We start from the raw sequence: 61,636 nt of genomic DNA on the forward strand, positions 1-61,636 counted from the left end.
AAATTCTTCCTTTCACAACTATGAGGAGAGGGTGGAGAAGTATATTAGTTATAAGGCTCCTTCTCGATGAGCCCACCAGCTTTGGGAAACCATCCTAGCACACTTCTAGCATGGCCATCTCTGGGTGATGTTGGAAAAGAACACGTTTGATCAAGAAGAGATGGAATGCCTGGAAGGCACATCATCATCATCATCATCATAGCTAATAGTTTTACAGTGCTATAAGGTTTTCAAAGTGTACACATGTAACGGTGATTCCCTGGCCTCCCCACTACCTAAGGACCAGGTGTGTTATATTTCACCCCTCTCCTCCAGAGTTTTCTTTAGGGGTTGAGTTGGAAGGAGGTGGCATCTGCACTGCCATTGTCTTAGCCTTCCACAGATTGTGTTCTCCCACTTTTAGGAGTCCAAGTACCCCCAGTTCCAATTGCATGTTGTCTCCTCCATTAGATTCCGAGATCCTTATAGGAAGAAACTGTCTTTTGTTTCCTTTTGTATCCTTAATATTTAACACAGAGCCTGGCACATAGTAGGTACTTACTATTTATTTGTTGTTCATCATTTAATAGTCAAATTAGATTTTTTAAATATTTGCTTCAAAGATATAGTAAGAACAAATATTCAAACATCCCCCCCCCCCAATACCTGAGAAGTATAATCCTCCTTACACTACCTAGGACTCGGGGGAGGAATTCACAGTTTGACTTTGTTCCTACATAGCATTAGTTTCATCAAGTACCAAAACAAAGTTTCTATGGGCTAGCAGCCCAAGACCTTTGTTTTTCTGGGCTTCCCTAAATGAGTTGGCCCCAAAATTGAACCTAGAATTCTGGCTTTCAAGATGGCCATTGATGCAGCTTCCCGAACAAGGACTCTACTCTTTGCACCAAGAGTCAGAAAAGACGAGTATAGACTAAAACCTCAAGCCTGTTTCTTGGTGCCACAAGGCCTAAGGGGAGGGGAAGAGGACTCTTAAGTCAAGTCAGGAAAGTGACTTTTTTTCCCCCACTGGGGAAATCATATACCTGTCACAAGTAAATGAGTCTTTTATTCTCAGATACCACTGGAGAAAAGGATAGATTTTAAGATTTAAACAGTGTGGCAAGACAATGCAGAATGTCAGATGTCCATACAGGTCAAGCAGGATCCAGGACTACTTTCTAATAGAAGCAGGTCCCTGGTGTCTTCCATTTTAGGTGACCTAGGCATGCACATACTCCTGTATAAATTGTTCTCCTGCTTTTGCTTACTTCACTCTGATTCGGTTCATATAACTCTTCTCATGTTCTTTTTTCTTTTCCCATGTACTTCTGTTCTTTTCAGTTTAAATTTATTTTTGTGCTTATTTGTTATATTAAATTTTGCAGATATCTCCTTCCTCCCCTCTCCTCCCTAAACTAGAAAAGACATCTTATGTCAACACACACACACACACACACACACACACACACACACACACACACACACACACTGTCCAAATTTCTATTCATCAATTCTTTCTCTGGAGGTTGACATTCATAGTATTCTTTCCATTATAATACAATGGAATGGCTATTCTGAATTTCTCTGCATTCAAAGTTAATGCTATACAGAAGAAATGTAACTTGTGTTAGAATGATTAGTTCATTCTTTACAAGTTTGGAAATGAACTAGAAATATAAAAGAGGAATGAATAGAATTAGATTAGCTTGTGAACTCCACTGTCTTTTGTCTCCTCTGCAATTCCTGGCATATATTAGGCTCTTCATAAATGTTGATGGATTGATTGATTGGCCAATTGATATATTGGGAGTCATAAGACCTGAGCTTGACCTGACAATATTGATTCCAAGTTCTTTGATGTAACACTCTAGGGTAGGAGTTCTTGAAGTAGCCCCAAAAGGGGCAAGATAGAAAAATTGAAATAGATAAAACAGATTAAAAAAAAAAAACCCTGACAGCATTTTCTAGGGAACAGACCTGACTTCTCTACCCCCAGGAAGTCGAGCTGTTTATGCAGACAGCAGACCAGTTTCTGCTTAGATTGGGGAATGTGAATTAGAAAGGGGCAGGAGACAAAGAGGAATTTCAGGAATATCAAAAAGGTCAGGATGGAAGTAAGATAACATATGGGAATGGATGTGAAAGTAAAAAGCCCCTAAATAACAGCCCCCACATAAATCTGAGGATTGCCTCCTCATCTCTGACCCCACATTCCTGTGTCATGATTAGGTTTTGTTTGATTAAGAATTTATATGTGAAAGGAAATAGCTTTGTATCTTGTAATGTATATAAGCTATCCTGTAATGTCAGTCTGAGGCAGTCTTCCACTAGGGAGGACTGTCCCAGCTGGTATATTCTTTGTTTGTTCTTTTATTAATAAATCGTGGTTCCAATAACTGAAATTCTGGGTGTTTGAACTCACTTTGTGAAGTGCACCACTTCAGTTGGAGGAGTCCAGCAAGATCTCGAGACCCAGGACCAGGAGGTAAGGACGTCGGAGAGGACTGCTATAAAAGTGTGTGTATGTGTATGTTTGTGTGTGGGAGAGTTCTCTAGGCCCATGGCATATGGCTAAAAGGCTGGGATTGTAACCCAAATCACACATGGGCAGCTTTTGCTAAGCCGGGGCCTGTGAAGGAGATTTGAACCTTTATCCCCTTCTGGGGTATTTCTGAGTGCAGACTTGGAAAGTATGCGGTTTCTAACTCCCACAAGGGATTGGGTGAGAAATCCAAGGAAGTGAATGGTGTCCTCTCCGGAGCTCTCCCCTGGTTCTGGTATTTGAGATTTTGAACAAAATTTAGGCTGATTTTGGAACCATCTGTTCTGTTCTGTTCTGTTTCTCTAGAATTCTATTTTGTTTTGCCCCAGGGTCTGTTTTACTCTAGGAGTCTGTTTACTTGAAAATTCTGTCTTGAAGTTCTGTTTGGGCCCTAGAGTCCTGTTTGTCCTGGTGTACTGTTTGGTCCTGGAGTTCTGTTCTGTAAATCCGGATTCAGTAGAGGCTGATGGGTTGCTGGACGCAGCTTTAGTCCCACAGCCAGGTCACTAAAGAGACGTTTTTCAGTGACTTCTGGGGAACCTTTGGGTTCAAAGGTGTGTGAATAAGAGAGTGTGTCCTATGGGTATCTGTTGAGTCTTTGTTGTTTTTGTGTGACTGGATTGAATAGGGGAAGAGGCAGGGAGAGTTTGGGATGCAGTTTCACAGAGGGGAATTTCTTTTTGGTGGCTGCTCCTCACTCCCTCCACCTACATTCCAGCCAGGATGGCTAGGAAGGAGAGACTGTGTCTACTCTGGCAGCAAGCTCCCAAGCAGAAGAGAGAATCTGAATAGGAGGGGATTGAAAAGTTCCTTCCTTGAGAAACCCAGTCAGCCTCATGAACAGCTTACCTCCAACCCCAATTGGGAGCAGATAGTAGTTTTTATCCAGATACTACAAGAACATTTTTTTTTAGAAATCACAGTCAAAAAGAGAGACAGTTTAGATAGATCAGCATGTAGAGTTCAGAGAAAGTTAGGAAACAAGAAAGTCAGCTCAGCCAATCAGTTGGCTAATTGCAGTAGTTTCGCTCAGCACAGCTTCCTCAATTAAAGGGGCAGTATGCTGAAACTGTTTTAATGAATTTTCTCCCTGCAAATATTTCTTCTTAAAAATGGATCCTAAAACACCTATTTTTCCCCTTTCAAAGCATGCTTGCCACAAAGTTGTATGTTACTGTTTATCTTTGTCTTTGTCACAGTCTCATCTCTATGTAAAAATGGGGGAGTTGCAAGCTTAAATTTCCCACAGTGAAAAATTCTCAACAGAGGAGAAAAGCAAATATCTGTTCAATGATTTCTTCCTCTTTTTTCCTTTGGATGGGCCCCCAAAGGAGTGAGAAAGAGAAAAATTCAGAGCAGAGAATGGAGATTTTTACTCCACAATTAGCACTTTTCACTTAAAATTAATTCTAAGGGTTGATGCAAACAACTTGGGAGGATTGCTCATGATTTTGATATGGTAATATATTGTGGTAACTGTTTGTCAGTTAAATGTGAAATGTTAACCAGATTTGATTGAGCACAAAAACTCATGGTTAGCGGTTTATTTTATTAAATCTTGCAATGCATAGTGGTTTCAGTGAATTTGTGAATTGTCTAAATGTGATTGATAGCAAGCCGGACACAGAGAGGGAATGTTTTATTCTATAAGGACAGAAATTGTACTGGCTACTTTATAGGTGTAAAAGACGTCCAGAAAAAGTTGTCATGTTGTTGAGAAGAACTTATTATAGAATTTAAACTTGGGATTTCTTCAAATCAGATGTTATTTTAATATATAAAGTCAGAACTAGCAACACGAAATCATATGACACACAAGAAGTTTTTAAAGTGGTTAATCTATGCATGGGATTTAATCATTGAGTACTAAGAATTTGGTATTTTACAAAAGAGGGAATTAAGGGGTCAGCTGGGTAGCTCAGTGGATTGAGAACCAGACCTAGAGACGGGAGGTCCTAGGTTCAAATCTGGCCTCAGCCACTTCCTAGCTGTGTGACCCTGGGCAAGTCACTTGACCCCCATTGCCTAGCCCTTACCACTCTTCTGTCTTGGAGCCAATACGCAGTATTGACTCCAAGATGGAAGGTAAGGGTTTAAAAAAAAAAGAGGGAATTGAGTTTTCCACCTAAAAATGTTAAGGGCTTATGATATGCAAACTGTATGTCCTTAACAAGACAAATTTGACCAGCCCAGAAATCAAGAAGGGCTTGTCATGAGGATTAAATACAATTCAGTATAGTTCCTTTCCTCTCCTTATAATAATGGTAAAGAGTAAAAGCCAGAAGAAATAAGGGAAATGAATAGAGCTACTAATTGATACTATGAATTTTAGTGTGAAATAGATACAACAAATTATAAATTGGAATAATGTTGATGAAATTTAATCAAGTATGTAGAAAAGTTTTGAGCTACAAGAAGGCTAAACTGGAGGTTCCATTCTACTTTAGCCAGGTTTGAGAGGAGTACAAGGAAATGCTTTGAACTTCAGTTTGGTTGCACACTGAAACTTTGCTAAAGGACTTAATCAAAGTTATTTGGAAATATGGAGTTCAAACTGAAATCTACTGAGAGTAAATTATTATGAAGGAGGTTTGATGCATTCAACATTTTAAATTATAGTAAGTTCACTGGTTAAAGAAGGATGGGACAAGGCTGCTAAGTAATAAAATCTAAATTGAGTCAAGCAGCCTTAAGATAAATTGCTCAGAAGTTATTAACCCCTTCCTTGCACACAGGAAGGAGAAAGAAGTGCTTATAATTGTTCCACACTTAGGGACTGAAATAGGGACCTCAAAGAGTTGACAACCACTGTGTGATAGAACTTAAAGATTAGTATATTTTAATTGTATATTTTGGAGATTTTAAGATGCTCAAACAAGCAAATGTTGCCAGTCCTGTTTGACCAAGAAGCTTGTTTGAAGCTGTGGAATCTTAATGCAAACATTCCATGTCCAGAATAATAAAATGAGTTGAGTGATATGTAATTGATAAGTTACCTCACACGAATTTTGGGAGTATGTTGGTTGATACTTTGATTACATTTTTGATCTGTATAAAGGTATATGTGGCAAACAGTAGCCAAGGAGTGGGTAGGATGTTAAAATGGCATATATATGTGAAAAATGCTTGCTCAGAATTTTATGATTGTTATGTGAGTTGCTGCTAAAACATGTGTTTTAAGTATTGTTTGGATGTAAACAAAAGCTCATTGTAAACCTGACTGTACCATGGATTTTGTTCAATACTCAGTGGTTACCTCAGTTTACCAATTTGTACTATGAACTGAAATTTATAATGGATGAGCCCTATGCTACAGATGCAGTGGTTCAATGATGTATCCTTTACATCAGAATTCTTTTGGGTTACTGATTAGCAATTGAAGTGATACCAACAGTGTGTTTGTTTGACTTAAGCAAATCAGAGAAGGTGGGAAGGTATGTTGGATTTGAATTTGGAAGAAAGGGGCTTTGATCTAAAGATCTAAAGATCAAAGCTTGAGTATGCAGGTTTTTGAAGGAAGAATGGAAGTTGTTTTCTGCTTTTTAAGCAGAGGAAAGTAGGAGGAAAGAGAGACAGACAGAGAGAGGGACAGACACATACACACACACACACACACACACACAGAGTTAGAGAGAGAGAGAGAGAGAGAAGGAGACACATAGGGAGGTGAAAGAGAACAGATAGATGTTCTACTCTTATAATTGGATCCCTGACCTAGGGATAATTTCTAAAATTAATGTATGTGTTGTGGGAAAATCATATGATATATGATTCTTTAATTTCTCTGGACAGTTACCCTGAAGTGATTCCTGTATGGCTTTGTCTTAGTCTTTCAGATGGCCTAGGTTCAAGAGATGATTCAGCTCTGATTTATATTACTATGGAGCTACTCAATTCAGCACTCATGTTCTTTATTTCAGGGTTTGTGATTAAGTGTGATATGTAAATTATTGCCAAAACACATAAGAATAATTGAGTGATCAGTCTTGTAGGGATGTAAAAGGCTTCTTTGAGGGTATGGAAATTTGTTTCTGGACTGCTGATAAGCAGAATTTCTCTCAGCTGAAATGGGTGAGATTTGGTTTTTAAGGGAAAAGAAGGCTTCTGGGATCGAATGGTGACAAAGTACCCGAAGGACAGAGAATATCCTGGGATGGTTACAGAGGCATTCTGGGCTCACTGGGAATGGACCTTTTCTGACCATCTAGGCTGTTAGTCCTTGAGTGATACAATGATGACATGAGCCAGTGATAGCTTTGACCTGTACATGAAGCCCTCATGGTGTCCCTTGGAACATGAGGAAATATTTTCCCTGTCTGCTTTTCCTTTGTGACAAAGTTCCATAATCAGCACATAATGCAAATTGTAAAATTAAAGTTTGCATTTCCTCAAACAACCTTAATAATTGAAAATTCTTAAATTGTTAGAGAACATACTTTGGAAATTAGGTGAAGTTTATTAATAGATGGCTTATATTTGTATCCTTAATTTACCACAGTTGAAGTTTGGACCTTGAGCTTGAATATATAGCTCAAAGCTTTCTTGAATTTCCCCCAGAATCTGGGGTAAAGAAATTCATCCTTAAAATATTGTTATAGATGTTTATAGTTAATGTGTACTTTGCAAAAGAATATTCTTTGACAGAAACATCACATATCAACTCTGCAAACAACTCAGGAATCCGATTTCCTAAAGGGATCTATTCCTGTTAGAAGATGATTTCTGAAGAAGAAGTCTGTTGGCTAAGATACCCAAATATGAATGTGTAATTCCAATTACTATTGTACTAATTTTCTCTGTTTCTATATGGTGTTCTAGTTTTTGCCCCAGTCCTAGTTTCTACACTTCTGTCTTAGGAGCTGACTCTCCCCCTTGTGACCTGTCTGCCAATCAGGAGAAGCAGTTGCTGGACATCCTTCAAGATCTCCAAGCAGGTCTCCACCTACCTAGGACCCAGGTATTCACTGAGGACATGTCCCTAAAGACCCTGTATCTGCAGCCTTTCCTTCCCTGTTCAAGTTTTGGCTACTCCCCTGTGAGATATGTGGACCTTGCTTTTGTATCCTTGTCACTTCTCTAGTTGCTTCCAGGGTAAAAACACTCAGAGGAGTCACCCAGATGCCACTCTCAGCAACTATTACAGCCTGAGGCCCTGAACATTGCCTATAGCCAATACCTCTCTCCTGACTTTAGAAAGGAACAGCTCTACACCCATTCTCAGCTCTGAAGAAGCTATAGAAGACTGAGACCATTGCCCTTTTCCTTCGATATTTGCAGGGGGGGGGGGGGTGGGATGGCATGGGGCACTATACCAGGAACGGGGATTCCTCACTGCTAGTGGCAAAGATATCAAGAATGGACCTGAGATTCTGGTCCTCCTGGAGGCTGTGTGGCTCTCCTGTGGATGGCTGGACCTGGCAGATGGCAGGACTCTCTTACCAGAAGCAGTGGGGAGACAGCTAGCAAAAAGAATGCATGACACCACACATCTGGGAGGCACAAAACTGAGTGATATGCTGGACAGAGACTTTTTCTTTCATAATATGCATTGAATCTGCAAAGACATCACTTCAAGATGTGAAACATGTGCGCGGGTTAATCAAAAGGGGGGACCGAAGGAACCAGGGGGCACCAGGTTAAGAGGGTCAGAGTCAGGAGAACAGTGGGAGGTAGATTTTACAGAAATTAAGCCAGGGAAATATGGGTACAGGTATCTTTTAGTCCTGGTAGACACTTTTTCAGGATGGGTAGAAGCATATCCAACAAAACATGAAACTGCCTCAGTGGTAGTTAAGGAATTAATATCAGAGATCATTCCTGGGTTCGGGCTCCCACTGGGAATAGGGTCAGATGATGGGCCTGCTTTTATAGCTAGGGTGTCTCAGCCATTGGCTAAGACCCTGGGCATAAATTGGAAATTACATTGTGCATTTCGACCCCAAAATTCTTTTTGATCTGTGCGGTTTACTTGGGAGTAAGTGGATAGATCCCTCACATACCCTTTCATGCACAACCCCAGCGGGGACTCTGTATCTAGTGGAAACCCCTGTCTATGCTTGCCCATCCACGGGGCCACTGTCATGCAAATCACCAGAATTCCATTGCGCAGCCTAGGGATGTGAAAACCATCGCCCTGTGGCAGCAGAGAGACCCTGATATCATACTACAAAGGGAGAAAAGCAGGGGCTGAGAAGCCCCCTTGATTCCAGAAATCCCCTTTTCCTAACTATTAAAGACCCAGAGGTTAAGGGATGGCCTGACATGGGGACTTAGGCTGGACATGAAAGGCAAGGACACAGGGATAGAATTTACAGTGCAGCAAATAGCTGACAAAGTGCAACCCTCACTGGTCAGCCAGAATGGAGAGGTCCTCGTAGGATTTGGGCTGGAACCCACCCCCACTGTCTCCACACCTGGGTGACCATTTGAGACTGCCATAAAGCTTCCTCACAGAGAGCAATCCCTCCTCACTATGCTCACCACTGTCTTTTTAGACTTTAGTGAATTAGAAACATCTGTTAATTTCCTGGAAAAATCACTGTCCTCTCTGGCAGAAATGGTTCTCCAAAATAGGTGGGGACTCGACCTCCTTTTCTTTAAGTGGGGGGGGGGCTCTGTGTGGCATTGGGAGAATCCTGTTGGGGTTATACAGGAATCTCTAGCCCTGCTCTGAGGAAGAATACAAGAGAGGGAGTGGATTAATGTTCAATCCAGCAACTGGTATTCTAGTCTTTTCTCTTGGTCTCCTTGACTGACTACTTTGATCATGGCCATGGCAAGACCACTCAGATTAGTACTAGTGGGCCTCTTGATAGGACCCTGCCTGATCAACTGTCTTATAACCTATATCCAACAGCGACTTCAGGCTATTAAGCTTTTGACCTTAAGATCACATTATTCTGATGAGTCGAGGGTTTGACTCACGTACAAGAAGAAGTGGGAATAAAGTAGCCCCAAAAAGGGCAAGATAGAAAAATTGAAATAGATAAAACAGATTAAAAAAAAACCCTGACAGCATTTTCTAGGGAACAGACCTGACTTCTCTACCCCCAGGAAGTCAAGCTGTTTATGCAGACAGCAGACCAGTTTCTACTTAGCTTGGGGAATGTGAATTAGAAAGGGGCAGGAGACAAAGAGGAATTTCAGGAATATCAAAAAGGTCAGGATGGAAGTAAGATAACATATGGTGAATGGATGTGAAAGTAAAAAGCCCCTAAATAACAGCCCCCACACAAATCTGAGGATTGCCTCCTCATCTTTGACACCACATTCCAGTCATGATACGGTTTTGTTTGATTAAAAATTTATATGTGAAAGGAAATAGCTTTGTATCTTGTAATGTATATAAGCTATCCTGTAATGTCAGTCTGAGGCAGTCTTCCACTAGGGAGGACTGTCCCAGCTGGTATATTCTTTGTTTGTTCTTTTATTAATAAATTGCAGTTCCAATAATTGAAATTCTGGGTGTTTAAACTCACTTTGTGAAGTGCACCACTTCATTCTTAACTTTTTCTGTGCCATGGACCCCTTGGGCAGTGTCTGAGGGAGTCTATCAGATTTATGTTTTAAATGCATTAGATAAAATACAAAGGGTTACCAGGAAACTGGTTATAGTGAAATATAGTTATCAAAATATCAAAGAAACAAAGTCACAGACCCCAGGTTAAAGCCCCTACTCTAAAGTTTCTTCTTCTCTCCAAAAGTTAAAGAAAAGAAAAAAAGAGAAAAGAAAGAGACCCTATAACAAAGAGTAGATTTAAAATCTCTCTAGTTGTGGAAAGGTATATCTGGTAATCATATATTTGTGAGAACACAGATAATTCAAAGATACAGTCCAAGCGCCCAAGTTCTGCTCTTGATCTCTTCCTACTACACAACGCCTGACAACCACAAATGTTTCCCCCCCACAGGATATACTTGACCACATGCTACTAGTTCATGTTCCAAAACGTACTAGGGATGTTGTTTTTCATTTGTAAAAGATTCACTGTAGAAACTATAATATTGTGACTCTTTAAAGAAAGATCAGCCACTTAGAATACTATGAGTGAAGCCAGTTGTCTAACAATTCCCTAGTTTCTACCAGGCACTTTTGGCAGAAAAAGCTGAGAGGCTGGGAAAGGAGTTAAGATGGAGAAAGGAGAAAGAAAGGAGAAGAGAGGGAAGGAAAGGTGATGGAGAGAAAAGGAAGAAGAGAGAGGAAAGAACAAGATGGAGATGAAAAGACAGAGAGAAGGGATGAGAGGAAGAAGACAAAAGGGACAAGGAGAGAGAAAAAGTCTGGGATAGAGAAGGAGAAAAGAGGTTGAGAGAAAGAAAGAAAGAGAAAGAGAAAAAGAGAGAGAAAGAAAGTGAGAGAAAGAAAGAAAGAAAAAGGAAAGGAGAAGAGTATATATGTAAGAGATAAAAAGGAGGAAATGGGGTAGAAAAATTACAAAAGGGAAAGAAGATGAAGGAAATCAAAGTTTTATTTTCTAGTAAAACCAGACATTGGAACTGTTCTCAGTGTCCCTCCTCCAGGACCACTCTCCATATCATGTGTTTTCTCTGACCATCTGATAAATATAAGAATACAAAAAAGGCTGTACTTAAGATTTTCTCAAGATTACAGCAGATACTAAGTGCCAGACTCCTCATTCCAGGGAAGCTGGTATAAAATGGGGCAACTAATAGCCCTACTGGTAGATCTGATGAGTTTTATAAAGATTACATCAGTTCACTTTGGCCTGACAACCAAAGACAGAGCAAGGTAGGAATATCGGTGACCCTCCATCTGGCTATGGTATCTAGCTCATTTGGAGGTTCCAAAAACCCTTCAGTTCTTAAAAAAATTATTTCTGGAGCTCATTTAGAGAAATTACTTCCATGCTAACCATAAAAATACTGCATCCCACTCCATCCTCAATTTTTGTCCTCTAGAGGCAATAGACAAATTGATTTCTCATGACCAAAATTGTAACAAGCACTTGGGGCACCCAGGGAAAACAGCTTGAAGCATTCTTAAATCAATTTTTCAAGATAAATTCAGTTGATCTTGGGGAAAGGCTTCATAACACAAAGGTTTATGATGGAAGACTAAGGGGATCAATAATAGTAATGTTGAGGAACACAAGTTTGCAAGGCCACCTAAACACATGCTCTGAAGGCTTCTCGTTTTAATTAATTATTCTTTATTATTTAATTATTCTTGCTAATTGAGTGGGTTCCGTCATTTCTAGGAAGGAGTACAAGTTCCATTGGTGTTTTTTCATGTCAATCCCCCAAGGCAAAGTCCAGATGACCTCCCCCTAGTTACAGCTCAGCTCTTGGGTTCTTTGAAGCTGCCTAGTCCCGTAAGATCCTTAGCATTTCACTGAGGCTGTGGGGTTTGGAGAGGCAAGTATAAGTAACTTCTTAAAAACATGTCAGCAGCTTATTTGCTTTCCAAGCAGAACTGAGATTCTTGTGCAAGATGACAGAAATGATAGTAGAATTAGATCTCACACAGCATGTTACAAAAATATTATAGCCCAAGTCAAAATGACTCTTAGTAGTTTTTATTTACAATGAGGTGAAAAGAATGAAAGTAAAGAAATACAAAAAGAGGGTAAAGAAGATGTCTATCCTATCACACTGAATATTGCTCTAGTGCTTGGCTCAGCCTGGAGGGCTTTATAACCCTCAACCAGAAGATCTAAAGTTCCACCCACATGGCCTTCTCTAAGAAGGGAAGGTCTCTCCCAAACTAATCTCTCTCCAGACACCAGGAAAGGAAAGCCAGCTGCTTGCTCATCCAAGAGGCAGTCCAAGTCCCAAGTTACCTCCAAGAGACAGGTCACCAGTCAAGGATGACTACCAAAGATTGAAGAAGATCAGAACTTTTATGGTCCTTTTTGTCCCTTCCCCTCTTTACAGGGGCTAATCACAGCTTCCAAATTGCCTAGCACTGGCCATAGGGTAGGGCAGTGTTTGTGGGATCCACTTCTCACCTCTAAAGGTGTCAACTCTTCTCATAGGATTCACAAGATTCTGATTGATTAGGTTAAAAGGGTAGAGCTCTCCAAGTATGTGACTTGTGAATTCTCTTACTTGATGGCTTACAAAGTGTTAAACAGGGATGTTTTTAGTTTTGGTTGATCAATTTAAAAGTTGCTGATGCTAGACAAAAAGTCTGATTCATACTTCACAGAATGAAATGAATTTCTTGGTCCTTGGTTCAAATGTGGCCCCAGACACTTCCTAGCTGTGTAACCTTGGGCAAGCCACTCATCCCCCATTGCCCAGCCCTTACCACTCTTCTGCCTTGGAACCAATACATAGTATTGATTCAAAGGTAAGGTATTGTTTTGTTTTTTTAAAGAAAAGAAATTCAGCTTTTGTTAGAATTACAAGCCTATTGTATATCAGGACAACAATTTATATGATAAAATAATATTGCCAAGCCAAGCAATTTTGAAAGTCTTAGGAACTCTGATCCATGCAAAGATCAACCACAATTCCAAGGGGCTAGTGAGCAAATGTGTTGCCTACTCCTTAGAGAAATAATGGACTCAAAATGTAGAATGAGACATATATTTCTGAACAGGGCCAATGTGAGAATTTGTTTTGCTTGACTATGCATATTTGCTATAAAGATCTTGTTTTTCTTTTTTTCAGGGAATAGAAAAAGAGGAAGGTAGAAAGAATAGATGCTTGTTAATTGAAAAAATAATAAAATTTTAAAATAAAGTGAGGGAGTTGGATCAAATCATTCTTAATGTCTCTAAACCAATGAAAACTCTCTTGTCCATAAGATTATTCACAGTTATAGGGACTCTTATTCATTCCAGCCTCCTGAAGAAGTTTAGGGCTGCTGGGAATGGGGGAAAGTTGGGGCAGTAGGGTTGAGGCCATTCTTGGGAGAAGGAGGAGATAGAAGATACAATAACAAGTAAACAAGAGCAAATGCATCTCACTACATTCCAAAGTCAACCACAATTGACATTTGCATCTTTCCTCATCTTACCCACATCTTCCTCTATAGACTTCAGTTTCTCTAATTCATAGTTGACTCATTATGGGAAATACAAAGATAGAAATCTGCTTCTTGAAAGAGATGATATGAACAGAAATGAGATGTTACTTAGGATGAATGGGGAGAGACAAACTTATTCTTTCAAATTTGCTTTAGGCAGTGAGAGTCTCTTTCCAGGGAGTATAAGTTCCCCCAGTTCTAAGGTTTTATGTCTTTTGCATTTCCCCTGGAGAGTGATTTCAAGTCCCTCCTCTCAATAACCCAAGTCTACTTCTTGCAGCCAGGAACACTCTTTGCTCATCTACTACTTTCTGAGAGAGTTGAGAGTTTCTGAGAGAGTCTGAGGATGAGAGTCGATCCTGCGCCTCTCAGAATTTGAGCCTTACGGTCACTTCATAGATGCTGGAATGCAAACAGCCTCATGGTTCACTGCTATCGGGGATTCTGTTCTGGGTTTTGGCTTAACGTGTTTGTCTGTAAACAGGTTAGGAGGAGAGGGAGTTGGTTCAGATGTTATAATTTTTTTTCTGCACAAGAGGAGGGTCAGCATGGTAAACTTTTCATATGAAGATATGTTAGTTCTTATCGCATAGTTATACAGGGTGTCCCAAATATCTTCATGCTATTTTATGCTATTAGGACTGCACTAAGGCTTTCGGTACCTACTACTAGTTAGTGGTTTGCCCAGAGTCACAAAGCCAATATATGTCAGAAGTAGGAGCAACCCCTGTGAAGAATGGACCTACCATCATCGCCAGCACCCATCACCAGCAATGGCAATGGATGGATGGATAAGCCCAGGAGCCCTCCATAAGGGCATCGTCCCTCAAACTACTCTCCCTACTTCTATTCTAGGACCTGCAGCTATCATCCAGGAGAGCAATCCTTGTGATTAATGACTCAACCATTCCCATCCCAAAGGGCAGGCAAGCCAACCTGGCTAAAATAACAAGGATCCTAAGGAGAGAGACAGGAGGCATCATGTGATGGGCAAGTCAAATCACTACCACCACATCCCATCAGACTCAAATGTAGATATCCCAAGACCCTCAGCCCAGAAGCCTCCTATCATGCCACCAGCCCTATTTCCAGCCTGGTCTCTACAGCTGGCATTCATGGAATTAGTTCCTGTGGAGATAGGACCTGGTAATTACTTCTTCAGAGCTTGCAACCCCTGTTTCCCCAGGAGTCTGCTAGTTGATCAAGACCAGGAAAAAGAGTTCTTACTACCAAAGTCCTTGGTTTTATCAATTGGAAAAAAAAAAAGAAACAAATTAAGGGAAATGAATTAACATTTCCTTTGCACACTAAGGACCACAAGGCCTTTCTGTATGACTTGCCTCTGAGTAGGAGTGAGGAGGTGGAAACCAAGGAAGATTTCCTGGAAAAGATTATATTTAAGTGACTTGCCAAGAGTTACAGGCCTCGCTAGTATGCTTCAATGGCAAGACTTGAATTCAGTTCTTCCTGACTTAGAGGCAAATTCTCTACCCACTAAACCACACTGACTATGAAGAGAAAAACAAATGTTGCCACAAGGGGGTTTGGGACCAAGATCTAGTGTGGAAATGTCCTGTGTGAAGTTTATATGATTTAAATTTTCTTGGCGTGGCACCATAAACTGCCAAGTTTTTTTTAAACCAGTGTTGGGAACTGTACCCAAAAATTACCGAAGGGAATGTAAAGAAAAGAGAATCAGAATAGAGAGGTGATGGCTATAGGACATTAAAAGGGAAAAAAAACCAAATTATGTAGATTCCTGAAGGGGAAATGGAGAATAAGGAGAGGAACCAACATCAGATTGTGGTTCCTCTTTAAGCAAAATCTAGCTTATAATAAACACACGCATACTTTGGAAAATATATCATTAGAAGCGGTTTCAGAAAAACTGAGAAATAGTATGACATTTCAAAGGAGGAAAGGGAGGATTTAAGATCTACAGGCTGCCTTGGAGGGACTAAAAAAATAATGTGAAAATTGGGAGCTGAGATGGATTACACCCCGGAGCCAAATGTGTCCGTGACCACAGAAGACTATTATCCAGAAATCCTGGCCAGCCCCTGCCACACCGCATTCACCCAGAAATCCAGCTCTCTGCTTCTTGCCCTGTTCTACTGCCTCCTCTTTGGCTTTGGTCTGCTGGGGAATACCCTGGTCATTCTGGTTCTGGTAGCCTGTAAGAAGCTGAGAAGCATGACTGATGTGTACCTGCTGAACCTGGCCATCTCTGACCTGCTCTTCGTCTTCTCCTTCCCCTTCCTGACACACTACACTCTGGACCAGTGGGTCTTTGGGAACATCATGTGTAAGACCATCTCAGGGATTTATTACATTGGCTTCTTCAGTAGCATCTTCTTCATCACCATCATGAGCATGGACAGGTACCTGGCCATTGTCCATGCAGTCTATGCCTTGAAGGTGAGGACAACCAGGAAGGGCATGGCTGTCAGCCTCCTGGTGTGGATGGTGGCCACTTTAGCCTCTGTCCCTTTGCTGGTGTTTTACCAAGTATCTTCTGAGGAGGGCACCCTCAAGTGCTACTCCTTCTATGATGACAGAACTATTGAGTGGAAACTCATCACCCACTTTGAAATCAACATCCTGGGTCTTGTCATCCCTCTCAGCATCCTTGTTTTCTGTTATGCCAACATCCTCAGACACTTGAAAGGATGTCAGAACCGCCACAAGATCAAGGCCATCAGACTGGTCCTCGTCGTAGTGGTGGCATTTTTCCTCTTCTGGGTTCCCTTTAATATGATGCTCTTCCTGAATTCCCTGCACAACCTGCATATCCTCGATGGGTGTGACCTAAGTCAGAAACTTACCCAGGCCACCCAGATAACTGAGGTCATCTCCTTCACCCACTGCTGTGTCAACCCTGTCATTTATGCTTTTGCTGGGGAAAAGTTCAAGAACCACCTCTTGGAGATCTTTCAGAAATACAAATGGTATTCCTGGCTAGGCAAAGAACACATGGCCAGAACATCTGGGCATCTATTCTCATCACGTTCCTTCAGCACTGACTATATCTTATGAAACATTGTGACTTTGGGTATGTTTCTACCTTCCTTCTGTTGTTTGTATGGGATTCTGGCACTGGAGGAAGCAAAGAGCATGAGCAGGTTTTGGTTACGGGAAGAGACATATGGCAAACATTCGATTTCTCCCTTTGAAATCTCTTCTAAGGATTTTAAGAGGCTGCAGACTCAATCAATATGCATCAACAAGATATCTCAACCAAGAAAGCTAAGATGATCTTGGGCTCAAGGACTAGGGAGATGAAAGTCCCACTCTTCTTTGCCTGGATGGACAACAGAGGCTCTACTTTTGAAGATGGATATTCATATGCTAAGCAGTATAGAGGGAGTTGGGGGTGGGGGATTTTGAAGAGAGGAGAATAAGCATTTATATAGCAGATAGATAGATAGATAGATAGATAGATAGATAGATAGAGATAGATAGATAGATGAATAGATAGATAGATAGATAGATAGATAGATAGATAGATAGATAGATAGATAGATAGATAGATAGATAGATAGATAGGTTCCAGGCACCATAGAGAGTATTTCTACCAAGAAAAATCTCATTTGATCCTTAACACAACCCTGTGAGGTAGATGCTATTATTATCCCCATTCTGCAGCTGAGGAAACTGAGACCAACAAAATGTTGAAGCAACTTACTCAGGGTCATGCAGCTAATAAGAGTCCAAGGTTAAATTTGATCTTGGGTCTTCCTGACACTAGGCCTGGCACTCTTATGCCCCGATCTACCTCTCTAGAAAGGGACCAGAATAGTAAAGAGATTGAAACCCATGTCATCTGAGAATGAATTGAAGTAACTGGAGGTATTTAGCTTGGAGAAGAAAATACTGGGAGGTGGAGGGTGGGGGAAGGATGGTGGAGAACTGAGCTTTACCTTTTTAAGACTTAAAGATTACCTCATGGATAAAGGAAGAGATCTGTCTACTTGGTCCTAGAGGGCAGGAATACAAAGAATATTTGGAAGTTGCAAAGTAGGAAAAAGATTTGTAAGAAAAAAATCTTTGCAACAATTAAAGCTGACTCAAGATACAGTGGGCTGCCTCAGCAGGCAGTGGGCATCCCTTCATTGGAATTCAGGTAAAAACTCAATGGCCAGTTTGTCAGGTATGTTGTAGAGGGGAATCTTGTTCAGCTTCAGATTAGACTAGACAGTCTCAGAAGTTCCTTCCAAATGTAAAATCTGGAATTTGGAAAATTAAACGTCTCTCCTTCACTTTTCCCCTACAGCTGAGTTCATTTGTCATTCTACACATACTCCTCAGCCAATGCTTTCTAGTTTCTTTGCTAGAAAAGTGACCAAATTTATTGCCATTTTCAGAAGCATCGAAGTCTAAGAAACCTTCTATTTTTCTCTCTTCTTTTCCACTCACTACTCTCTTTTTTTGTATTCACTCTCTTCACTATCTTGTCTTTCTCTTGATAATTACAGTGGTGTAATAAAGTGAGCAAGCATCCTATTATTTGTAATATTTACTGCTGCCTTATTGGTCTTTATGTCTTCTGATTGAACCATTTGACTTCTACAAACCCTTCAATAGTGTCTCCTTGTCTATGCAAGAATGTCCACACTTCTTAAGTAGCATTTAACGCTCTCTACACCATCTGCGTCTTCCCTAATTTCCATCTTTATTTTATCTCCATCTCCTTCACATACCCTTTGCTTAGGCTCAGAATAGAATACTGCCACATTCCGAGATGCCCAGCTCAGAGAATCCCTCCTTCCACTCTACCAGAAAATAAGGAGATGCTGCAGAAGAAGTAACAGTATTCACACTGTTTCCTTACACTAATGCCTGGTATCTCGAGAGGGGTCAAGAGGAAAGAGGAATCAATATGGTGATCCTTTAACTGAGTGTTCAAACATTTCTGTTCAATTAAAAACTCTTGAGTGTATTCAGTCTACTATATGGATTTTTAAATTTTATTTGTGAATTACATATAATGCTAATTACCAATAACTTCTATACACCATGGAACATGCACAATAATCAACCTTTAAAAGGATGAGATGATGATGACATAATCAATGTTTTTCAGTATATTTTATTTATACAAAACCCTTTCTGCTCTCATTTAATATATAATACATATTATATATACCAATATATATATATCAATATACCAATAATATTTTGATCAAGCAGAGCATTTGAGAGCAATGTGACTGAACCGGCTTCATTGTTTTCAGCTTTTCATTTTTTGTCATTCTGAATTTGACAATCATAAATATTTCCATGTAAGAAGAAAAGCAGAAAAAGAAGATTGTATATGAAATCATATAGATATTATATAGTTTACTGTTTATAGTTACTTGGTCTAACCTTTTGTGATAAAGCAATTTGGTTCTAAATCAGTTTGCTTAGATTCTGTGTTTATTATTTTTTAAAACCCTTACCTTCTGTCTTAGAATCAATGTTGGGTATTGGTTCTAAGGCAGAAGAGTGGTAAGGGCTAGGCAATGGGGGTCAAGTGACTTGCCCAGGGTCACACAGCTAAGAAGTATCTGAGGCCAAATTTGAACCCAGGACTCCCATTTCTGAATCTGGCTCGCAATCCACTGAGCCACCTAGATGCCCCCTAGATTCTGTTTTGATGACTACCATAGTTGAAAAGGATACTTTAGAAAGATATATAGCCCCAATAGAATCTAAGTTCCCAGAGAGTTTAAGTTCTTTCATTATTTTTATACCCAGTACATAGCACCTAGGCTGATACATAGTAGCTTGTCCATTGGTCCAAATGGAAATACTGCTGTTCAGTTATTTTTTAAGTTGTGTCTGACTCTAATTTTTTTTTGAGTGTTTTCTTGGCAAAGATACTGGAGTGGTTTGCCATGTCCTTCTATAGCTCATTATTAAAAAACAGACAAGCAAAAACTTACCTTCGGTCTTAGAATCAATACTGTATGTTGGTTCCAAGGCAGAAGAGTGGCAAGATCTAGGCAGTGGGGGTTAAGTGACTTGACTAAGGTCACACAGCTAGAAAGTATCTGAGGTCAGATTTAAATTCATAAAGATGTGTCTTCCTGACTCCAGGCCATCTAGTTTCCCAGAAGTATTGAGCTTCACTAAATCACAGTACTCATTTTTTCAATCCCATCCATTGGTTATGAAAAGGATGGATATTTCCATCTTCCCTGATATCAATAAATTGATCTTGCAAATTAATTAGAAGGCATTGAAATGTTGTTTATTAATTTATTTATTTTATGGTTTCAACTCCCACTGAAATGCTTCATTGGGAAGATTTCAAACTTGGCTGGAAAATTCTGTTTCCAAGTTTCTAAAGTATACAGAAATGAAAGGTTGTTGTTTTTTTAACAGGCAACACAGAACAAAGGTTTAGCTTTTAAATGTCTTTTTAAAATTATGGCGGTTTGATCCTCTCATAAAAGAATATGTCAAGGCACAGTATGTACTTAGTGCGAAGCTCATCAAATGATTTTTTCAGTCATTTCAATAATGTCCGACTCTGTGACCCCATTTGGGGTTTTCATGGCAAAGATACTGGAGTGGTTTGCCATTTCCTTCACCATCATCAAATGAGAATGGATATAAATATGTATTTCAAATAATCTTGATAACCTTGAGTTTGGGGAGCCAACGTCTTGTCAAATATGATTAAATCACTGGGGTTTTGAGCTCTTAGAAGAAAGAGACAGTGGCAATGATACAAACATTTTCTTGTTTGCATTTGCTCACACTATTAGTCTTATCTTTCATCTGTGGTTTCTGGGCAGGGATCTTTTGGAGCCCCTTGCCATTTCGTGAAGGTTAGTTTAGTTAAAAGTAGATTTTTATCAGCAAATGCACTTGATCAGGCACAAGTAAACTGAGACGTGGTGGAAGACTAGGGAGGACTTTTAAAAGAAATCAATGGGAGATCATCACTCACTGCAGATATTGAAAAATACACACACAGAAAATAAAAGCAGGAAGAGTGAACTGATACCAACCAAAGAAGAAGAGAGTGGATGAGAGAGAATACAATTACAAATAAACAAAAGGAAGAACTACTCAATCCTTTCTTGAATTTCAAAAACTCTATTAATGAGAATGAATTTCACACTAGAAAGGAAGGGAAGCAAATAAACATTTATACGGTGCCTACTATGTGACTGGCATGGTGCTAAGCACCTTACAAATACAATTATGTTAATATTACTTGGTAGGTACTATTATATCTCTATTTTACAATTGAGGAAACTGAGGCAGACAGGATAAGTGACTTGTTCAGGGTCACACAGCTTGTAAGTGACTGAGGCTGGATTTGAACAAAGGTCTCCTTGACTCCCTGGGCCTGTTCTGTTAGCTGCTTCGGTAGACAGAAACAAAAATGGTTCACGAGGAATTAAAACCAAAGATAAGTGAGAAGATGGTGCTCAACTGGCCTCAGTGTTTTCAGGTCACCCTACTTGAATGGGCTACTGCCTGGAGTACTGAAAAGCTTGTTTCTATGATTGCTAAGTTGCTAATTTTGACACAAATAATCAGGTTAAATGGGAGAAGTACCATAGACTATTTGCTCTAAAAGAGGAAGAAGGTAAATTCTCTAAAAACCACAAGCTTGATTTCAATTCCCAACAAAATTCTTGAATGCATTACTTAGATATAGTTTGTGAGTATTTTAAAAAAGAACTGCCAAACAATACAATTCAGCAAATAGTCATTTAGATGCACAGCACTAAGCTAGGTGCTGAGGAAATAAAGACAAAAATGAAACAATTCCTCTCCTTTAGGAATTTGCATTGTATTGACCTATTGGGGCCATCCTGTGGACCATGCTCAGAGTTCTGGTCAAACATGTGGCCACTTACAGTCATGTATGACTCCAGGGTGAAGGGCTTGCCTTTTGAAATGACAGAGTCCCCTTATTAGCAGTAGAGCCAAAATAACTGATTTCTCAATAGATATACAAAGGGAGCTACTTGGCCCTCTGTTTCTTTCTTCCTTTTAGTCTATAAGTCATGCACAAAGAGCTTAAGTGTCACTATGTCTCATCCTCCATCTTTAGGCTGCCATAGAGTTCATAGCATCTAGACTACATGTCCTCCCTGGGCAAACCTGAGCCTAGGTTGAGACTCCTTCATTGCTATTTTTTTCTCTCCTGATTTTAGGATTTGATTCTGGACATATCCAGAATAAAAGGCTTCCTCGTGAGTTCAAGAGGTGGAAAGGCTTTGGTTTTCATCAAGGTAGAACTTTCTGACTACAAAGGAAGCTTCTGTGTTGGAGAGGACAGCCACCAACAAAAGCATTGACTCAAACCTGGCCATTTTGCCAGGGGATTGATCTCTGAGGATAATTTGAGAATGATGAAGCAATCCCTTTCTGGACCCCATTCAATGGAGGGAGATGTCAAAGATAAGAAGAGTCACCACCCTTACTATGAGTTTGAAATGCTCTATTTACAAACTTTGGGGGAGATCTGCCTGGTTTGGGATGCTCTCTTGGGACTTTTTTGGGAGGAAGAGTATGCCCTTAGCAGCTTTGGAGGCTGTAAAACTATGTACTTGCCTATAAGCTTCTTTCTCTGTTTTTTCTCTTCCTGCTTTATGTATCAGTAACATATTTGTTCCTTAAAAGGAATTTGTCAGGATCCCATCTTTACCAATTACTCTAAATAATTTATTTAAGAGTAGAATTAGATAATCTTTAAATGTTTGGTAAAAATTTACTTGTAAATCCATCTGATACTGATGCTTTTTCTGTCCTCCTCCTCCTCCTCCTCCTCCTCCTTCTCCTTCTCCTTCTCCTTCTCCTTCCCCTTCCCCTTCCCCTTCCCCTTCCCCTTCCCCTTCCCCTTCCCCTTTCCCTTTTCCTTCTTCTTTTATTGTATACCCAGTTCATTGATCTATTCTTTATTTTATTGATATAGAAATTTAAAGATATCAATTTCCCTCTAATTACTTCTTTTGTTGTATCCCATTGGTTTTGGTATATTATCTCAATATTATTATTTTCTTTAACCCACTGATTTTTAAAGATTAAGTTATTTAGTCTAATTTTTATTCTGTTTCTGTGGTCTTTTATTATATATCATTTTATTGCACTGTGATCTGAAAAAGATGCATTCACTATTTCTGCTTTTCTGAATTTAACTATAAAGTTTTTATGTCTTAAGATACAATGAGTTTTTGTAAAGGTATCTGAAAGGTCACTGAAAAAAAGGTATATATTTTTCTATTCTTATTCAGTTCTCTTCAGATATCTACCCTATTTCACTTATCTAAGACTTAGTTTCTACTCCATGACTTCTTTTTTATTGTTTAGTTAGATTTATCCAGTTCTAAGAAGAGAAGTTTAACATCTCCCATTTTTAAAGTTTTCCTCTCTATTTCTACCTGTAACTCCTTTAACTTTTGAAGTAGTTGCAATAAGGGAAGATAATAAAATTGAAGAAGATAAAGCACATCAATCCATTCTTGCATTTTTAGGGAACAGACCCAGTCCCCCTGCCCCCAAGAGGTCAAGCAGTTTATGCAGGTGGATACTAGACTAGGGATGAGAATTAGGAAGGTCAAGAAACAAAGGAATTTCAGGAATATCGAAGAGGTCAGGATGGAATGCAAGGTAATTTATAGCTAACTAGGGATAAGTGAGTAAGTACATGTGAAAGTAAACAACCCTGAATAACCTGAGGATTATCCACTCATCACTGACCTCACACACCTGTGTTTGTGATAAGGTTTGTTTGATTGTCAAATAAGAACCTGTATGTGAAAGGAAATAACTTGGTATCTTGTAACTTATATAAGCTATCCTATAATGTCAGTCTGATACAGCTTCCACTAGGGAAGGCTGTCCCAGCTGGTATATTCTTTATTTGTTCTTTTATTAATAAATCACAGTTCCAATAATTGAAATTCTGGGTGTCCAGACTCGCTCTATGAAGAGCCCCACTTCACTTTTCTTTTAAGAATTTGGATGCTGGGGGCATCTGGGTGTCTCAGTGGATTGAGAACCAGGCCTAGAGACAGGAGGTCCTGGGTTCAAATCTGACCTCAGAAACTTCCCAACTGTGTGACCCTGGGCCCCATTGCCTAGCCCTTACCACTCTTCTGCCTTGGAGCCAATACACAGTATTGACTCAAAGAGGGAAGGTAAGGGTTTAAAAAAAAAAGAATTTGGATGCTATAAAATGTGGTACCTAGGTGAACCTGAGAGGCTAGACTTCAAATCCCAGGCTACCTCTGTTTTGTGTTTCCTTCCCTTAAGGACTTAGGTCACAAATTATGAACCTGAGAGGCAGATGTTTAATGGATACTTTGGGGATCTGAGGATTTCTGAGTTAAGTGTTACCTGCCCGTCTCGAGATGATTGGCACAATAGTTTCTCTGAGGAAAAGATCACCAGCTCCAAGAGAATTCTGAAGCTGAAATAATTAAAGAGGAGGCATGTATCACTGATACCGACAAGATATTTATAGACTTAGTATTTCTAAACTTCCTAAGACTATAAATGCCCAGTTTCATTAGATTCTTGCAATGACTTCATGAAGCAGGTAATGCAAGCATTATTATGTCCATTTTACAGATGAGGAACTCAAAATAGAACAAGGTTACATGATTTTCCTAAAGTTACATAGCTAAGTAAGGAGCTTAGCTAAACCTTCAGCCAAAGATTCCACAACCTTAATGTTTTTTTCTCTCTTATTGGCTAAGTCAAGTCAAATTAATTAGCATTTGTTAATAGCCTGCAGCACTGTGCTAAGTGCTGGAGATATAAAGGCAAAAAGACCCAGGGAGCTCACTGTCTGATGAGAGACAACATGTAAACAAATGATGTACAAAAAAAATGAAAACAGGAACATGTGGAAATTATCTGAGGGAAGCCAAGATTAAGGAGGACTAGGGATAGCTAGATGACTCAGTGAATCGAAAGCCAGGCTCAGAGATGGGAGGTCCTGGGTTCAAATATGATATCAGATATCTCCTAGCTGGGAGACCATGGGCAAGTCACTTAACCCACTTGCCCAGCCTTTCCTGCTCTTCTGCCTTGGAACTGATACTTAGTATTGATTCTAACAGACAAGGTAAGGAATAAAAAAAAGGATTAAAAAAAAGATAAGAAGGACGACAAAGAACTTCTTAAAGAAGATTGAGCTGTTGAGTTGCCCTCTTCTGGGCAAAAACCCTTCTCCCAATTTACTTTCTGGTAGGAATCTCGGCTGAGCTACTGCTGCCCCCTTGTGGTTTCCAGCTCCTATGCAGCCTCTTCTATCTAATGAAGGATCTATCAGCTGATGAAATCTACAGCAGGTCTTTTGTGATGGTTATTCCTGTCCCTTGGCCAAAAAAGTCTTTTGTCCTTGAAGAAGAGAAAAGGCCCTTGTCTGTCCTGGGATAGCAGAAAGGGTGCTGGTTTTTTTTTTTTTTTCCAAAGGATTAGGGTTTGAGAACCAGCTGGGACACAACCTGGCTGACCTTGGGCAGGTGGGCATCAAAACAACAAATAATGATGAGAATAATAAACTTTATTATTCAATCATTTGGTGACCATAAAGGAAAAAAAGAGGGTCAGTGTGAATTTGGGGTAACCTTTGGGAGAACTGTTAGTCTAGTTGAATGTATTTCTTTGTGTGTTTGGGGTTTGACATACTTTAACCTGGGGTAACAGCAAACATTTGACAATATTTTAAAAAGGACTCTCTGGTTAGTACCAGTCATCAGGGAGAGTCATTGACTGGCATGTCCCTATTATCAAATCTTGAAAATAAAACACATCTAGATACTTTCTTTCCTCCTCTATCCTCTGCCAATAAAACAAAACAAACTTCTCAGTCTTAAGAAAGCTCCAATTTAGCTTTATAGAATAATAATCTACCTGCCAGATAAAGGAAGAATTTATGACAAGCAAAAGAATTACAGAAGGAGAATTTTTATTATAGTAAATGTAAAGGTTTTACACAAATAAAATCAATGCAACCAAGATCAGAAGAAAGGGAGAAACCTGGGTGAAAAATTTTTACAGCAAGTATTTCCAATAAAGGCCTTATTTCAGTTAGATCTATAAGAATATAAATTATATCCCAAATGATAAATAGTCAAAGAATATGAATAGGTCTTTTCAGATAAGAAAAATCCAGGCTGTGTATAATCACATAGAAAAGTGCTCTAAATTGTTTCATTAAAGAATGTAAATTCAAACAACTTTCAAGGTACCACCTTACATCTATTAGATTGGCTAATATGAAAGAAAAGTAAAATAATAAATACTAGAGGGAATGTGAAAAATTGGAACACTAATGGACTGCTGACAAAGTTGTGAACTGATTCAACCTTTCTGGAGATTTGGAACTATGCCCAAATGGTTTTAAAACTTGCATATCCTTTGACCCACCAACTCTACCACTAGATTTGTATCTCAAAGAGATTTTTAAAAATGGGAAAGGGCCTATTTGAATTTTTTCACCAAATAACTAATATTGAAAGATGTTTTACATAATTACACAAGTAAAATTTACATAAGATTGCTTGCCATCTCAGGGAGAAGGGAGGGGAAAGAAAAAGAGTGCTAAGGGAGGAAGGTTAGAATTTGGCTCCAAATTTAAGAATAAAAATTGTTTTCATGTAATTAAGAGAAAAAAAATTAAGCTCCTGCTTATACTCTACCTTCCAAAGTGATTGATCTCTTCACAAAACTGTGGCTCCTGCATGGCAAATTTATTTCCTCTCCTCTTCTAAGGGAGATATGAAGCATTCTAACTGCAAAATGGACAAACCTTTTATTTTGTTTATAAGGGTGAAAGGTGACTTAGGAGAGGGTCTTCCTGGGAAGGCTCTTTGTTTAACTAGCACCTTCATGTGTTTCTATCTAATTTTTTACTGGCAGAAATGGTACTTAGATATAGCTGAATTGTAAACAAGTGAAAAAGATGAATGAAATTGGGCTCATTCTAAATTTTAGAATTTCTTAATGAGCAATTAAGACGGGTCAATTCCCCATACACCTTTAAAAAAAAGAAAAGAAAAAGCAGAGAGGGTTGCCCAAACTTTTAGTTTTTAAAAGTTAATAGAGCAACTTTGGGTTGCCAGTGGCCTTAAAGGGAAGATAGGAAATGCCTTTGACTTCCATGCAGTGAGGCAAAAACCATGACAGTTTCTGGGAGCCATAAATGAAGTTTACTGAAAAGACAGGCTGAGCAAGAAGGTCCATGTAAAGTACAACTCCAGAAAAGATCAATAGGGGACCCAAAGAAACTTTTTTGGGCTCAAATACAGTACATGGGCCTTCAGGACCTCCTCAGCCTAGGGGACTGTGGAATTCCTCATGGAATGTACCTTTAGTTTTATTACCAGTAAAGGATTACCAATACCTCTTCCTCCACATTTCTTCCCACACTCTTTTCTAAAATATCTACTAAAATTATGGTCAAAATAAAATAAAACAAAAACTGCTTGTGGTTTCCATGCCATCAAGCCTTTAACAATCAAGTCAAGCTATCATGCTTTCAGAAAAACTAGGAATAACTTGTAGGGATTGATGCAAAGGCAAGTGAGCAGTCACCATAATAATTGGTACAATGACAGATAGTGTTGTTAGGACAAACAACTGTGAAAGACTTAGAAAATTTGATCAATATCATGAATGATCTCATGTGAAAATTTTCTTTTCATATACTGTATTAATTCCTATATATTCGGGAGAATTACTGTGTATTGCTTTATCTGGGGTCTGGGTCTGAGATACAATCCCATCTGCTGCTTTTTGTATTTTCTCTGTACTTGGGAATCCCAAGGAATAGCTTCCTTTTAAATAGAATTTGATTACTAAATGAAGGGGAATAGAATTCCATTTCTGCCTACCTGTCCACTTGGGGGGATGGGGCGGGGTGGATAAGTTGATGGGCTACCTCTTAATTAGCTATGACCAATTAAAGATGTCTTGGGATGTTCAAGGAAGGGTCTAAATCATGAACTCCTAAAATCTATTAAGCTGCTTGATCCACCTAGTCACTAAAGGGCCATGGAGACCAATTATCATTTTACTGGATATGATGCTGGTCTAAACAATAAACCTGGTATAATCAATTTTCTACCACAAGATCAGTCTTTCCAGATAATTTTAATTATAACACAGAATTCCAAAGGACTCATGAGAAAACATGCCCCTCACCTCCAGAAAGAGAGGTGATGGACTCAATGTGGTCATAGAGGCAACCTTCTTTTGCTGAACATGACTAATGCAGAAATTTGTTTGACTTGATTATATAAAGGTAAAAGGTTGGTTTGACATAATATTTACGAGTTAAAAAAAGATTGTGGTCGCCAATTTTAAAATATCATAGCTTAAGTCAAAATGTCTTTTAGCAGCTTTTATTTACAAAGAGTTGGAAAGAGTGAAAGTGGGAAAATGTAAATAAAGAGACAGATTCTTGACAAGCTTACCAGCCCTAAGAGATGCTCCAGTGAAGTGAAGTCTGGTTCAGCACTCCAGCAGAAGGATCCAAGTGGAGCCTTCAGCCAGAAGTCCACCAGAGCAGCCTCCTCTACAGCCTGAGTCACTCACCCAGCAAGCCTACACAAGATCCAGGGAAGGAGTCTCCTTCAAAGCCAAGTCAGGAATCTCAGCTGTTTACTCCAAATTCCAGGAAAGGAATGTCTCCAAGCCAGAATCCAGGATGCCATGATTTTTTCATAGTCCTTTTTCCTTGTCACTTCTTGTTTCTCGCCCTTTCACAGAAACCAATTGCAGTCATTCAATTTTCCTAGTTTTACCCAAGGGTGGGCAGTGCTTGTGGCCTTTGGCGGTGTGAACTAGTGACTTGTGAACTACCTTACCTAATGATTAAGTGGGGTACTTTAAGTTCTTGATTTGATTAGCTAAAAATAGACAAGGAGAGAGTTAATCTTTGTCTTCACAACTATATATGTTTGTGACCTAGTTTAGTTTTCCTTGGTTTCTCAAAGAAGAAAGAAGGGGAGGTGCTGAGAAGGCCAGGATTCAGAGGTGAAAACAAAATAAAATGAAAATTTAAAAATAAGCCCATATTCTTGAGTATTTATTTTATCTATTATACTCTAAGCACTGGAGATACCAAAGGAAACCAGTGCCCAGACTTGCTACAAACCAAAGGAAGATACCACCCCAAAAGTTTCTAGCTGGGTTTTTCCCCTACCAAGACTATCAGCCAGGGCAAGTGATACAGTGATTTCTCACAGGAGGGTGGTAACAAAAGGAAAGATCAGAATAGCAATCTTGGGACAAGTATTACCTGAACCATAATCTTGAAGGAAAGTAGACTTTCTGCAGGGCAGAGGTGAGGACCTAGTGCATTCCAGGTCAGTGGAAAAGGAAGATTTCTTGCCAGGCAGAGAGAATATATCTACTTGGATGAAATGAAAAAATGAAAAGTTTTTCTGAGCCCAGAAAAACAGACTGGAGGTCCGATTTTGAAGGTCTTCAAAAGTGAAATGGCAGTATTTGTACTCTAAGGTTCAGGAAAGAATTGTGAAGGTTTTGGAGCAGAAGAGTCTATCTCCTGAGAAAGCTCATTTCCTCATTTCCTTTAGGAATAGAATTATTGGGAAATGTTTCCTTCATTTATACAGAGTTTAGGAGTAGCAAAAAAACCTTCCTTGTACAATTTGGAACTATGCCCAAAGGGCTTTAAATGGCTGCCTGCCCTTTGATCCATATATACCACTGCTAGGTTTGTACAGTAAAGAGATAGTAAGGAAAAAGATTTGTACAAGAATATTCACAGCTGCACTCTTTGTGGTGACAAAAAGTTGGAAAATGAGGGGATGTCCTTTGATTGGGGAATGGCTGAACAAATTGTGATATCTTTTAGTGACAGAATACTATTGTGCTCAAAGGAATAATAAAGTGGAGGAATTCCATGTGAACTGGCACAACCTCCAGGAATTAATGCAGAGTGAAAGGAGGAGAACCAGGAGAACATTATACCACAGAGACGGATACCCTGTAGCACGGTCGAATGTAATAGACTTCTCTACTAGCAGCAATGCAACAATCCAGGACAATTCTGAGGGACTAATGAGAAAGATGCTATCTGCATCCAGAGAAAGAACTGTGGGAGTAGAAACACAGAAGAAAAACTGCTTGATCACATGGTTTGATGGAGATATTATTGGGAATGTAGACTCTAAATGACTAATTTAGTGCAAATATTAGTAATAAGGAAATAGGTCTCTCTCAGTGATATATGTAAAACCCAGTGGAATTGCTTGTTAGCTATGGGAGGAGAGTGGGAAGAGGGGAGGGAAAAATATAAATCATAACCATGGAAAAATATTCTTAATTAAATAAACTTAAAAAAAAAGATTATCCAAGAGGAGGCCAAGAAGAACCAGGAGGAAAACAGACAGTTCCTTGGCTACCCTACATACCTTCAACACAGATAAAGAGGAGGAGGAGGAGGAGGAATATGAGACATGGAAAGTTCAGGAGCTAAAAGGAATCAAATAGGACACAGATTCGAGAAGCCATGGAGAAGGAGAAAGCACAGATTGAATTCATGAGGAATCTGACAGAAAAGGAAAGACAAGCTGAAATTTGAGCAAATGGCAAAGTAATAACCAACAAAACTGTGAGGGGCAAATACAAGCTCTTGTAGAAATACTATCACTGGGGCACTTTCTTCATGGATGAAACAAAGAAGTTTACAAGAGAGATTTCAGTGCTCCCATCTGGAAAGATCATTTCAGTAAGACTACTCTTCCCAGAGTTACGCAGGTCAAGAACTTTGAAAGATTATGCAGAACCAAATGTACCCATCTTAGGGATCAAGACACCACTTCCTTTGATTTAGCTTGGGGTCAGCAGAGTGACCAAAATACCAAAATCTTCAAGCAGAAAGTAGCTGAGTTAGGAAATGTACTTGAGAGACCATCTGCCAAGAAGAAGAAAACTGCCTAGGATTCAACCACCTACTTCCCTAACTATGAACACCTGAGCAAGCCTGGTTTGGTTTTTTAATCATTGCAATATTACTTATATATAACTTCTCTGGGACATTTTGAGCCTAAGCACCCTTCTGATGACATCCAAGGGGACCTTAAAACAGGGTAAGAGGACTTTTTCTTTAATACTGAAAGCAATGTCCAGCTATGAGCTAAACCTGGGCTTTGTAACTGGACCTCAATTTGTTTTCATCACTTCTTTTATAAACTCCGGATTCTAACAAAGAAGTAATACAATATCTCCTTATAGTTGGAAGAAGTATCATATGGAATTTAAGCTTATTTTTGTTTTGTTTCGAACCCCCCAAGAGTGATATTTGGCTTTGAGTTCCTTCATAATTTGGCCCATTTCTACCTGGTGTTACTGTGAATGGCAAGGCAATGCCCTACCCGCTGGCTCCATTAAGAAGCTAGGTGATTTCAAATATCAGACTGCCAAGGACATACTTGGAAAAAAATATTTACAGCGACACTTTTTGAGGGGGTAAAGAACTGGAAAGTGAGGGGTGTCCATTAATTAGGGAATGACTGAATAATCTGTGGAATATGATGGTGATTGAATACTGTTGTGCTCTAAGAAATGATGAGCAGGGTGATTTCAGAAAAAGTTGGAAAGATTTATGTGAACTGATACAGAGTGAAATAAGCAGAACCAGGAGAACATTGTGACAATAACAGCAAGACTGAAATGATGACCTACGAAAGACTTAGCTGCTCACACAACTACAATGATCTCGGACAATACTGAAGGACTTATGACAAAGAATGCAGTCTACCTCCAGAGAAAGAACTGTTGAAGTCATTTTTTGCTTTTAGCAAAGCTATTCTGTTACTGGCCTATTACTGAAGATCAGTGCAACCATCTGAATATATCTAGAACTCGCCTCCAGTGAATTTCATCAAAATTAAAATTTCGATACAAGCATGTCCCTCTCTCCTAAGCACTTCTGCCATACTGAGAGGTTACTTTTTAAAGACAGAGGTGCAGCAAATGTCAATCCATTTGTGTTTGGGAATCCTCTCAGATAGTATGCCAGTAGAATGTAAGACCTTTGTTTCTCTCTCTGAACTATAGAACAGATGGCTGGTGAAGGATTTTGTTTTGCTTCTTAGCTAGTAACAATTCTCCATGATTGAAAGGGACTCCAAATCTGCACTCCTGGAGTTACCTTACTGCTCTGGCAAGACCAGGAGTTTAGGAATTGGTGAAAAGTGATTTTGGAGCCAAATTTTCAGACTATACTACTGAGTAAAGTATGGCTGTTGGCACAGTGATAACCATGCCTTTATGTGGACAGGTTACATTTGCACTTTTTAATGTGAATTACTGTATTTCCTTTCTAAAAGAAGTTGATTTAAATTGCTAAAAAAAAAGGAGAAAGCCCAAGATGGGAGAGATCTGGCTAAATGGCTGTTAGAGAAAATCTTGGGGTTTCAGTGGTTGTTGAAGTCAGATTCAAAATGACCTGGTTTACATGATCTTGGGCAACATTATCAGAGGCATAATGATCAGGATCAGGGACAGCTCAGAAAAAAAGAATTCTTAGTGGAGTTTACATGGGATATTCCTAGTACACAAAAGCAACTGTGAAGATAGAATTAACTCTCCCTTTGTCTATTTGAAATTAATGAAATCATAAACTAAAAATCCAAAAAAAACCTGAAATAAACTAAAGTGAAAAAAATTATGCTTTGGTCTGCATTCCATCTCCAACAGTCCTCTCTGGAGGTGGAGAGCATTCTTTGTGATAAGTCCTTCAGAACTGTCCTGGATTACTGGATTGCTGAGAGTAGTTAAGTCTTTCACATTTGATCATCCATTGACTCTGTGCAATGTTTTCCTGTTTCTTCTTATTTCACTCTTCATCAGTTGATGTAGGTCTTTCCAGCTCTTTCTGAAACCATCCTGTTCATCAGGTGAAAGGGAATTCTTTAATCTCTTTGTCTATTTTGAGTCAATCAAGAACTTAAAGAACCCCAACTTCCCACTAAGTAAGAGAGTTCACAAGTCACTGACCAGAAAAAGTTCACACCTCCAAAGGCCACAAGTAGTAATAAGTACATATTATTTAACAAATGCATTAACAATTTATTATTATCAAAGTCACCAGTGTAGCCATATGTTTCTCTTCTTTACCATGAAGCAAAAAAGAGGGTCAGGGTGAGTTTGGAGCTTTGAGGAATCCTTGGGAAAAGTGCAATTCTAATTGTATGTATTTCTTTGTGTGTCTGGGGTTGGACAAACTTTGACCTGGGAGCCAGCAAACATTTGACAATATTTTTAAAGTAATTCTTTAACTAGTACTGGTCATTCGGGAGAATCATTAAGAATGCTTTTCCTGTTATCATCTATTGAAAACTAACTCCTAGATACCTTCTTTGCTTTCTTATCTTTCCCTTATTAAAGGAACCTCTGCCAACAACAACTTCTCTTTGGTCTTCAGAAAGCTCCTACTTGTAGTCTACCCTCCAAAAGGGATTGATCTCTTCACTAAACTGTTGTGCCTGCATGACAAACTCATTCCTCCTTTTTGATGGAAACCATTTTCATTGTGAAATGGATGAAACCGTTGTTTGTAGGGGGAAAGTTGACTTAAGGAAGGGTCTTTGTTTAAGTAGCCCCTTCATGTGTTTCTATCTAGTTTTCTACTGGGGCATGGGAAGCTATTATGCTCCTCATTATAGAAATGTTGTTTACATGTAACTGAACTGTAGACAATTGAAACATGTAAAGGAGATAAGAACCATTCTAAATTTTAGAATTTCTTAAAGAGTAACTAAGAATCTATCCACATCCTCCCTTCAAAAAAAAATTGGAAGTGAGGTTGTCCAGAGTTTTAAGTTCTAAAAGGTAACAGAGTAGCTTCTGGTTGCCTTAAAACTCATTCAAGCAATGCCCCTGGCACCTAAGCAGTACAGCAGGAACCACATAAGCTCAAGGCCAGTGGTGTCCAAGAACCATGACTGAGGTTCCCTGAAAGGACAATCTGGGCAAGAAGGTCCTGAGAAGATTGGATTTGGCTCTCCTCTGATTGTAACAAAGAAGCTATTTAACTCTTCTTTTATATTGTGTGAAGATTAAGTTGTAATCCCCTGTCTATTTTTAGATTTTAATCCCTAAAGTGTTAACTCAGTATTTAAAGTAGATCTACCCATTTTAACCACTAAAGGTGTGAACTAACCACTAAAGGTGTGAACTAACCACTAAAGGTGTGAACACCAATTTCCTACATTAAGTGGGAGGTCTCTGACCCATGTGTGAAAGAGTGGGCAGTCCTTGAGAGGAGTGTCTGCTGTGATTGGTAGATGCAAAGTTTAGAGGAGGTGACACGAGAGGAAAAGGTATTTAAATAGTGGAAACAGACATAGATTCAGTCACTCGGAACTGGAGTAAAGACAGACACTTGAAGAGAGACTGGGAGAAGATCCAGATTTGGGTAGATACTGGAAGACAGACACTCAGAGTGAAGACACTTGGCTGTGGAACTGGACCTCAGGAGCAACTTGTACAGGATAACAGACCTCAGACTGCTTTCCTTTTAGGTGGTCACAGTGGTGAGTGTAAAGGCTGACTTCCTTGCCCTTTCTGGAGGTATGAACCTCTGAGAAATAAAAAAAGTCATCGACTTGAGACTCCTTTCCCCTGACTGGTGTCTTAGAATTTCTAACTGGTTCAGAGGAAGCCAGAGCTTTTTCTCTCTCTTTCTCTTCCTTAATATCTTCTCTCAATTGTAAAAATAAACTACCACAATTCCATTTACTTGAGTAATTCATTTTGGGATTTAGAAATTAAATCCCTGGGGACCACCAATTAAATATTAAATCCAACCATAAAGTTAACATTTTGGTGACCAGGATGGGACCAAATTTTAATGAATCATATGGCCCCGGAGCACAAGGTTTTGCAAATTCACTTAATAGAGCATCTGGACATTATTTTGATGAAAAGAATCTTTGGGGTCCATGGTTGGGAAACTTTGGTAATCTGCCCACACCAATTGCAGTAGGAAATATTCAGTCATCTCAACAGGTTCTCTCTGGTGTTACTCAGCCTGTAGCTTTTGGACAAGCACAACAGTTTTTACCAGTTCATCCACAAAATCCAGATACTTTTGTTCAGAATCCAGCAGGCACTCTTCCACAAGCATATCCTGATAATCATCTCAGCCAGGTTGATGTCAATGAACTGTTTTCTAATCTGCTAAAAGCAGGAATACTTAAATTATCTCAACCCCATTCAGCAATAACTCAAGTAAATGAAGGTACTGCACAGCCTCCCCCTAAGGAAGAAGACCAAGGTGTTCCTGACCTCACTAATTTCAAAGTTGAAGAACTGAAACACCGTTATGATAGTGTTATAGATAGACTATATACTGGTATCCAGTGTTCTTCTTGTGGAATGAGGTTTACAACATCACAGAATAATGTCTATGCAGACCATTTGGACTGGCATTATCGACAAAATAGAACTCAAAAGGATCCTAGCAGAAAAGTTACTCATAGGAGGTGGTACTACAGTTTAACTGACTGGATAGAATTTGAGGAAATCGCTGATTTGGAGGAATGTGCAAAGAGCCAATTCTTTGAAAAGTTACATGAAGAGGTTGTGTTGAAAACCCAAGAAGCTGCTAAAGAAAAGGAGTTTTGGAGTGTCCCTGCTGGACCAGCTGGGGTGGTAGAGAGCTGTGAAATATGTCAGGAGCAATTTGAACAATACTGGGATGAAGAGGAGGAAGAATGGCATCTAGAAAATGCTATCCAAGTAGATGGATATATTTACCATCCATCATGTTATGAACATCAAAATACATCTTCATTTGATTGTACACCATCTCCCAGTGATCATCAGGGGAGACTGTGAAGAGTGGATTTGGCTCTCCCCTATAACAGTGAAGGTACTTAGCTCTTCCTTGATTGTGAAGATTAGATTAGGGGATTACAAAGTGTTAACTGAGTATTGTGATAAAGGATGAAAAGGTTAATTGTATTATAGTGTATGTTCATATGTAAACCATGCATAAATATGAAGTGTATGAGAGTGCATATATGTGCACATGTATAGCATACATGTATATATGTACTATGTGTATATATGTGTGTAAATTATGTACATAGCTCACTAATATTACATGTATTTGCATAAGTGAGTTTCAAGTTTGGTTTGATTCTCATTGTAAACCTTATGCAGTGTTGTGTTTATTGTATTTTTCAAAACATTTTTCTCTAAGATGAATGTTAATGTTTTGCAATGACAGTACAGCTACAATGACAGTAGCATGTGACCAAGGCTCACATGGGGGAGCCTGCACCTTGGGATCTGGCAAGATTCTATGCCCAACAGTTTGTGTTCTCAGTGGCTGCTCTCCTGGAAGGACCTTGAAGAGGATTTTGCCTGTGATCAATGGAGGAAGGAGTTATTCTGGATCTGGCTGCTGGCAGCATCAGTCTGGACTTACTTGGACATCTAACAACATAAGATCCTGGCCCTATTTGATTTGGACTCCTGGTGTGAGATTGGGATATTTGGGAAGCTAATGTTTTAGTTTAGTAATATAGCTTACTTGGTTATAATCTTTTAAATTAAGTATAAGAATATTCCTAAACCTTTATTCCTTTCCTACCCTTCCCAAACAATAAATCAGAATTTATTTATATCTTTTCCTCTTGTGTTTCCCTTACCTCAAATCCTACCTTAAAAATATTTAAAGTAGATCTCCCCATTTTCACTACAAAAAGTAACTAACTACAAAATGTGTGAATACCCATTTCATACATTGAGTGGGCAGTCCTGGAAAGGAGCATCTGCTGTGCTTGGTAGACATAAAATTTAGGGGAGGTGACACAAGAGAAAAAGGTATTTAAATAGAGAAAACAGAGAGACACTGGATATTCATCAGTCACCCAAGCTTGGACTGGAAGATCACTCACTTGGAGTTGGACTATCCATATTGTAAACCTCAAAATTCCTTAGACTTATAAATGTTGGAAATTTCACCATTGGGATATTTCATACTTGGAAAATTTCTTACTGATAGTCTATTGGAATGGGAACCCCATTGGCATGGGAGGTTCCTTCTCTTCCCTTCTTAAGATTACTTTAGGACAGAAACCTTTTGCTGAACAATGGAAAGGACTTTGACCTATGCTTAAGCATAGAACAGGAATTTCTTTGAGTCATGATTGATTTTAGAATTGATACAATGGAGATACTTGGAATCAATCTCCACCCTATTCAGTCCTAACAGGATTGAGTAAGGGCTGCAGCCTAGATCAAAATTTAATTATTCCAATCTCTACCCTACTCAGGTTAACAGGATTTAGAAAGGGCTGTAGCAAAGGAGCAAAGATTTAATCTTTGAAAATATGACCTTCAACAGACATGTGCAAAGCCTCTGGGCGGTCCTGGGTTAAGCTAGAGCCTCCATTGGCACAGGGAAGTTGATGGACAGTGCTTGGTAGATGTGAGAACTGAGGGGAGGCAACTTGGATGGTTTCCTTAAAGATCAGGGGGGTCTGAAGACTCAGGGTGGTTGAGGAGTTGATCGGAGTGGTGGCAGTGTACTCTGAGAAGCTTGCTCTGAAGGAAGCTGAAGGTGGGGGCCTCTGAGACTGTTTCTCCATTTTGGTCACGTGAGTAATAGGGACTGATCTCCTTTCTTTGCCCCAGCTATCTAAGGGCTTGGGCCTTTTGGCCCAGCCTAAACAGAAGGGGTATTTAAGCCCTATTCCTTTCTCTCCCTTTTTCTCTCTCTCTATCTCTAATTCCTTTCTTCCTCCTATTGTAATTAAACTCCATAAAAGATTGACTGCAAATTTGAGTTTTCACTTAGGAATTACATAGCTGAATTCCTTGGCGACCTTAAATTAATATATATCAGTCTTTTAAAGTGATTCCTTGTAACATTGTGGCTGACCACACGGGAGTCTAAAGAATCCTCTCAATAAACTTTTGAAATTCCTTGCTTTTTTACTATACCGTCTCACCACTTAGTCCCTCTTTTTTTTTAACAAAAAACTTGGCTTAAAGACACAGCTGCTAGAACACGTGAGTATAAAAAACTTTTTCTCTTTTCTCCTTAAGTTAAATTGGAATCAGCAGTTTTTTTTTCTTTTTCTTCCCTTTAATCTTAAGGGACAGCTGGGTAGCTCAGCGGATTGAGAGCCAGCCCTAGAGACAGAAGGTCCTGGGTTCAAATTGGACCTCGGATACTTCCCAGCTGTGTGACTCTGATAGACAGAAAACAGCTGTTTTAAATCTCAGCAACAGGACTCTAAAGTCCTGGCTGGAAGAGCTGTTTCTAAATATCCTTTCCCTTAAGGAACAACTTCCTGGATTAGAAAAAAAAAACCTGTGGAAAGTTTGTTGCTTTGCCCTGCTCCCCACGTGTTTTGTGAAATTACAAAAAATATATATATATAAATGAGTACTACATTCTTTGACAATTATATGGCAGCTGAAGAAGTAGGGGCATTGGGGAATGCAGGATACCTCCAAATTTTTATATTAATAGGTACTGTCATTTTTGTAATCCTCAATACTATATTTAGAGATGATAAAATAAGAAAAATTGAGGATAAAATGCAAGCCCAATTAGAAGATCTAAAAAGTTTCTTACAGGATCAATTGGCAAACAACCACTCTACCAGAAACAGACCTGTTTCTGAACCTTTGAATGAGGAAATTTCCTTCCCTGAAATAGAGATGGAAAACACCTTCCCTATAGCCCAGTTAACAGACTGCTTCTCTCGTGTAGTGCAAATCTTGTCTGAATTTAATCCCCAAAACCCTTCCCCTGCAATCCCAGCTTCTCATGTTCCTTCTCCTACAGAAAACCAAATTCCAACGCAAAGGAGATCTTGTCCTCCTAGAGAAACATGTCCTTGTCAAACTGACCCACAGGTGCAAAATTCAACTAGAGGCCTGTTTCCTCTAAGAGAAGTACCTGAAATAGGATGGAATGGGGATGTGGTGACTTTAAGACATAGGATATCGTTTACTCCCCAAGAAATAAATGAATTTACACGAAATATCCCCACATATGAACAAGATCCTTTTCTAGTAACAAAAAAGATATGAGACATATTTTTTCTGTATAATCCGTCTTACAAGGACGTTGAGAGCTTACTACAGGCTTTTTTAAGTGAACATGAAAAAAATAAAATAATTGCTCATGTCAACAAAACCCGGGGGCGTAATGCAGCACATTGGCCATCTCAGGATCCCAATGGGACTATAACAATCCTGAGGATTATCTACAACTATACCGTTGTAGAGAGGCCATCCTCACGGCCATGAAGGAATGTGCAGACAGTACAGATAAGTGGATGGAACTGGAAAAAATTAAGCAAAAGGAAGACGAAACACCCTCCAGATTTATGGACAGAATTATCGAGTTTGGGGACAGATACTTAGATTGGGACTTAACTAAAGAGAGTAGTTTAAGACAAGTTAGAAGAATCTTTGTAAACAATTCTTGCAAAGCAATTAAAAATTATTTTAAAACACAATGCCCAAGATGGTCAGATATGGACCTTGAAGAATTGCAAAAAAACAGCTATATATGTTTTAAAGGGAAACAAGGAAAAGGAGGAAGAAAATAATGATGACATGGAGGAAATGAAGAAAAAAATGAGATGTGTAATAGATAGGATAACTAAATTAGAAAGTGGGCATGATAATGAACCAACGACAATTGCCCCTCTCCAGAAATCCAATTATCAATCCATTACTTGCCACTTCTGTGGGAAGAAGGGCCACAATATGATGGATTGTAGAACCTTTCTTAAGATGTTTGGAAGGAATACACAGTTTAATAATAGTTTTAGAAATAATAACTATAGAAATGATGATAATGGTTATAGAAACCAGAATTCTAGAAATTATAATAATGACTATGGAAATAACTATAATGAATATAGAAATAAGAACTTTAGAAACCAGAATTATAGAAATAGGAATTGGGAATTTAATGACAATGTTCCAATTAAAGAAAATTATAATGATAATGAACAACAACAATATATGAGAAATGGAGCTTGTCCAAAAAATACTCGAGGTACTAATGACCCTCAGAGAGGTGCCCTTCAGGAGGGTGCCCAGGGAACGTCCCAGTATAATAAAGATGATTCTTCTTAGATTGTATTGATTTTGTTGATATTAATTAACCTTTTTCAGTTTTTTTTTCTCCTCTCCAAATAGTAGGAAAGATGAATAAAGAACTTAAGACTATGATTGGCAAATTATGCACTGAGATCCATTTAAAATGGCCTGAAATTCTCCCTCTGGCCCTATTTTATCTTAGAAGCAGGCCTAGAGGAGACTTACATATTTCACCATTTGAGATGCTTTTTGGACATCCGCCTATACAGGCTAAGCCTTTCTCCCCGGCTTATACATTGCTATTAGGGGGAGATATTACTATTGCTTCCTATATACAGGAGTTACAGCACAAACTACGTGAACTTCATGAATCCGGAGCTACAGTACAAGCTGGACCATTAGACTTTTCTCTGCATGACCTGAACCCAGGAGATAAAGTTTATATCAAGAATTTCAAGCGAACTGGAGCAACTCAACCTTCATGGGAAGGACCATTCCAAATATTATTAACTACTCCAACATCTATAAAGATTGGAGAAAGAGACTCTTGGATTCACTGCTCACATGTGAAGAAAGCATCTTCTGCTGAGACTGATTGACTCTATCCTATCATATGAATTATGACTCTATCTTATCATATGAATTGGAGATAATAATCCATAGACAAATGGATATTTTTTTTCAAGAATATATTGAATTACTGATTTTTTTCTTATTTTTTCTTATTTCTTTTTCTTTTATTTTTTGATCAGAATATTTGATTTTTTTCTCATTTTTGTACTGAAGGTACACATAATTAATACTAATATTTTTCCCTGCAGTAATACAAGTTAATATATATACTCTTGCTATAATATCAATATATGCTTAAAAGCTTTAAACTATGGGAACCTGCCATTTATTGATAAAATATTATAGGACTGTGATTAATGTTTGTGTCTGATTCCAGGAAAAGGGATAAAAACAAGGAGCACAGACTAAACCTGAATAGTGCCAATAGAGCACACATGAAATATTAAAGTGAGACTCGAGGTTGCGACGCTTAACTTATGTTTAAGTCGTAGGACTTCCTTGTATCTACACTCTTTTCGAAGTACTCAAACAAGTACAAAGCTTGACTATCATGCTGGCTCCCTATATCTCTGAGGAAAAAATCAGACAAGGGAATGACATTTCCCCATCAAAATAGAATTCTAATTCTTTTCTTCTTATATTATGGCAACTTCCTGTAGTCTTGGCTACAAATGGCTAAGTGAAATATTACTGCATTCTGTCCTACATACTTGTGGGATAGAAATTACTTTAAACTGGACCTATACAAGGTCTATTTTGAATTTTTCTTATGTTTTTGATTATTTTTCTATTCTTTTGATAATTGACACATACACCCCCATAACTGAACATTGCATTCTGAGCTAAACTTGATATTTTTTTAAAAAAATACTTACTTCAGGGGGGATTGTATTTTAATTTAAAATCTAAGAATTTTTTGAATTGAATTTTTGAAAAAATCCAAGAATTTTGTTTAAGATTTTACTTTTATAAAAAATTCAAAGATTTTGATTTTGTTCGAGAAAAGATCTTCAAGAAAGAAGCTTGAAACTTTTATATCCAGAGAATGAACTGTTGCAGAAAGATGCCGAAAACCTACACTTCATCAAGAAGATCAAAAATGAACTTTGGATGTGATTGATTGGACTGAACTTTTGATTGAACATTTATTGTAACTGTACACATTTATGCCAAAAGGGACTGCCCCTAATTTGGCTTTCTGTCAATGCGCCTAGCAAACATTGGTTTTGCTTTCTTTTCTTTTCTATTTCCTCTCTCACTATTCTAATTTCTCTTAGAAAATTGAATATTGTGTATATCTTTAGTTAGAAGTGAATTTAGAACTACAAAATGATTATGTTAAATGATCAATGGGGAGACTAGTCTCCCAATGATCATCAGGGGGGATTGTATACATCAAAATTCCTTAGACTTATAAATGTTGGAAATTTCACCATTGGGATATTTCATACTTGGAAAATTTCTTACTGATAGTCTATTGGAATGGGAACCCCATTGGCATGGGAGGTTCCTTCTCTTCCCTTCTTAAGATTACTTTAGGACAGAAACCTTTTGCTGAACAATGGAAAGGACTTTGACCTATGCTTAAGCATAGAACAGGAATTTCTTTGAGTCATGATTGATTTTAGAATTGATACAATGGAGATACTTGGAATCAATCTCCACCCTATTCAGTCCTAACAGGATTGAGTAAGGGCTGCAGCCTAGATCAAAATTTAATTATTCCAATCTCTACCCTACTCAGGTTAACAGGATTTAGAAAGGGCTGTAGCAAAGGAGCAAAGATTTAATCTTTGAAAATATGACCTTCAACAGACATGTGCAAAGCCTCTGGGCGGTCCTGGGTTAAGCTAGAGCCTCCATTGGCACAGGGAAGTTGATGGACAGTGCTTGGTAGATGTGAGAACTGAGGGGAGGCAACTTGGATGGTTTCCTTAAAGATCAGGGGGGTCTGAAGACTCAGGGTGGTTGAGGAGTTGATCGGAGTGGTGGCAGTGTACTCTGAGAAGCTTGCTCTGAAGGAAGCTGAAGGTGGGGGCCTCTGAGACTGTTTCTCCATTTTGGTCACGTGAGTAATAGGGACTGATCTCCTTTCTTTGCCCCAGCTATCTAAGGGCTTGGGCCTTTTGGCCCAGCCTAAACAGAAGGGGTATTTAAGCCCTATTCCTTTCTCTCCCTTTTTCTCTCTCTCTATCTCTAATTCCTTTCTTCCTCCTATTGTAATTAAACTCCATAAAAGATTGACTGCAAATTTGAGTTTTCATTTAGGAATTACATAGCTGAATTCCTTGGCGACCTTAAATTAATATATATCAGTCTTTTAAAGTGATTCCCTTGTAACAATATGAAGTGTAACCTCAAAGACTGTCAATCAGGAACCTGAAGAAACTGATTGGGGATTTGATATAATATATGACCTTGAAGGACCATCTCCCCCATGGATTGAACCTGCAGTTTTATTACTATTAAAGGATTACTAACACTTCATCTCCCAAATTTGAACCTCTCCTATACCCTTTTCTAAAATATCTAATATGATTTTGCCAAAATAAAATGAAATAAAATTTAATAGAGCTGCTTCTGGTCTCTAGAGACCATCAAGCCAGTAGAAATCAAGACATCATGGTTATAGAAAATCTGGGAAAGAATTGAATGGACTGATGCAATGAAAAATGAGCAGAACCAGAAGAAGGAGTGGTAGTGACAAACACTATTATAAGAACAAACTCCTCTGATGGTCTTAGAAACTTTGATCAATGTTATGACCAACCAGAATTCCAAAGGACTCAGCAGAAAACATGCTCCTCCTCTCCACAAAGAGAGATGATAGACTCAGGATGGTGATAGAGTCGGAGATCTTTTGTTGAACATGACTAATACAGAAATTTATTTGGCCTGACTATACATGTTTGTGAACTGTTTTGTTTTCTTTGGTTTCTCAAGGATGGAGAGAGAGGGAGGGATGGGAGATAGTGAGAAGGCAAATGCTCAGAGCTCAAAAGAAAATAAAACAGAAACAAACCCATTCTTAGTTGTTTATTGCATATACTGTATACTGGGTACTGAGGATACCCATGGAAACGAATGGCCCAACTTACTACCAAAAGAAGGCTCCATCCCAGAAGTTTCTTGCCTGGTTTTTCCCTTATCAAGAACATCAGCCAAGGCAGGTGATGGTGATTTCTCACAGGAGGGTGGTCCCAACAGCAAAAATCAGAATAGGAATCTTGGAGCAAGTATTGCTTGAACACAGACCAGAATGAAGCTAGACTTTACACAGGGCAGAGGTAAGGTCAAACTTGAGGTCTTCAAGCTAAACTGAATTTGGGGGGCTTTCAGATTCCACATGGCTACAAGTTGGGGTGTCTAGATTCCACATTGATACCCTTTATCACCAACAATGTTCATTACAACCTCTTTAATATATTTAATAATCACTTCCAGTGAATGTCATTGAAATTACATTTTCCATGAGCTTAGAGGAAAGCTCAGATGCACCAGTGTCTCTCTGCCATACTGGGAGGTTAGGGTTTTAAGTCAGAGATGCAGTAAATGTTTGTGTTTGGGATTCTACCAGATAGTATACCAGTAGAAGGTAAGAACTTTGTTTCAGTGTCCCAGTTTTCCCTGCCTCCATTGTTTGTAGCTCTCTGAACTATAGAACAGATGGTTGGTGAAGGATTTTAACTTGCTTCTTGGCAAGTAACCGCTCTCCATGATTCAAGGGGACTCCAAGTCTGGGCTCCTGGAGTTACCGGGTTGATCTGAAGAGGCTAGAAATTTGGAGCTGGGGAAAAGTGATTTTGGAACTAATTTTCAGACTACATTACTGAGTGTAATATGAATAATGGCACACTGCTGACCATCCCTTTAAGTGGTCAGGCTATTTTTTTACATTTTTATGTGTGCAACTTTATTTTCTTTCTAAAGGAAGTTGAATTAATTGTAAAAAAAAGTAGAAATCAAGATGGGGAGATCTGGCTAAATGGCAATTAGAGAAAGATCTTGGGGTTTCAGTGGTTGTTGAAGTCAAATTCAACATGACATAGCTAATATTATCAGAGGTACAGTGTTCAGGATTACGGTCAAGTCAGAGCAAAGAATCTTTAGTATAGTTTACATGGGACATTCCTAGTACACAAAAGCTACGTTACAAGAAGTCATTGGCTTTACATCATAGCTGCTACTGTTTGAATGAGAATCACACCTCCCTATTGACTTGTGTTTTGGAGTTTAAAAAAACAAAGAAGGGTGAAAATTCACAACCCATCTCTCTTTCAGCTGATGGGAGTTGTAAAGAGCTTACTACCTAGTGTCCAAAGTGACTTTCCCAAAGGTCACAGGTGACCACTTGTGAACTCCCTCCCACTGGTGAACTCCAGTGGTCTCTTACTACCTCCAGGATCCAGTATAAAAAGAGGCATGTGGCAGTTCCAGTTTAGAGTTGTCTGGGGTTTCTGAGCTAACCAGAGACTACTGGAAACAGTTTCCCTGGGATTCAGGGGACAGAACCAGCAGATTGGGGCCAGCTCTGAAGGTGTTATAATCCCATCTTGGAAAACATGGCAGCCTCTGCTTTGACCAGAAAGCAATGGATCCCCAAAGTGGCTAAGGTGAAAAACAAAGCCCCTGCTGAAGTGCAGATCACAGCAGAACAGCTTTTAAGGGAAGCTAAAGAAAGAGAGCTTGAGCTTCTTCCACCCCCTCCTCACCAGAAGATCACAGATGAAGAAGAATTGAATGATTATAAATTAAGGAAGAGAAAGACTTTTGAGGACAATATAAGAACAGAAATGTGATGAGTAACTGGATCAAATATGCACAGTGGGAAGAGAGAGTAAAAGAAGTTCAAAGGGCCCGTTCCATATATGAGCGTGCCTTAGATGTAGACTACCACAATATCACTCTCTGGCTAAAATATGCAGAAATGGAAATGAAGAATTGCCAAGTCAATCCTGCCCGAAATATCTGGGCTCGGGCCATCACAACTCTTCCCCGGGTCAATGTTTTGATACAAATATACTTATATGGAGGAGATGTTGGGAAATGTTGCTGGAAGCCAGCAAATATTTGAACGCTGGATGGAGTGGCAGCCCAAGGAACAAGCCTGGCACTCTTATATCAACTTTGAACTGAGATATCAAGAAGCAGATCAGGCACGTTGCATTCATGAGAGATTTGTCCTTGTGCATCCTCATGTGCTGGGGGCCATCAGTTCATGACGCCTTGACAGAATCACGTGTGGTAGCTGGGGAGACCACAGAGTGATCCTTGGTGAGATGTGATTGCCCACTCTATCCCTCTTGCATGACTTCTTTCATCAATGCCCCTTACCTATGAATTGACATGATAATTATTCCACCTAATCTCAAAAGAAATAATGTAAGAGCAAAACACATGTACCTTAATTCCCCAAAACATCACCAAAAGATCAGGCCCTCAAACTCAATCCCAAAAGACTATCATGGGTTAATGTTGTTGTCTTTGAAGGACACTCATTTTGAAATCAAACATTTAATTCTTAGAAAAAGTTCTCCACTGTAACTCTTAGCTGACTGAATTTTACACATAAACATCTTACATTTTACTAAGCATCCAGTATGGTTTTTTGCCTTTTAAAAAGGAAAAATCCCTCTTGGTATCAAGCACTCTATTAATTACCTTCAACCAGTTCTGAACTTATTTCAATCACTTTCTCTTATTGGTCCTAGTGTCGATAAACAGACCTCTGGTTTGAATTTAGCTAACATATCACTTCTAATTGACACACAATCATCACCATAAAATTCCACTTATCACAGTACATTTTCAGACTAATTAGCAGTTTTCCAAGGTTGCCTATTTAGATGTTTAATATCAAATCTAAGAGAATAGCCAATTTGGGGGATAAAAGTTCCCTTTGTGGTTCCAAATCATTTTTTCTCTTTTTTTCTGGATGGGCCCTTTCCAAAACAAAAGGAGAGAAGATTTATGGAACATAAATTACCTCTTTTTAGGAGAGGGCTTTGAAGCAATTTTTGTAAATGACCAATTAAGGAAACACAAACAGAAAACTTATGGTGCAGACACACATTGAATCACACATAACTCTTAAAAGCATGCTTCCTGTTTAAAGTTTGTTAAGGTGTTTACTCAAGATCTTGAGGAAGAAAGAAAAAGGAAGAAGAAAGAATTAAAAAAAAAATCCATCTTGATGTTTCCAAGGTACTGTCCCTTTAAAACTGTGAGGGGTGAAAAAAGTTTTGGGCTCCACAAGCCTTATTTGAAAAGGCAGGTGACAAGGGATTGACAAATGGACTTTTCTCTGCTAAAGCTGAGGATCTGGGGGTCATGGAGGTGGAGGAGGAGGGGGACCCCTCATTCCCATCCATTCACTCCTCCTCTCAGGTGGGGGTTGGGGGGGTGGGGGTTACTGGTGATTGTCCAGCCCGAATGGGGATATTATAAGATTTTAAGTCTGGGCTTTTTTCTTCTGTGTCTAAATCTACCATCCTTACATTGGGAAACCACAGATTGCAATTTTAAATAAACTCCAAGAACTTAATCAGCTGTGACTTGCTTGCTTTTCTTTCCTTTACTCCCCTTTTCTGAAAACTGTGTTTAATTATTTCAGTGAATAGCTTGCTTTCTTTTAATTCACTGTGTCCCATGGTGGCCCTTTGCTTCTCCTAACTTCACCTGTTCTGAAACTGCTCCTCCTTGGGAGCCCACCCCTCTTATATTGGAGTCCCTGGATTACTCCCCCCCAAAACCCTGCTCTATCCACAGGGAGGCCCAGGACCACTTCCAGGGGGAGAACCTGATCCGTTCGAAACTTTTAGGGCAAGGGGAAGGGGACTTACCTAGCTGGGAGTGGTCCTGGTTCAGTGCCAGAATATCTCAGTCAGGGTCCAGCCTCACTCGCAACTCTAGGGTTCCCAACAGGTGGCGAATGATCATTCAAAATAAATAACATAAAATAAATAACAAATGGAAGACAGCTTAATCATTATGGCCTTGGGACTGCTTTGTATCTCCGAGCTGCTCCGACATTCCCAGACTTGGGATTTATTTTTATATCCATATTCTTGGCATGCTGATACACAAAATCAAAGAGAGATAATTGGAAAAGTGATACAGTAACTTTTAACAAATCACTTGATTGACATTCTATAATTTTGTATTGTGATTACAGACAGAATAAAGGTTGCACACAAGATAAATGATTTCGTCACAGGTGGCTTAGTAGGGAGTTTGAGTTACTGATTTGTGTCATTGAGTCATTGAGGCATATTGAAGCTTAATGTACCTGTACTGTACCTGTACGTATTATATGGGCCTCTATGATTGATTTGTGTGCTGACTTCATGATGTGGAAAGGAAACAAGACTGACAGTTTGTGGGGGAAGGGCACAACTGAGAGTAGCAGTTGGGTCTGGTGACTAGCACTTCCTTCCTGCTGGGGGAAGACTTGCTTCTGGGTATTGGAGGAGAGAGGAGCTTGTTCAGCCCAGTCTGGAGTGGCATGCTCTTCTTGGTTCAGCCCGAAGACACAGGCTTCTGAAGGTTAGAATTGTTCTTGTTTGCTTTCTGTCTATTGCTAAGATGAGGCTACATGTGTTTTGCTCTTGCATTCTTTCTTTTTTTTTTTAAACCCTTACCTTCTGTCTTGGAGCCAATACTATTTATTGGCTCCAAGGCAGAAGAGTGGTAAGGGCTAGGCAATGGGGGTCAAGTGACTTGCCCAGGGTCACACAGCTGAGAAGTGTCTGAGGCCAGATTTGAACCTAGGACCTCCCATTTCTAGGCCTGGCTCTCAATCCACTGAGCTGCCCAGCTGCCCCCTCTTACATTATATCTTTTGAGACTAGGGGGAATAATAATCATGTCAATTCAGAGGTAAAGGCATTGATGAAAGGTGTCATGCAAGGGGGATAGAGTGGGCAGTCACATCTCGCCAAGGATCACTCTGTGGTCTCCCCAGCTACCACGTGTGATTCTGTCAAGGAGTCATGGTCTGATGGCCCCCAGCAGGTTAACTTTTACTTAGGTACATCCTTCCCAGCAAAACCACAGCTACAGGCCAAGCCCAAAACTTTCTCATGAAGCCAGCACACAAATTAATCATAGAGGCCCAAGTGATAAGTACAAGTACATCAAGTTTCAGTATGCCTCAGTGACTCAGGAACTCCCTAGAAGCCACCAGTATAAATTTGAATTGTGTTCCCAGACCCCTCAGCCTCCATGATTTGATTGTTGAACTGTCTTATAAGAACTGCTGATTAATTATTCCATTTTATTAAAAGTAATACATAATTTTCCTTGATTGTTTGTAAGCTCAAAACTTCTCACCGGGTAATAAGAAAATTAAGCCACCTGTGACGAAATCATTTATCTTGTGTGCAACCTTTATTCTGTCTGTAATCACAATACAAGAATATAGAATGTTAATCAAGTGATTTGTTAAAAGTTAATGTATCACTTTTCCAATTACCTCTCTTTGATTTTGTGTATATGCATGCCAAGAGAACGGGTATAAAAATAAAGATCAGACATTGGGAAAGCAGAGCAGCTGTCAGATGCAAAGCAATCCCATGGCTGTTATGATTAAGCTGTCTTCTGTTTGTTATTTTTGTTGACTCGCCACCAGTCGGGATACCCTGGAGTCTCAGACAAGGGTGGACTTTGCCCCTGAAGCTCATGTGAAGAACTGGATCAAGTATGCTCGCTTTGAAGAAAAACATGGCTACTTGGCTTGTGCAAGAAGAGTATATGAAAGAGCTGTGGAATTCTTTGGAGATGAGCATATGGATCAACATCTCTATGTGGCCTTTGCAAAGTTTGAGGAAAAGCAGAAAGAATTTGAACGGGTCCGAGTGATCTACAAACATGCCCTCGACAGGCTTTCACAGCAACAAGCCCAAGAACTCTTGAAACATTATACAACCTGTGAAAAAAATATTTGGGGACAGGTGAGCTATTGAAGCCATTATCATGAGCAAAAGGAGATTCCAATATGAAGAGCAAGTAAAGGCCAATCCATACAATTATGATACCTGGTTCGATTATTTGCACCTGGTGGAAAGTGATGGGGAACCAAGACTGAGAGGTGTATGAAAGAGCCATTGCCAGTGTGCCACCCATCCCAGAGAAGAGATACTGGAAGCGCTATATATACCTCTGGATCAACTATGCACTTTATGAGGAGTTGGAGGCAAAGGATCCAGAGAGGACCAGACAGGTATATCAAGCCTGTTTAAAACTGATTCCACACAAAAAGTTTACATTTGCCAAAATGTGGCTACTCTGTGCCCAATTTGAAATAAGACAGAAAAATCTCCCATTAGCCAGAAGAACTTTGGGAACTTCTATTGGCAAGTGTCCCCAAAACAAACTGTTTAAAGTTTACATCGAATTAGAGCTGCAGCTTCGAGATTTTGATCGATGCCGGAAACTTTATGAAAAGTTCCTGGAACTTGTGCCAGAAAATTGCACTTCATGGAGCAAATTTGCCGAGTTAGAGACAATTCTTGGAGATATGGAGAGAGCTCGGGCAATATATGAGCTGGCCGTTAGCCAGCCATGCTTAGATATGCCAGAGGTGCTTTGGAAATCGTACATTGACTTTGAAATTCAACAAGAAGAATATGAAAAAACCAGAAGTCTTTACCGCAGATTGCTGCAACGAACACAGCATGTTAAGGTATGGATCAGTTTTGCCCAGTTTGAGCTGTGTGCAGGAACTGAAGAAAGCTTAGGTCAGTGCAGACACATATATGAAGAAGTCAACCAAAGGATGAGAAACTGTGAAGAGAAGGAAGAAAGGCTCCTGTTATTAAAATCCTGGAGAAACTTTGAATATGAATTTGGGACAGAATCTCAAAAGGAGAGAGTAGACAAACTAATGCCAGAGCAAGTGAAGAAGAAGAGAAAAGTTCAGGGAGAAGATGGCTCTGATGCTGGCTGGGAAGAGCACCACCATTACATCTTTCCAGAGGATGCTGCTGACCAGCCCAACCTCAAATTGCTGGCAATGGCCAAATGTTGGAAGAAAGAGCAGCAAGAAAAGGATGCTACAGAGCAGGACCCAGGCAGAGACAGGGAAGAAGAGTGAAACCTGACTGTCTCCATGTTGGTACATTTTGATGATTTTATTTATATATTTTTATTTATTTTTATTTATACAAAATTTCTACTCTGCAATCATTGTGACTTGGGAAACTTGTGTGTGATATATTTAAAAAATATCTGTGGGGAACTTTGTACCTCTGATATGTTATTCATTTAAATTATGCCTGAATATTAAGAGATTGTCAATAAAGGACAATTTTTTTTAAAATGTATTTGGGCTCAAAAGTTAGTCATTTACTCCCTATCCCCATCACAGCCAAGGAAATGGCTTCCCCTTTCTGTAAGTAAGAGCCAGAGGTGAACAAAGGATACTACTTGTCAAGAAGAAAAGCTGAAAGTGAATTCTTTCTGTCATGGACCAACATTTTGCTTGCTTAGTTTGGTGGCCCTTCCAGGGAAAGCCTTGTCTTTGACTCCCGACACTCTCCATCTCTGGGTAAATCTTCCTTTTCTCTCCTCTCACAATAGGGCCCTCCCAGGAAGGAGGGAAAGTTGGCCTCTATGGCCAGCCAGTTCCTCAAGGTAGGAGATGCCCTTTGAGAGTCTTACAGATGCTGTCATGGGAGGCCAAACCAGAAATCAGTCTGGAGAAAAGACATAGGAATTTAGGCTTCCTTGAGACTACTGGGAGTCAGGCTCCCTCAATTCCTTGGGACTTCCCTTTGGATTGTCTCCTACAGAACTGGGGGAAAGACCATCTATAGGACTTCAAGAAAGAATACCTTGTCTTTTATTCTACTGTGAAATGGCCACAATATAAAGGAGAAGACCAATAACAGTGGCCTCTCAGGAGTCTTGAAATTATAATCATTCAGAGCTTGACCTCTTCTGGCAAAGGGAGGGAGACTGGACAGAGAGCCCTTATGCCCAAGCTTTAGGACACTATCTCAAGACTCTAAAGGCAGATGTCAGTGCTGAATGTGTTTGGCTAGATTTGAGTCTGACAAGTCACCTGACTTGCTTAATGACCTTCTCCTTTCTGTCCTGCCTAGTACCCCCCTGACCCCTCCACCATGTCATTCAGAATCTGGGGTTGGAGACTGCAACTTCTTAGTGGAATAACTATTGCCCTACCCCCATCCCCATCAAGGGCCAAGTCTGAGCCCCTCCAATACCAGAAACAGAGCCCCTTACTTAACTTCCTCAGAACCATGTCTACTGCCTAAACTGTGCCCCAGGAGGGAGGTGGGGAGGGAGGATGGGGGAATTGCAAGGGTACAAATCTCTCTCCAGGACCAATCTCTTCCATCAAAGAGAAATGAGGGAGATATATAGGATCTGACTCAATTTGTTGACTCTTTTAAGGCAGTAGTTCTACAATTTGACCTATCTTGGGGCAACATTAATATCATCCTCTCTTCTTGTTACATAATAGTGGAGAAGAGAAGGATGTGGAATTTGACTCAGAAATTTGAGTATGATGTGGCTGAAACTATCGTATGGACCATGTTGGGAATGATACAATCATGGGAACCAGCTATTTCCCACCGGGAAACAGCCAATGAGACAAGTCCCAGATTACCTAATCCCAGACCACCATCCTATAAAAGATTGTGTGAAGATGCCCATTTTTAGATTTAATCACCAGAAGCATATACACCCTGTGAGCCAATCTGACAAGTATCTGCCCAGGGCAATAGTGGACCCAGGAGCAGATCCAGGCTGGGTCTATGAGGGAAGCCACCCCAACAGGGACAGCTGAAACCACATACTTATCTGTCTCACTGAAGGGATGAAAAAGGGCCTTGACAAAACAAGTAAATGGTGGGGGCAGCTGGGTAGCTCAGTGGATTGAGAACCAGGTCTAGAGATGGGAGGTCCTAGGTTCAAATCTGGCCTCAGACACTTCCCAGTTGTGTGACCCTGGGCAAGTCACTTGACCCCCATTGCCTAGCCCTTACCACTCTTCTGCCTTGGAGGCAATACACAGTATTGCCTCCAAGGTGGAAGGTAAGAGTAAAAAATACAAACAAACAAACAAGAAGTAAATGGTGAAAAAGAAAAAAACAATTGCCCAGGAAGCAAAAGAGAATCCTGCTCTCTTCCAAGGAAGACTGGTTGAATTAAGAAACAAAACAAAAGCCACTAATCTAGATCCCTAAACCCAGTCACAGTTTCCAAAGTGTCTAACACTGCCCAGAGGGTCAGTGTTTGTGGGATTCACACTGATCATCCTCTGAAGGTGTGTCAACTCTTATCATAGGACTCAGAAGATGAAAACTTCTATTCACAAATTTCTGGCTGATTGGGTTAAAAGGGTGGAGCTCTCTAAGTAAGGGACTTGTGAATTCTCTAAGTAGTTTACAGCTCCTGCACCTAGTTCAAGCTTTTGTTGATTCAATCAAGAGGCAGATAAAGGAGTTAATCCTCTTTTCAAAATCTGGGGAGGTACTAAATAGGGGTAGTTAAATTATTGTTACTCCAACTAGGCAAAGAGATCCAAGGATGCCTTTTCTCAAGGGTCAATTTAGGATAGACAAAAGAGAACCAAGAATTTGACCTTTACAATACATGGGGGCCCTAGTTATCACAATGGAAGCAAAGACTTTCCAAGGGAAATCTCCCCTCCACTTATGCCCAAGAGAGCAACCTAACTGCCCAGGTGTAACTTTCAGCTCATTTCAATTTCATTTGCATTGTGGATTGACAGCCTCCTTTTGAAGAGGATTGAGGAAGATGGTGGGGAAATGCACATGTACCATCCTAACCACCAAACTTTGACACATGCCTTAGGAGAAATGCCCAAAGTGGCATCTGACTACTCATAATAACCTAGTGTCTCCTACCCCAAACAACTAAAACAGGCATAGTCTGAATGGGATAACCATATAGCATGCCTCCTCCCTCAAGGAGAGAAGAGCACAGGTGGAATAATAAAATCTTTGTGCTTGTCATGGAGATGGACACAAACTGAATTCTTTCAAGACAGCACTGACTAACATTCTGCCTGCTTCAAGATGTACCCCTGAATGACGATGCCTCTGGGCAATGCATCCCATAAGGCTACACACAAAAAAGGCTGATCTGGTCAGGGAAAATGGGGAGGAGGAAGCCCCAGAGCTGATTCTGAGAATGTGTAGCATTCCAGACATATAAGCATCTGGGAAGTATGGTTGATGTATTAAATACTTGATCAGATCAGTTAATGATCAATGTATAGACAGTTCTAAGGGCAAGAGAATTCCTGAGCCTAAGCCACAAAAGCTTAGCCCTCACCTTGTCAAACCTTATGCCTCTGAAAAGTGCATGCCAGGTGAATCCCCACCTCCTCTGATCTTGTCATTGTCTATTCAACCAATGATAAGACCTACGTGCTATGTTATGCATTCATTGATCAACTCTCAATCCACAATAAATGTTGGGGTGAGGGGTGCTACTCTTCCTCTTGATTCCTGCAACCTTGGAGTTCTTCCTTCTATCTTTTTTTATTTTTCCTAGCGCCACACTTGGCCAAGTGCTTTCTATCTCAGAATTCTTACTTCCACGTGTTCTCTTGTTTCTCATATTTTCCTTTTATTAATGTTCAAAGGAAAATATTACTAGGGGCCAGTGTCGCTCCCCATATCAATTAACTTGTCTGTGTCTCCTGATTTATCACTCATTCTCCTTCCACTCCTTCCTCCTTCTCAAGTTATATCCCACAAAGAAATTATATAGCAACTGCTGGACGGATTGTTATAGACTGTGGAAAAGATAGTCCTCATGGAGCTCTGATGCTCCAGGGTTCAGGATAGTACAGAAAAGCCCAGAATGAAAATGAAATTCTAAGAAACAAGAAGCACCAAGAATGAAAGGGGATCTTGGACTCATTCCTGCCCAACTTCTTCCAGCCTCCCCTGGGCTTTCAAGAAGCTGCATTTTGCACACTGGATTTGTTTCAAAAACATTCTAAACTCTGTTATACAAACTCTATCATTCTATTCTCAATAGGGAATTGTATGGCAGTGAGAATACTATCTGCCCACACCAGGAAGATGCAGAAACAACCTTTAGCCCATCATGGAACCCTAACAACAAAAACCAAGTCTTCTAAGCCACAAGGGAGCTACATTCTTTTCTAATACAAGATTTATTGCAAGAAGGGAGTACAGCTGGGGCTCAAGAAGATTATTGATCTTTCACTTTTCTTCTCAGTATGTACGTTGTGGCTTACTAAATGCTCTCATCTAAAGATGTGCTATTTTCCCATGCCTGAGACCTTAAGATCTCTTTTTTATTTCTCAGAAACCTGTCCTTTCTGTTTAAAGATAATTTGTATCAATAACTTTGGACTTTGAGAAATATTGATACATTGGTAAACTTAAGGGATATGAAAATAAAGTATGTCACTTTCTTCTCCCACCCAGAGAATCATGTCTAGTAATGATTTTGAGAGAGAAAAAAGTTCAGAAATATTTGCCAACATATCAAAAAAAGGAAAGAGAAAATGGCATGATATAAAACACAAACTAAGATGCTAATAGCCACACTCAATTGCATTTTCCAGTTCACTCTGCTTCCACTCTAAGTGGCCATAACATTGTGTTTGTGCCTTTTCTATGAGATTATAGGCTTAGACCTTCCTTGTTATTTGTTCTGTCTTGAGCCTAACTCAAGATGGTCTTAGCTTTATCTCTATCTTAATGACAGTGAGGTCAAGGAACTCAGTGATAAGGATGCTGGCTTTGGAGGAAGAGGACTTGGATTCAAATCCTAGTTCTTATTTTGCCCTTCTGTGACCTTAGGCAGGTCACTGTGAAAGGAAATTCTTGGTTCTCTTTGTCTGTTCTGAGTAATCCTTTGTACTGTTTGCCTAATTGGAGTTAGCACTTTAGAATAACAATAACTTAAGTACCCTTACTTAGTACCTCACTAGAGTGAAGATAGGATGAACTCTCTTTTGCCTACTTTTAAATTAATCAACAAAAGTGAATACACCCATACTTAGCCCTAAAGTAAGGGAAATCCACAAACTGTTACTGTAGAAGAGTTTACATCTTCAGAGATGAGAATTCAGCAAGATACTTGGAAGAACTCCACCCCTTTTTCTCACTCAAACAGCCAGAAACTTTTGAATTCTTTTAAGAGGTCATACACTCAGAAACGTGTGAATCCTAGGAGGAGTTGCTACCTTCAGAGGATGAAAGGTGTGAACATTTTGGAAACTGTGATTGGCCCCTGTGAAGAGGGGTGGGGATAGGAAAGCACCATAAAAGCCACAACAAATCCTTCAGCTGGCGGGCTGGTGAAGTTGAGGCTTGTGAAGAGTATCTCCTGGAGATAGCCTTCAAGGGAACCTCATTGGAGACTGCAGTGTGGATCCTGACTTCAACTTAGACTCTGAGTCCTGGACTTCTTGGGTGGGTGAGTGAAAAGCCTGAGCTGGCAGTGACTGCTTGTGTGAGGTGGAGGTAACTGGTGGGAAATAGAGACAATTTTGGAGTAGGAGAGGCGCTACCATGACGAAAAGGAGCGACTCATGGATGTTATGGCCAAGGAAATGCTCATTAAGAAGTCCACACTCCGGGACCAGATCAATTCTGATCATCTCATGAGGGCTATGCAGTACAGGTCTATGAGAGCCAGTGGGAAACTGAGAGATTTGTATAATGACAAGGATAGATTAAGAAAGGAAGAGCTCAGGGCTATTTCAGGGCCAAATGAATTTGCAAAATCACATCACACCTCTGAAAAAGATAGTATCTGTTCCACATTTGTGGAAGAATTTAGAGTTAGTAGTTTTAAGCCCTGATATGACTGTCTCTTTCTCTATGTCAATTGCAGCTTCAGATCTGCCCTGTCTCTTCTGCTTCATGCCTCTCTCCTCTGAATGATTACTTTTTAGCTCAAAAAGAATGATGTAGGCTGATGAGGAGGGGCAGGACACAAGATGGCGGACAAAACAGAAGGCAGCTCGCAGAAATCCAGTTCAAAGGCCAGATCATCAGATACTGTACATTCATCTGGTTCTTCAGATGCACATATGTATGCAGCTGGACCTTCAGACACAGATATGCCAAGTCAGACACGACCTAAGAGCCTGAGGAAAAACAATTATAGGACAGAAAGTACCCATGAGAGCCTTTGTGATTCTCCCCATCAAAATTTGTCAAGGCCACTTCTGGAAAACAAGCTCAAAGCATTTAGCATTGGGAAGATGAGTGCTGCTAAAAGAACTTTGAGCAAGAAAGAACAAGAAGAATTGAAGAAGGAGGAGGATGAGAAGGCCGCAGCTGAGATTTATGAAGAATTCCTTGCTGCTTTTGAAAGCAGTGATGATAATAAAGTGAAAGCATTTGTGAAAGGTGGTGTGGTTAATGCTGCTAAAGAAGAACACAAAACAGATGAAAAACGAGGCAAAATGTATGAGCCATCCTCAAGATGTGCAGATCAAAAGAATGCACCAAATCAGTCTTCCATTGAAAGGCCACCATCCCTTCTTGTGATAGAAACTAAAAAACCTCCACTGAAGAAAAAGGAGAAAGAAAAGAAAAAGAGCAATTTGGAACTCTTCAAAGAAGAACTAAAACAAATTCAAGAAGAGCGTGATGAAAGACATACAACAAAGGGCAGGCTAAGCTGTTTTGAACCCCCTCAGTCACATTCAGATGGCCAGCATCATTCTATGGATTCACCTTCCCAAAGAAATATATCATCTGTCCCAGATGACTATGCACCTGGCTCACATGATGTGGGGGATCCAAATACTACAAATTTATACCTTGGAAACATTAACCCACAGGTGAATGAAGAAATGTTATGCCAAGAATTTGGGAGGTTTGGACCATTAGCCAGTGTCAAAATTATGTGGCCAAGGACAGATCAGGAAAGAGGAAGAAAAAGGAATTGTGGTTTTGTGGCCTTTATGAATAGAATAGATGCTGAGAGAGCTTTGAAAAATCTACATGGAAAGATGATCATGTCCTTTGAAATGAAACTAGGGTGGGGTAAAGCCGTACCTATTCCACTACATCCAATATACATTCCACCTTCTATGATGGAACATGTTCTCCCCCCTCCACCATCCGGCCTGCCTTTCAATGCTCAACCTAGAGAGAGATTAAAGAACCCTAATGCTCCAATGTTACCTCCACCTAAAAACAAGGAGGATTTTGAGAAGACTCTGTCGCAAGCCATAATCAAAGTGGTTATCCCAACAGAAAGGAATTTGCTTGCACTGATACATCGAATGATAGAGTTTGTTGTACGTGAAGGACCAATGTTTGAAGCTATGATCATGAATAGAGAAATCAACAATCCTATGTTCAGGTTTTTATTTGAAAACCACACTCCAGCCCATGTTTACTATAGATGGAAGCTTTATTCAATTCTACAGGGAGATGCTCCAACTAAGTGGAGAACAGAGAATTTTTGTATGTTCAAAAATGGATCTTTTTGGAGACCACCACCATTAAATCCATACCTGCACGGGATGTCAGAAGAGCAAGAAACTGAAGCATTTGTTGAGGAACCTAGCAAGAAAGGAGCACTTAAAGAAGAGCAGAGAGACAAATTAGAAGAAATCTTACGTGGACTAACTCCTCAAAAAAAAGATATTGGTGATGCAATGGTTTTCTGTCTTAATAATGCTGAAGCTGCTGAAGAAATTGTGGATTGTATTACTGAGTCATTGTCCATCTTGAAAACACCACTACCTAAGAAGATTGCCAGATTATATTTGGTTTCTGATGTGTTGTATAATTCTTCAGCAAAAGCTGCCAATGCTTCATATTATAGAAAATTTTTTGAAAAAAAGTTATGTCAGATATTTTCAGACCTCAATGCCACCTACCGTACAATTGAAGGCCACTTACAATCTGAAAAGTTCAAGCAAAGAGTAATGACCTGCTTCAGAGCATGGGAAGACTGGGAAATTTATCCAGAAACATTTTTGGTCAGATTACAAAATATATTTTTGGGACTTGAAAATATTATTGAAGAAAAAGAAACAGAGGAAGTACCAGATGATCTTGATGGTACCCCTATTGAGGAAGAGCTGGATGGTGTACCTCTGGAAGATGTTGATGGAATTCCTATTGATGCCACTCCCATTGATGATCTTGATGGAGTCCCCATAAAGTCACTTGATGATGATCTTGATGGTGTGCCTTTGGATACCTCTGAAGATTCAAAAAAGAATGAGCCCATTTTAAAAGTGACCCCATCCAAATGGGAAGCAGTATATGAATCGGAATTGGAAGTACAGGGGGTAACAACATCTAAATGGGAGTTATTTGACCAGCATGAAGAATCAGAAGAAGAAGAAAATCAAAATCAAGAAGAGAGTGAAGATGAGGAAGATACTCAGAGCTCCAAATCTGTAGAGCATCATTTGTATTCCAATCCAATCAAAGAAGAAATGACGGAGTCCAAGTCTTCTATTAAATATTCTGAAATGAGTGAAGAAAAACGAGCTAAGCTTCGAGAAATAGAACTCAAAGTGATGAAGTTTCAGGATGAATTGGAATCTGGGAAAAGACTGAAAAAACCAGGGCAGAGCTTTCAAGAACAAGTGGAACACTACAGAGACAAACTTATTCAAAGAGAAAAGGAGAAGGAATTGGAAAGAGAACGTGAGAGAGACAAGAAGGATAAAGAGAAGCTGGAATCCCGATCCAAAGACAAGAAGGAAAAAGACAAATGCACACCTACGAGAAAAGAAAGGAAAAACCGACATAGTACATCACCCAATCCATCTAGGAGCAGTAGTGGTAGGCGAGCTAAATCCCCATCTCCAAGATCAGAGCGATCAGAGCGGTCTCACAAAGAGAGTTCACATTCCAGATCATCTCACAAAGATTCTCATAGAGATGTTAGTAAAAAGGCCAAAAGATCACCATCTGGTTCAAGGACACCTAAAAGGTCTAGTCGATCACGATCTAGGTCCCCTAAAAAATCAGGGAAGAAATCCAGGTGTCAGTCTCGATCTCCACACAGATCTCACAAGAAGTCAAAGAAAAGCAAACACTGACAAAAAAAAAAACCCACATGTTTTATAATGCTGTTGCTTACTGGAAATACAGTTTTGTTTTTGTGCCTGAACAGTCTGTTTAAAAAAAAAATCAAATGAAAGAGCATTCCTGAATTTTTTTTTGTGAATACACATGTATACTCATGAGTAACTTCATCTGTAGGCCTGTCATTGTTTTATATTGTACAAAAATATCTTCATTGTGGCTGTTTCTCAAAATGAAACATATTTGTGTTTATGAATTTCATCAGAAAAGTGTGTAACTGATCTGCTGGCAGTAGTGATATTTTGTTTTAGGATGTTGTGACCTAGCAAAAATAACACACAGGTGTTTTTCCCCATTTTGTAGCTTTGACGATTTGAATTAGATTTCAAATAAAATCTCAACAGAGTTAAAAAAAAAAAGAATGATTTAAAGAGGAAGCAGAACCAAGATGGCAGAGTAAAGCAGGGAAAACTTGAAACCACAAAGAGAATCCTCTTCAACAAATTTTAGAATAATACCCCAAACCAAATACTGGAGTAAAAGAACCAACAAGGAAATGGAGTTGTGAAAAGAAATTTCTTTATCTTAGTTCAATCAAGTAGAGATTTCCACCCTTTTTATTTCAATCAGTCAGAATCTTGTGAATCCTTCTGATAAGAGTTTACACCCTCTTAGGAGGAGAGGTGGATCCCACAAGCACTGCCCCTCCTTGGGCAGTGCTAGGCAAATTGGGAGACTGCAATTGGTTCCTGTGAGGAGGGGGAAGAGACAGGAAGTGATGTGGAAAAGGGGGAATAAAAGGCCAAGACCAAGGACAGATTCACTCTCTGCATTGCTGAGCTGAGTTGAGCTGAAGGGAGATTCTTGGAGGCAATCACCTCTTCTTGAAATCATTCTGGAGAGGCTTGCTGGGTGAGTGACTGGAGCTTTAGGAAGAGTCTACATTCAGAACTTGGGGAAGCTCCTGCCAGGGGCAGAGCCTGACTTCACTGGAAAAGGGCTGGTAGGCTCTGTTTCTTTTCTACAATTCCCACTTTCACTTTTTCCACCTTGTTGTAAATAAAAGCTGCTAACAGTCAATTTGACTTAAGAGCTAATCTTTTATAAATGGTAATCACTTTTATAACTATCACCCTGAGTCGAAACCTAAATTTAAATCTCACAGTATGAAGCAACTTTCATGAAGACAACTTGAAAAGTAGTCAGAGATTATCTGATTCACTGGAATGATAATGGAGTACAGTCAGAAGGAAGCTACAACAAGGAGTAAGGTATAAGCCAACGGCAAGCCCTGCCCTACCCTCTACCTCCCATCTCATTCTGAATCTGGGCCCAAGCCAATATCCAGACCTTGAGACACTGCCTAAGCCAACAGCAGTGCAACCTAATATACACCCTGTAAAGTTCCAAGAATATCTGCAATCAGGCCCAGAATTCCAGCATGAGGCAGTCTGTACTGTGCATCTGACTTGTATAATCCCAGAGCAAGTCCAGGAGTCCCAGTCCAAGCTTGTAGTGAGGACCTGAATCCCAGTTTGAGGCAGTCTATGTGGCTCTCCAGTGCTGGGGGCCATCAGACCATGACGCCTTGACAGAATCACCTGTGGTAGCTGGGGAGACCACAGAGTGGTCCTTGGCGAGATGTGATTGCCCACTCTATCCCCCTTGCATGACCTCTTTTGCGGCAGTCAGGGTCCAGCCCCACTAGAGACTCCAGGGTTCCCGACAGGAGGCGAACGATCAGTCAAAATAAATAACAAATGGAAGACAGCGTAATCATTACGGCCATGGGACTGCTTTGCATCTCCAAGCTGCTCCACATTCCCAGGCTTGGGATTTATTTTTATATCCATATTCTTGGCATGCAGATACACAAAATCAAAGAGAGATCATTGGAAAAGTGATACAGTAACTTAACAAATCACTTGATTAACTGTCTATTTTGTATTGTGATTACAGACAGAATACAAGATAAATGATTTCATCACAGGAGGCTTACTAGGGAGTTTGAGTTACTGATTTGTGTAATTGAATCACTGAGGCATATTGAAGCTTAGTGTATCTGTACTGTACCTGTACCTACTGTATGGGCCTCTATGATTGATTTGTGTGCTGGCTTCATGAGAAAGTTTTGGGCTTGGCTTGTAGCTATGGTTTTGCTGGGAATTATGTGCCTAAGTAAAAGTTAACCTATGATAGTCTTTTGGGATTGGGTTTAAGGTCTGATATTTTGGTGATGTTTTAGAGAATTAGGGTACAGGTGTTTTGCATTATTGCAATATTTTGGAAATTGTTGACTACTATGAAACTGCTTACGGAAAGCTGATGAAAAGACGGATAATGGGCAAGAGAGAATAAGGAGGGCAGAAAAGAGACTCATCTGCTTGAAAAGGATGGAAAGAAGGAAACAGAGCTAGGAATGGAACA

General features: G+C 39.6%; 2 protein-coding genes and 1 pseudogene across 2 annotated transcripts; all 3 read left to right on the top strand.

Annotated features, from left to right (window-relative positions):
• Positions 1-15,480: 15,480 nt before the first annotated feature.
• LOC100028687 (C-C chemokine receptor type 8-like) lies at positions 15,481-16,712 on the top strand. Its single transcript, XM_001378623.3, has one exon. It carries the CDS (start codon positions 15,507-15,509, stop codon positions 16,551-16,553), a length of 1,047 nt encoding a protein of 348 aa, XP_001378660.1. The 5' UTR covers positions 15,481-15,506; the 3' UTR covers positions 16,554-16,712.
• Positions 16,713-44,725: 28,013 nt separating this feature from the next.
• LOC100028715 (crooked neck-like protein 1) lies at positions 44,726-50,256 on the top strand (annotated as a pseudogene).
• Positions 50,257-56,142: 5,886 nt separating this feature from the next.
• On the top strand, positions 56,143-59,251 carry LOC100022018 (U2 snRNP-associated SURP motif-containing protein-like). The gene has a single exon (XM_056800209.1). It carries the CDS (start codon positions 56,143-56,145, stop codon positions 59,221-59,223), a length of 3,081 nt encoding a protein of 1,026 aa, XP_056656187.1. The 3' UTR covers positions 59,224-59,251.
• The last annotated feature ends 2,385 nt before the right edge of the window (positions 59,252-61,636 follow it).

The sequence above is a fragment of the Monodelphis domestica genome, chromosome 5 (assembly GCF_027887165.1).
Source record: "Monodelphis domestica isolate mMonDom1 chromosome 5, mMonDom1.pri, whole genome shotgun sequence".
Lineage (NCBI taxonomy): Eukaryota > Metazoa > Chordata > Mammalia > Didelphimorphia > Didelphidae > Monodelphis > Monodelphis domestica.

What these genes read in the sequence shown, in the direction of transcription:
- LOC100028687 (XM_001378623.3), top strand. Translation starts at nt 15,507, where the DNA reads ATGGATTACACCCCGGAGCCAAATGTGTCCGTGACCACAGAAGACTAT.
- LOC100022018 (XM_056800209.1), top strand. Translation starts at nt 56,143, where the DNA reads ATGGCGGACAAAACAGAAGGCAGCTCGCAGAAATCCAGTTCAAAGGCC.